The sequence below is a fragment of the Scardinius erythrophthalmus genome (assembly GCF_964197995.2).
Source record: "Scardinius erythrophthalmus genome assembly, chromosome: 23".
NCBI classification, from domain to species: Eukaryota; Metazoa; Chordata; class Actinopteri; order Cypriniformes; family Leuciscidae; genus Scardinius; species Scardinius erythrophthalmus.
The window spans coordinates 33,121,015-33,193,103 of NC_138243.1; positions in this window are offsets into that span (position 1 = coordinate 33,121,015).

Consider the following 72,089-nt stretch of genomic DNA (forward strand, 5'->3'; position numbering starts at 1 on the left):
TCCATTTTTCCCCCACTTTAAACCTCCAGGTAAACAAGGTAGTTTTTCATCTTCCCACTTTCCCACTTGTAAAGCTTCACTTTTATCCCAGTTGACTTTTGACGAGGAAGCCTTCTCATAACACTCCAAAGCTTTTACTATTGTACATATATCATCATCATTTTTTATAAATATATTAATGTCATCAGCATATGCTGACACCACTAAAGGGGAGTCGAACTCACAGTTTGGTAACCTCAGTCCATTCAAGTTATTCCTTAACAAACATAAAAGGGGTTCAATAGCCAGTGAATACAGTTGTCCTGAAATAGGACAACCTTGCCTTATTCCTCTTTCCACTGGTATTGGTCTACTAAGTCCCCTCCCCACTTTGACCATACATGATGCTCCGTTATAAAGGAGACTTATCCAGCCTATAAATCTCTCTCCGAAACCAAAAGCTTTTAAAACAGAAAACAAAAACCTGTGATCAATCCTGTCAAAAGCTTTCTCTTGATCCAGGGATAAAAGTCCAACATTTTGATCATACACCTTGCACACATCCAATACATCTCTTATTAAAAATAAATTGTCCATTATAGTCCGATCTGGGATACAATAGGTCTGATCCATATGCACAAGTAAGCCAATATAAGGCTTCAGCCTATTGGACAGAGCTCTAGAAAGTACTTTGTATTCAGTACACAAAAGTGCAACAGGCCTCCAGTTCTTTAGGTGAGATAAATCTCCTTTTTTAGGAAGTAATGTTAAAACGGCTCTTCTACAAGATGTTGGAAGCAAGCTTTGTTCGAAAGAGCTCATCAGGACCTCATGAACATCAGATCCTATAGTCCCCCAGAAGTGCTGAAAAAAGTCTATGCTGAGTCCGTCTATTCCCGGTGAGCGCCCTGAGGTCAGCTGATTGACAGCTATGGTAAGTTCCTCCAAGCTTATTCCTTTATCCAGCTCAATTTGTTCAGTTCTACTAAGCTTAGGCAGACCTTCTAAGAGTTCATGTACACATTCTTCATCACAATGCTCTTTGCCATACAACTCTGTATAAAACACAGTGGCGCATCTTCTCATTTCACCTCCATCTGTTGTTACATGCCCATCTGGACATCTCAGACATGTCATACGCTGATCTTTCACACGGCTTTTTTCCAAATCAAAGAAAAAAGTGCTTGAGGCATCCATGTCTTTTAATTGAATGTATCTTGACCTCACAAGGGCCCCTTTAACTTTCTCTTGCAGCAAGGAACTCAGCTCCACTCTTTTAGCTTTCAACGTGTCATTGCTTTCAGCCTCCCCACCATTTAAAAGGCCATTTTCGATCTTTCTTATGGTCTCCTCAACCTCCTTTATGGCCTGTTTTAACACAACAGAAGAAAAAGAAGTATATTGTTGACAGAAAATTCGAATTTGGGCCTTTCCAACTTCCCACCACTTATTTAAAGACTCAAAAGAATTTTTCTTTTCTTTCCACTTCTGCCAAAGAATTTTAAAATTCCTACAAAAAGTTTCATCTTGAAGCAATTTATTATTAAAAAGCCATTGAGATCTACTAAGCTCTTGTTTCAAAAAAAAAGTCACAGTAATAAGGTGATGATCAGAAAACCCAACTGGTCTAATTACGCTATCGGTTAATTTTGATCGAAGTCCTTGTGACAAATAAAATCTATCCAACCTTGCTGCACTCACTCTTCCCTCTGAGATTTTGACCCATGTATATTGCCTTTCATTGGGAAACTTAATTCTCCATGCATCTATTAGGTCAAACTGAACCAATAAACTTTTTAAATTCCTGCTAGACTGCAAATGTGGCTCCTCACTAAGCCTATCATTATTAAAATCAACAGTACAGTTCCAATCCCCACCTAGAATTAGATAGTCAAAATCATTTAACTCAAGGTCTTTCTTTATATTATTAAAAAAATCTATTCTTTCAGTCCCAATATTAGGGGCATAAATATTAATAAAACAATAGATTGAACCATCTATGTTGGCTCTAACCATTTGACCTCGACCTCTAACTAAATCACAGGAACTTAAAACATGAATTTTTGAGTTACTAGAAAAAAGTATTGCTACCCCTCCACTCACATTACTCCCATGATTTAGAAAAATTTGACCACCCCAAGACAATCCCCAATCAACTTCATCTTTCGTTATACTATGGGTTTCTTGTAAAAAGATTACGTCTAATTTATTTATTTTTTGAACCTCCTTAACCATTTCTCGCTTCTGTCTATCTCTCCCACCATTTATGTTTAAAGAGCCCACTCTTAAACTCCCCATAGAAAAAAAGAAAAAGAGGGACAGACAGAGAAAAAACTATACAAAAAGTGCAACATGAACGAGGCTGACATCACTTACTTTTTACTAGAGCTTTTTTACCTTTTCTAGTTTTGTTTGACTTCGAAAACTTTTTAAGTCCCGTGACATGTTTCCTCAACCTATAACGTTTCCGTTCATCCAACAACTCAAAACCAACCATCTTTTGTAATATTGCCACAGACCTTATGAATTTTTCTGTGTCATCAAAATGCTCATCAACCTTGACTGACTGTCCAAACGTTTTATCCAGGAAATTATTAATTTCCTCCAAGGAGTACAAATCTTTCGCTCTACCTGACCCATCAAATCCTTCGCCCTCTGACTCCTCCTGTTCCATCTCTTCTGCATCACTTTCCACCTGACTCCCAACGTTCAACAAAGATGCAGCAAGAGCAATCTCTTCAATAGGCACACTTTCACCCGTGGCTTCAATTTCACTGACTTGTTCCCCTGTAATTTCTCCATTTTTTGAAATTACCACAGCGCTCTTACCAGAAATTGATTGCTCCAAAGATACATCATCTCCCTTATCATCTCGATTTGCCTCAATATTCTCATTTATTACACTATGCATTCGATCTCCCTGAGCAGTAGACATACTACTAGTAGAGGGTGAAACAACTTGCTGATCAACTTCATGCGTTTGTTCAATATTATTATCTGCGCGTTCAGCTTGTACTCTATGCGGACAAGCAAGACGCTTATGTCCCACATCACCACATTCAAAGCATTTCATGCTCCCTGAATTTGCATACACAGTATAATAACCTCCTCCATACTTTATCTTAAAAGATACATCCAGAGACTGTGTTGGAGAATCTAGGAACATGAACACTTGCCTACGAAGTGAGATAACATGTTTTAAACGCGCATCTTTACACCCTAGCGTCACCGTCCTTAAACCGCTTGCAAATTTTCCAAACCTACGCAATTCTTGCTCAATCAGCTCGTTCGGAATGAAAGGCGGTACACCTGAGACAACTACTCTAGTCGACGGCACTGATAACGGCGAAACTTGAACAAATAAATCATTGATAAATACCCCGCTTTCAATCAAATTATGAACCAAGCGTTCGTCTTTCAAAAAAACAACTGCAGCTTTGTTCATTCGAGACGCGTGAGATATATTATCAAAACCAACCTGTTCGCCAACTGCAAGCAGAGCCTCTTCCATCGTAACACCGGGATCAGTGACAAACCGAACCCCGTGTCCAATGGACAGCGGCGGCGTCACAGAGGACGCCATACCCGCGAAGATTCAACCAATTGTTTTTACAACTATTTTCCGCCCAATTCAAAAAGTAAATGAAGTCTTACCTTTATTATACACGTGAGGGGAAAAAGATCACCACAGCAATGTCCCACAAAAAAAGCATACACACTAGCTCTCCATCCACATCCACTCACTCAATCAACCACTCACTCACTCACTCACACCAACGGAAACCGGAAGCCCGAGAGAGAGAGAGAGAGAGAGAGAGAGAGAGAGAGAGAGAGAGAGAGAGAGAGAGAGAGAGAGAGAGAGAGAGAGAGAGAGAGAGAGAGAGAGAGAGAGAGAGAGAGAGAGAGAGAGACCGCCCCGGTCGCGCGCGCACTCTCACCCTCACCGCACTGTCGGCCACCACAGAAGACCAATTTATTATTATTTTACTATGGGTTAGTAGCCTATTTTTGCCTATTTTTGTAAGGGTATGTCTGTCTATCTATCTTTACTTATTTATTGTGTTATTCAGTTTAATGAAGTTTATAATAACTGCATCCAATTTCAATTTTTTTGTCATTTTGTCATCATTTTATTTGATTAGTTGTGCCATCCTCATTTTTCTTTTAAGGACTTAAATTATTTTCTTAACATAGGCTAATTGATATCTATTATTTAATTATCTTGTAAATAGGCTACCAAATGTCATCTCTGGGGAAAAAATGAGAAATGGTTTAAGACATTCACTTAGCCAAATGTAACAGCTTTAACTCTCTGTTAATAGAGATGGGGGCTGAATTCAAAGCTGAAGATAATTCATAACTCTGAAACAACATCAAATCTTATTGATTCCAACTGCAACGGTATTTTGATTTATTGAGGCAGGCTGTCGCGCTAATCGCGAAGCAACCAACTCATGACAAACTTAAATAAAGTAAAAAAAAAAACTATTTTCAACGTAATAAGTTTAACAGTGTTTATTAAAACCGATCTATGTTTCGTGCTGTTTGTTTTCACGTCTCTGTATTTACTATACGATGCGCATCACGGGCGCGCACCCAACTGAAGATGCCAGGTGACGTAGGTTCATCGCATCCATTAGGTAAGCGCTAGTTCACAATCTCATGAATAAATACAATACAACGAAGGTGTGCATCATCATAATAGTCATGAGAATGAGTACAAACAGTTACGACAGGCAGTGTCGACGTGACACAACACCTTTATTTTATTTGAATTATTCATGATAGAGTGACGCAAGCACTATGCTGAGCATACCTCATCAGCCATCATAAGCCAACGACATTGACTAGCGTAACTTGCAGGAAACTAGATAGATAGATAGATTATGGCAGGAGTTCTGTCTCATTTCAAGTATTAATAATTCAAGCCACTCTTGTTTTAGATTATTATTATGACATATGGCATGTGTGTGTGTGTGTGTGTGTGTGTGTGTGTATGTTTCTGTGTGTAATGTAGTATAATGTGTAAAGTGTAGTGTGTGTGTTGTAATATAAACTAGAATGTACATTTCCTGAAGAAAATGTGAAGTGGTGCTTGCAGTGGCAAAACTCACCATTTGGTTGCTAAAGTGCGTTTAGCTAGTTTTTAGCAAGATTATAACAAAATTAGCATCATGCTAGCATTACAGTGACTAACATAATGCTAGCATGTTGCTAGCATGATGCTAATATGATTAGCATGTTGCTAGCATAGTGCTAGCATGTTTTTAGCAAAAGCTAACGTGAATGTAGCTAGCATTATGAGCATGATGCAAACATTTTTTAACAAGATGCTAACATGAATAGCATGTTTGCTAGCATGTTTGTAGCAAGAAGCTAGCATGATTAACATGTAGCTAGTATCATGCTAGCATTATTAGCATGTTGCTACCATCATGCTAGCATTATTAGCATCATGCTAGCATCAGGTTAGCATGATTAGCATGTAGCTAGCATGATGCTAGCTTGTTTTACCACGTTGCTATGATTTACCACAATTTACCATAGTTTACCATGTTCAAGTATGATTTACTGATTCTAGCATGATTTATCATAGTTTACCATGATTTAACATAGTTCAAGTATGATTTACTATGATTCTAGCATGATTTACCATAGTTTACCATGATTTACCACGATTTACCATAGTTTACTATGATTTACTATAGTATACCATGATTTACCATGTTTTAGTATGATTCATGCTATCATCATGATTCATGATTCTAGGATGATTTACCAATAGTTTACCATGATTTAGTCAAAAGAGCCAAGTCCCATCTCTATACTATGTTTTGATGCAGAGATATACATTTTGCTAAACGGTTGCTATATGAATGATATAATCCAACTCACATCTCTATACGACGTTCTGACGCAGAGATATAGGTCTTTCTAAACGGTTGCTAGTGGGGCTGGATGATTAATCGAAAAGTAATCGAAACCGAAATTCAGAGCCTATAACCGACGTAATTTTACGAAGTCGGTTATTTCGTTTTTTTAATCCTATTAATATTTCCGCCCACTGTGTTACATATTACCGCGTGTGTAGTCACGTGACTCCGCCCCGTCCAGTCTGCGACACTGAAGCAACATGCAGTAGAACTCAAACACAGAAGGTTTGTTCGACTTGAACCGGCGCTGCACAGACCGATCGGTTTATGACATCAAAGAGCCGCGAGAGCAATTCAAAAGCAGAAGGAGCTACTTTCTATTCGCTCTCGCGGTACTTTGATGTCATTCACCGATCGGTCTGTGCAGCGCCGGTTCAAGTCGAACAAACCTAGAGTCAGCAACAGCCGGAGCCGCTTGTACCAAAGAAACACGCAGTGTGCGTCGTTTGGACACATTTTGGCTTCAATAAAGACGACACCGAACAAACTCAAGTCAATTGCAAACACTGCAGAAATACTGTTATAGCGTCCAAAGGTAATACCTGTTTTAAAGGGGTGGTAAAACACGATTTCACTTTTCTAACTTTAGTTAGTGTGTAATGTTGCTGTTTGAGCATAAACAACATCTGCAAAGTTACAACGTTCAAAGTTTAAAGCAAAGGGAGATATTTGCTTTTAAAGAAATCAATTTCTAAGAAACTACAGAAACGGCTGATAAGGACTACACGACATTCCTGTGGGCTTGCTGACATCACTAAACCCAATATTTACATAAACCCCTCCTCTGGGAACACAATACATAAAGGGGGCGAGGCCATTTTATGTTGCTTTGAAAAAGAGTTGTTGTGGTAGTAGCGAATCACAACACACTGGGCCAGCTAACCAATCTGAGCCCATCGCGTATTTTTGAGGGCGGGGCTTCATAGAACCAGGAAATCATCCGACCGTTTTTACAAGGAGGGACAGAGCAGTGTAGAATAATGGTTAAATATGTGAAAAATAATGCGAATTTTTTAAAACGAAGCATGAACACATATGACAGTGCACCCCACAAACACAATCAAGCCTTCGAAAAAAGGTGTTTTACCACCCCTTTAACACTTGGAGCACAATCATACGGTGACGCATTGCTGCCACATACATATTATTTTTCCCCTCAATTATGTCGTAATAACGAGATCTTATGTCATTTTAACGACATCTTTTCTCGTAATAACGAGATCTTATGTCGTTTTAACAACATCTTTTCTCGTAATAACGAGATCTTATGTCGTTAAAACGACATCTTTTTCTTGTAATAACGAGATCTTATGTCGTTTTAACAACATCTTTTCTCGTAATAACGAGATCTTATGTCATTTTAACGACATCTTTTCTCGTAATAACGAGATCTTATGTCGTTTTAACAACATCTTTTCTCGTAATAACGAGATCTTATGTCGTTAAAACGACATCTTTTTCTCGTAATAACGAGATCTTATGTCATTTTAACGACATCTTTTCTCGTAATAACAAGATCTTATGTCGTTTTAACAACATCTTTTCTCGTAATAACGAGATCTTATGTCGTTTTAACGACATCTTTTCTCGTAATAACGAGATCTTATGTCGTTAAAACGACATCTTTTTCTCGTAATAACTAGATCTTATGTCGTTAAAACGACATCTTTTTTCTCGTAATAACGAGATGTTATGTCGTTAAAACGACATCCTTTTTTTGCCCTTATAAGGACATGTGTAGTCATGTACAAATATGCCTTTATCCAAATAAAATTGACACCTTTATCAAACGTTCAAAAAGCTTAAGCAATGAGTCGCAGCCCCCAATCATGTAAAATTTATCAAAAAGGCCCTTTTTGAAAATATATTTTAAATAGGCCTATACGTTTTTTTAATCTAATATATTATAAGATTTATTTTTGTTAATAGGCTATATCTTCATTCATTACCCTATAATTAACCAAAAAGTAGTCAAAACACATCTAACAGAAAATTTTACAACTTTGTGTTCTTATTTTGTTTAATTCACGAAATGTCAATCTTCGTCTTTATACAGAAGATACAATACAATACAAAAATCTTCTAGATACAGCCTTATAAACCTTATAAACAGTCCTTTGTGTGGTGGAATAAGCAATGCTTTATAAATATATGGATAGTATCTTAATTTAAATTTTATTTTATTATTTTATTAGTTCATTAATTATGCTAACTCGAATGTGAACAGCTGGATACTAATTACTAATGAAATAATGTCAGATATTAAATGTAGGCTATTGATTAGAATTGCTATAGACTTAAGGATTTTTCTAGACTAGTAGTCATTCATTTAAGCAATTAGGACTAATCGCACGTTTATATTCAATGCTGGGTGCATGTAGGCTATAGCCTATATTCCGCACTCAAGCGCATGCATAAAACTTGCCGCAAAGCGCCGGAAAAAGTAGGCTAATGATATAATAAATGTAGCCCATCTGAAAAAAATAACAAAGCATTTTAATTGTTTATTAATGAACTAGTCTTTTCTAAATCAGTGTAGGCTGCCTGCATACAGATCTCCATTCATATCCACTGTAATGTAGATGCGGACAGGATTACATAATCATGGTACCGTATTTGCTTTCGATTGGATTTTTTTTCGTTGGTGGACATTTTTTTTATAAACTTTATAGTTATATTTCTCATGTCTGTGAGGCTTGTCCACTGTTTTTCAGTTCATATTTGAGGCGCGCTCCAATTCACAGAGATCATGAAAGCGCGCCATGTTCGTTTTCTTTTATTTTACAAAAGCACAACGTTTTCTTGTTGTTGTGAGTTTACACAAATAAAAGTAGTTGCGACTGATGTATTATTATTTTCTGTATATGACCAGAAATGATGGAGTATTTTAAGTTGTTTCCACTGTTGATAGGAAAATGCGAGTGATGGCAGCGGCGCCTCCATCCATGTGCGCGCTTCACACACCCCACAAACACTTGGAAATGCGCTTAATAATAGCAAACATTTATAGGTTAACGTTAGAGCGAGCGGCCATGCCAGACGGATAATCCTCTTCATGTTTAACTAATCAAATTATGTTGTATTTTATTGCGCCAGTTTGAAAAGGGCCGCTGAAACACTTAGCCTACAGATAAACGCCCAACGCTGGTGTTTTTCTTTAAACAAATTCGTTTAGGCTTTAAAATAAATTTTGTTTATGGGATAATTAATGCCACAATAATTTGTTTATTTTATTGTCTACTTGTATTTAAAATTTTTGTTTTGCATTGAATACCTTTGAATATTTGCATTGAATGCATTGAATATTTGATGTGCACCGCAATTCCATCCTCCCAAAGAAAGACACGTTAAGAGCCACATATTTTCTTTATAATAAAGGGTTTCTATGGAAGGAAAACGCTTAATGTATAATGCATAATGTTAAATGCATTGCGTTCATATTCTTTATCACTGAAGCTTTTTCTTTATTATAAGGGTGTATTATTCCATTAAAAAAGCACTGTTTATAAGGTGACAATCCGTTATGCATCTTGAAGATTTTTGTATTGTATTGTATCTTCTGTTATAAAGACGAAGATTGACATTTCGATAATTAAACAAAATAAGAACACAATGTTGTAAAAAATAAACAACTTATAGGCTATGTTCTGTTAGATGTGTTTTGACTACTTTTTGTTTAATTCTATCTCTAGGTTATGAAGATTGCCTATTAACAAAAATAAAATCTTATTAGGCCTATATAATATATCATATTAAAAAAAAACATATATAAAATATAAAAAAGCCTAAATAAAATATATTTTCAAAAAAGGGCCTCATTGATTAATTTTGCCTGATTGGGGGCTGCTACTATTTGCTTAAGCTTTTTGAACGTGTGATAAAGGCGCGATAGGCTGTCAATTTTATTTGGATAAAGGCATATTTTGTACATGACTACACATGTCCTTATAAGGGCAAAAAGATGCCGTTTTAACGACATAACATCTTGTTATTACGAGAAAAATATGTCGTTTTAACTACATAAGATCTTGTTATTACGAGAAAAGATGCAGTTTTAACAACATAAGATCTCGTTATTACAAGAAAAGATGTCGTTAAAACGACATAAGATCTCGTTATTACGATAAAAGATGTCGTTAAAACGACATAAGATCTCGTTATTACGATAAAAGATGTCGTTAAAACGACATAAGATCTCGTTATTACGAAAAATAATAATGTATGTGGCAGCAATGCGTCACCGTACAATCACATTACCAAATATAATTTATTTTGTTTACAAGAGATACAAGTTATATTTTACTTTTAAGATGGCATGGCAATATTTACAATAATTTATTTTGTTTACAAAAAGAACTATTTTTAAAAGTTCTTTATTTTCTACATTTTTAGGAAAGTTTCTTTTTACATTAAAACTTAAATTACTTTTTTATAAGACGTTTTTATTTCAAGCATTGTATGCTTTGTTTGATTCAGTTGTTTGAAATATTTAATAAATAAGCATTAATAGCTATCTGTGTGTTTCCTTATTTTAGAATCACAAAGATAGGATTATGCACTCTTTCATTAGAAAAAATAACCATGAACATATTTACAGTATAAGCCTTGCCAGTGACATAAGAAAAAAAATTAAAAATAATATTAATCGTTCAATAATCGTAATCGAGGTAACTTGTTCGATTAATTGCGATTATGATTTTAGCCAAAATCGTCCAGCCCTAGTTGCTAGGGTACTCTGTTTGGTTGAAATGAGTTGCTACTCCCATTTCTCTGTGACATTCAGAATGGAAGATATCCCTCTTTGAATTTTGGTTGCTAGGGTACTCTGTTTGGTTGCTATGGAGTGGCTTGGCAGCTGCCAATTATGAAACTCCAAAGGCTTCTTGACACTATGAATGATACAAACCAACTCCCATGCCTCTGTGACATTCAGAATGGAAGATATCCCTCTTTGGATTTTGGTTGCTAAGGTGCTCGACAATGGTTGCTAGGGAGGGGCTTGGAAGTGTTGAGGTGATTCATGATTGGCTGTTTGCTGCCCCAAGTCAAATGAGACCACCCCCATGTTTCTATGACAATTCAGTCTGGAGATATCTCTTTGAACTCTTTCAATGGAAGTCTATGGAACTTGTTGCTAAGGGGCTCTAAATAGTTGCTAGGGCGTGGCTTGATAGCTTCACAATGAGACTGATTGGTCGTCTGAGTAAAATGAGCCCTCCTCCTTGTCTCTATGACACTGTGATCCAGAGCTACGTTCAATACAAAGTCCCTATGCAATTTACCATAGTAGGAAAAGCATGTGTGTTTCATGGGACGTTCCTTCCCCATAGTAAGTCAATGGGGCAACTTTGGGATGCTCCTGCCCCCCAGGGGTGCAACTTTCTCGTCTTCATGCTCTATGTTGACTATGGTTTCAATAATAAACATACATTTGCATAAAGCATCCATATTTATCCATGCCCATGTTGATTAGAGTATTACAAACTTGAAAAGTATTAGCCTAATTTAAGGTACATTTAGAACAAATAAAAAATGAGCAATTAAATGTGATTAATCGCGAGTTAACTCATGACAATCATGTGATTAAAAATTTTTAATCGATTGATAACGCGTTAACGCAAAATCATATTAACGGCACTAATTTTTTTAACGCGCGATTAACGCAGCGCATATTTTTTGTTTGACCCGTGGCCCAACCCCTAGTTGGAGATACACAGTGTTGCTAACTTAGCGACATTGCAGACCCCTTTAGTGATTGTTTCCCTTCAACAAAGCGGCCAAACCTTATTTAGTTTCTGAGAATCTACCGGTCTCACAGCACGCGCGCACACTTCTCTCTCTCTCTCTCTCTCTCTCTCTCTCTCTCTCTCTCTCTCTCTCTCTCTCTCTCTCTCTCTCTCTCTCTCTCTCTCTCTCTCTCTCTCTCTCTCTCTCTCTCTCTCTCTCTCTCTCTCTCTCTCTCTCTCTCTCTCTCTCTCTCTCTCTCTCTCTCTCTCTCTCTCGGTGCGGGTGTTGAGTGCGTGAGTGGTGTGTTGCGAGTGGAGTGCGGTGAGTGAAGTTGTTTTCTGTGTTTAAATATCTTTCTCTTTTCCGCCTAATTTGTTCGTGCGTGTTTTGTGTTTTAGTTTGTGGTGTGTTTTTGTGTGTGTGTGTGGTTTGGGCCGCGTGCTACCGGGCTTTACCGGGAAAAGCATGACGACCCCAGCTACACAGGGTTTGTCCACGCTCACGCGGCGTCATGCGGTGAAAGTGGCGTTTGCGGCGAGCATAGAAGATATTTGTTTAGCGATCGGCGAAGTTGTTGGACATGGATCTATTCTATCCGCATCGAGGATGAATAACGCTACTGTGATTTTTCTTAGTAACGTTGAAAAGGTGTATGAAGCAGTTGAGAGTGGAATTGTGATTGGTGGCGATTTTGTTCAGGTTCTTCCCCTCTCGTTACCATCTAAGAGAGTCACCTTATCTAACGTTCCCCCCTTTCTCAGTGACCAGATAATAACAGAAGCTTTATCACGTTATGGAAAATTGGTGTCCCCAATAAAGAAAATCCCGATTAGCACGGGCTCTCCCCTGTTGAAACATATTGTGTCTTTCAGGAGATTTGCATACATGATTATTAAGGATGATGAGGAATTGGATTTTTCACTTAGTTTTAGAGTTGATGATTTTGAGTACATCATTTTTGTAACAACTGCGAAGACGAAATGCTTTGGTTGTGGAAAAGTAGGACATCTGATTCGTAATTGCCCGGAAAAGAAAGTCACTGAGAAAGGGGATACGGTTTCCAATCCAAGTACGAGTAGTGGAGAAGCTGGTTTAGTTTCACTGAGCTCGGAGTTGCAGGGTGACAATCATAGTGAGACTGAAGTGGTTACTTGTAGGGAGATAGCTGGAACAAAATCTGTTGTTGTGACAGGTGTAGATACGGAAAAGAAAGACCAAGTTGATATTGTATCTGATGTAAAACAATCAAAACATCCTGAAAAAGAAAGAGAAGATATTACTATTGGAAATGTAACACAGGTTGTACAGAAGAAGAGTGGAATTGATTGTGTGGACATGGAAATGGAGGCACAAATAGAAATGTTCAAAGCACCTCTTAAAAGAAAAAAGATTGATAAGTCTCAAAATAAAAAAGCGGGGAAGAAAGTTGACTTATGTGGTAGCGATGATAATGAAGTCGAAAGTGATAGTGAATCATCAGATTCCAGTGTGGCGTTGTCGTTGAGTGACTTCACTGTTCGGAGCTATGATAGTGAAGAGATAAAATTGTTCCTTAAGTCAACGAAGAACAAGAGAGGGGTGTGTGTACAAGACTATTTCCCTAATATAACACAGTTTGTTGAGAAAACAAGAAATTTGATGGCTGAAGGATGCTTCACAAATAAAGAAGTTTATCGTTTAAAAAAGTTGGTGAGGAATGTAGAGAAACTTAAGGACGATGTTTAATAAGTTAAGCTCATGTTCCACATTAATGAGTGTGGGGTTTTTTTGGTGGGTTTTTCTTCTATTGGTTATGAGTGAAGTTAGTCTAGCAACCCTGAATGTAAATGGTGCTAGAGATATTAAGAAAAGAGGAATGTTAAATGTATTAATGAAACAGAAGAATCTTGATATTTTAATGTTGCAAGAAACACATAGTGATGGGGGGAATGCAGCAGACTGGGGAAGAGAATTTGAGGGGTTAACAATTTTAAGTCATAACACTTCAATAAGTGCAGGAGTTGCAGTGTTATTTTCTAAGAATTTTAGTCCAAATTCTTACGTAGTTGATGAAGTTGTGAAAGGAAGATTACTAAAAATCAGAGCTGTCTATGAAAGCTATGTTTTGGTTTTTATCTGTATTTATGCTCCAACAGTCCCTATGGAACGATTGTTTTTCTTAGATTTATTATGTACGACTTTACAAAGTTGCTCAGAAGAGGAATATTTGTTTTTGGGGGGAGATTTTAATTGCACAGAAAATATGATTGATAGGAACCATGTTGAACCCCATTTACTGTCTCAGAAACGTCTTATTCATTTCATTACGAAATTTGAATTATGTGATATTTGGAGACAATTAAATGGAAACGTGAGACAATATACATGGGTTCATATGAGGGAAAACATGGCATCCCTGGCCAGATTAGATAGATTGTATGGTTTTTCACACCAGCTTAATATCTTTAAAAAATGCTCTATAATTCCAGTAGGGTTTTCTGATCATAGCATGGTACAATGTAGTTTTATTTTAAATTCCATTAAACCTAGTAGCGCCTATTGGCATTTCAATATTTCTTTACTGAGTGATAGTTTTTTTAGAGACTTTAAGTATTTTTGGCAGAATTATAGAAAATCAAAGAATAATTTTAGATCAATACAGCAGTGGTGGGACATTGGTAAAGTTAAAATTAGACAGTTTTGTCAACAATACACTTGCAATGTCACTATAGAGGCTAAAAAATCTTTGGAAATTTTGGAGAATGAATTAAGTGAGTGTCAAAAAATAGCTGAATCAACTGGGACAGGTAATCATTTCGAACTTTTTTTCAAAAAGAAAGCTCAGTTAGCGGATCTGCTAGAATACAGAACACAGGGCGCATTGGTCCGATCAAGATTTCAAAATATAAATCATATGGATGCACCGTCAAAATTTTTTTTCTGTTTAGAGAAAAAAAATGGGCAGAAGAGATTGATTAAAGCCCTGCGGTCGGAAGATGGTCAGTTTTTGCTGAATCCCAGCGATATTCGAAAGAGAGCAGTTGGTTTTTACAAAAATCTGTTTAGAAGTGAGTATGAAACGGAGGGTGATGAGGACAACACTTTTTTGAGCTCCCTACCAAAGATGTCAGAAGAGGGTAATGTGGCTCTTTCAGGTGTGCTAAGCCTGGGGGAGCTATATAAGGCCCTTCAGGACATGGAATCGGGAAAAGCTCCTGGGATTGACGGCCTACCAGTTGACTTTTACAAGTCTTTCTGGGCCGAGTTGGGAGAGGACTTGTTACAAGTTCTGAGTGATAGTCTGTCAGTAGGTATGTTGCCGTTAAGCTGCAGGAGGGCAGTGATAACGCTAATACCAAAAAAAGGAGATTTGACTGACATAAAGAATTGGCGCCCTGTATCACTTCTTTGTTGTGACTACAAACTGCTCTCTAAAGTGTTGGCAAACAGATTGGCTGAAGAAATTAGTCAAGTAATACATCCAGACCAGTCCTACTGTATTCCTCGCAGATCCATTTTTGATAACATCTCTTTAGTTCGGGATGCTTTAGAGGTGTCAAAGTTGCTTGATTTGGATTTTGGATTGATCTCACTGGACCAGGAGAAGGCTTTTGATAGAGTTGAGCACCCCTATTTGTGGAAAACGTTAGCAGCTTTCGGTTTTAAAAAAGATTTTATTATGATGGTCCAGGTACTTTATAGTGAGATTGAAAGTGTATTGAAGATTAATGGCGGTTTATGTGCTCCATTTCAGGTTAAAAGAGGTGTAAGACAAGGGTGCTCTCTATCTGGAATGTTGTATGCCTTAGCCATTGAGCCTTTATTACAAAAAATAAGGGAAACAATTGATGGATTACATTTGCCTAATTGTACAAAAAAGATATGTTTATCTGCTTATGCTGACGATGTAATGGTGTTTGTAAATGGACAAAAAGATGTGCAAAGTTTATTTGATGTAATTAATGATTTTACTCTTGTATCTTCTGCAAAGGTGAATTGGAAGAAATGTGAAACACTCTTGGTTGGTAAATGGAGAAACGGTAATCCAAAAATTCCTGAAGGTTTGGTCTGGGGTAAAGGTGGTTTAAAATATTTGGGAGTTTTTTTAGGTGATGACACAAATCAACAAAAAAATTGGGAAGGAGTTGTTGAAAAAATTAAAGGACGATTAGAAAAATGGAAGTGGCTGCTCCCTAAAATGTCATATAGAGGACGAACTCTTGTTATCAACAACCTGGTTGCGTCTTCACTGTGGCATAAGCTGGCGTGTGTTGATCCTCCTCCTCAACTACTGATGAAAATACAGGCGATACTTGTAGACTTTTTTTGGGACAAATTACATTGGATTCGACAGAGTGTTCTTTTTCTACCCAAGGAAGAAGGAGGACAAGGACTGATCCATTTACAGAGCAGAACTGCTGCTTTTCGTTTACAGTTTCTGCAGAGACTTTTAGACGGTGCATCAGATGTCAGCTGGAGGGCAATGGCCCATATTGTTCTGCAAAACTTTGGAGGTTTCGGACTAGACAAACATTTGTTTTTACTAAACCCTTTAAAAATGGACTTGTCTGTTTTCCCTCCTTTTTACAAGAGTCTTTTTAAAGCTTGGAGCCTGTTTCATATTCAGAAATCTGAAAATCCGTACTCACTTTACTGGCTCCTGGAGGAACATTTAATTCTTGGAGCCCGGTTGGATGTAAAGGACAATAACAGTTTTTTTAATTGTGGTTTTAAGCTTCAAGAATCAAAAGTGATCATTTTAAGACAATTGCTGGATATAGCTGGAGAAAATTTGGACAATGATGTAAAAGTAGCTGATTTTTTAGGTACTAGATCTATTCGTTTGGTTGCCCTTTTTTTGAAAAAGTTAAAGTTTACCCTCACAACAGAAGAGAGTTTAATGATAAAAGAATATTTTTCTGGAGAATCTATTCCTGATGAAAAAGATTTTTTTCCTTGTTTAATGCTTTCACCAAAGTTGGATGGGTTTAAGAGTTTTCCTTTTAAAATGTGGGACATGCGGTGGGTAGATTTATTAACTACTAAAGGAAAGATATTGTATGGAGCTTGTGTGATGGGTTTTAATAAGAATCATCTGGCAAGTAAACCTGATACACCGTGGAGGAATTTTTTTGGTTTGAAGGAAAATGTAAAACCAGAATGGAGAATTTTATATAAACCGCCATTATCAAAAAAGGTTGGGGATTTGCAATGGAGGATTCTTCATGGTATTATAGCGGTTAATTCTTTTGTTTCTGTTTTAAATGTGGAAGTCAATGATGGTTGTCCCTTTTGCTTACAAAGAGAAACAGTTTTTCATACATTTATACAATGTGCCCGTTTGATATCATTGTTTGAGTTTTTAGAAAAATGTTTTTGTGGGTTTAATGAATTGTTTTCTGAAACTGTGTTTATTTTGGGTTTTAAATATAGTCAAAAAAAGAAGTATATTTGCCAGTTACTGAATTTTATAATTGGTCAAGCGAAAATGGCAATATATGTTAGTAGAAGGGATCAAATTGAACAGAAACCTGGTCAAAACATCATTGAGATTTTTTTATCATTGGTGAAATCAAGAGTACTGATTGATTACAAGTTTTATAAGACTATGAATGATTTGTTTATTTTTGAGAAGGTTTGGTGTTCCAAAGGAGTTGTTTGTACTATTTTAGAAGATGATTTAATTTTTTTCCCGTAATGTGTTTTCTGTTGTTTTAACTTGTTTAATTTGTGTGTATTAGTTGTTTGTGAAATAAAGTCTTTTTAAAATTCAATTCTCTCTCTCTCTCTCTCTCTCTCTCTCTCTCTCTCTCTCTCTCTCTCTCTCTCTCTCTCTCTCTCTCTCTCTCTCTCTCTCTCTCTCTCTCTCTCTCTCTCTCTCTCTCTCTCTCTCTCTCTCTCTGTTAAACACTGATATTATGATAACAGATATTATGTTGCTTTTACATGCAAGTATAGCCGAAATCATAGCACAGATATTGTCTTTATATGTATTTGATTTCACCAGACGACGGCTCGATTAGCAGGATTTTTGTGCAGATTAACATCTGGGAACGGAGAGCTGGTTATGTCTTAAGGACAAGACGATCTGCGTTTCAGTCACCATTTCATATTCATTCCGTTGTTTGACAACAGAAACAGTAAAATATACCAATGAAAATAGTTTTGTTGGGAATTTAGCTTCATCAAAATGGGCACAGAGAGAGACAAACTAATGTAATAATAAATAATAAATGTACATTTAGCATTTTTAGAAGAGCTGCCCTGTCATGCAAAAATCTAAACATGTTTGTGTTAGTGAATAGCTCAGTGCAAAGAAAGAGAAGTAATGGGAACCTGGTATTTCTTTGTTCTTTCTACATGTGTCTAATAGACATGAACAAGTTCTTTGAAAAACATCTATGACCTTTGAAACATGTCTCGTCTTCATGCTCTATATTGACTATGGTTTCAATAATAAACATACATTTGCATCTATATTTATCCATGCCCACTTTGATTAGTGTATTACAAACTTGAAAAGTATTAATTTAAGGTATATTTAGAACAAATAAAAAAATGTGCGATTAAATGCGATTAAAAATTTTAATCGATTGACAGCCCTAATAAATAAATAAATAAATAAATAAATAAATATATATATATATATATATTAGGGCTGTCAAAAGATTAATCGCGATTAATCGCATCCAAAATAAAAGTTTGTGTTTAAATAATATATGTGTGTGTACTGTGTATAAATATTTTGTATATATAAATACACACACATGCATGTATATATTTAAGAAATATTTGCATACATATACTGTATATATGTATATATAATTTATACTATATATAAATATATTTTTTATATATATATAAATAACACATTTTTCTTAAATATACATGCATGTGTGTGTATTTCCAGATACAAATTTAATTATACACAATACACACAATACACACATTTAAACACAAACTTTTATTTTGGATGCGATTAATCGCGATTAATCTTTTGACAGCCCTAATATATATATATATATATATATATATATATATATATATATATATATATATATATATATATATATATATATATATATATATATATAAACTACGAAAAACATACGATTAAATATACGAAAAACAGAATCTCAGATTCATGAGGCTTAATGATCTTAATCTCTAACAAATAATAATAAAAAGACGCTTTAGAAATATGAAAAGATGTCCTGAGAAGACGTCTTCAACATGTATTTTCACATTAAAAACTGCTTTTTACAAGCTGAGCAAGAGCACCAAACCAGTGGTGCTAATGTCCAATAATTTACGTGTTAACACGGCAGTTTCACACGTTTTGGCCCTTTTGGCCTTCCATAGACGTTAAGACGTGCAGACGTTTATGAGGTGTGATTTGTGCACTTTTTTATGAGGTGTGATTTGTGCACTTTTTGGCGATCGCGAAGCAAACTGAGAGGTGAACTAACGTGTATACGCTCGCCAGTCGTCTGGCCAAAATCCCATAGTAATCAGGCGTCAGACGTAAGATATGAGACGTTAGATGTCACGGCCACGTGTTGGAGCTGCGCTCAAAGTGCGCAGTGACGTGGCGGCGACGTAGCTGTGTAAGGATTTTTTATTACTTTGCGTGTGGATAACGTACGTGTGGATAAACGTGTGGATAAACGCCTGGATAACGTACGTATGGATAAACGTGTGGATAATACGTGTGGATAATACGCGTGGATAACGTGCGCGTGGATAAACGTGTGGATAATACGCGTGGATAAACGCCTGGATAACGTACGTGTGGATAATACGCGTGGATAACGTACGTGTGGATAAACGAGTGGATAATACGCGTGGATAAACGCCTGCATAACGTACGTGTGGATAATACGCGTGGATAAACGCCTGGATAACATACGTGTGGATAAACGTGTGGATAATACGCGTGGATAAACGCCTGTATAACGTACGTGTGGATAATATGCGTGGATAAACGCCTGGATAACGTACGTGTGGATAAACGTGTGGATAATACGCGTGGATAAACGCCTGGATAACGTACGTGTGGATAATATGCGTGGATAAACGCCTGGATAACGTACGTGTGGATAAACGTGTGGATAATACGCGTGGATAAACGCCTGGATAACGTACGTGTGGATAAACGTGTGGATAATACGCGTGGATAAACGCCTGGATAACGTACGTGTGGATAATACGCGTGGATAAACGCCTGGATAACGTACGTGTGGATAAACGTGTGGATAATACGCGTGGATAAACGTGTGGATAATACGCGTGGATAAACGCCTGGATAACGTACGCGTGGATAAACGTGTGGATAATACGCGTGGATAAACGCCTGGATAACGTACGTGTGGATAATACGCGTGGATAAACGCCTGGATAACGTACGTGTGGATAAACGTGTGGATAATACGCGTGGATAAACGCCTGGATAACGTACGTGTGGATAAACGTGTGGATAATACGCGTGGATAAACGCCTGGATAACGTACGTGTGGATAATATGCGTGGATAAACGCCTGGATAACGTACGTGTGGATAAACATGTGGATAATACGCGTGGATAAACGCCTGGATAACGTACGTGTGGATAATATGCCTGGATAAACGCCTGGATAACGTACGTGTGGATAAACGTGTGGATAATACGCGTGGATAATATGCGTGGATAAACGCCTGGATAACGTACGTGTGGATAAACGTGTGGATAAACGCCTGGATAACGTACGTGTGGATAAACATGTGGTTAATACGCGTGGATAAACGCCTGGATAACGTACGTGTGGATAATACGCGTGGATAAACGCCTGGATAACGTACGTGTGGATAATACGCGTGGATAATACGCGTGGATAACGTACGTGTGGATAATATGCGTGGATAAACGCCTGGATAACGTACGTGTGGATAAACGTGTGGATAATACGCGTGGATAAACGCCTGGATAACGTACGTGTGGATAATATGCGTGGATAAACGCCTGGATAACGTACGTGTGGATAAACGTGTGGATAATACGCGTGGATAAACGCCTGGATAACGTACGTGTGGATAATACGCGTGGATAAACGCCTGGATAACGTACGTGTGGATAAACGTGTGGATAATACGCGTGGATAAACGCCTGGATAACGTACGTGTGGATAATACGCCTGGATAAACGCCTGGATAACGTACGTGTGGATAAACGTGTGGATAATACGTGTGGATAAACGCCTGGATAACGTACGTGTGGATAATACGCCTGGATAAATGCCTGGATAACGTACGTGTGGATAAACGTGTGGATAATACGTGTGGATAAACGCCTGGATAACGTACGTGTGGATAATACGCCTGGATAAACGCCTGGATAACGTACGAGTGGATAAACGTCTGGGTAAATGTCTGGATAACGTACGTGTGGATAAACGTCTGGATAACACTGGCTAAATTCTATTTTCTTTAATATTGTATTTAATATTCTTTTTAATTTGGGAATTTGGGATATGATCATTCATAACACACTGTATTGATTAGAGTTGCCATAGACTTGTCTAGACTAGTCATTCATTTAAGCAATTAGGACTAATCACACGTTTATATTCAATCCTGGCTGCATAGGCTATAGCCTATATTCCGCGCTCAAGTGCATGCATAAAACTTGCCGCAAAGCACCGGCAAAAGTAGGCTAATGATAATAAATGTGTTTGAAAAAAATAACGAAGCATTTTAACTGTTTATTAATAAACTAGTCTTTTCTAAATCAATGTAGGCTGCCAGCAAACATCTCCATACATCTCCGCTGTAATGTAACCTAGATGCGCCTTTCATACGGACAGGATTACATAATCAGATGGTACCGCATTTTTTTCGTTGGTGGACATTTTTTATAAGCTTTATATAGATAGCTATATTTCTCATGTCTGTGAGGCTTGTCTATACACTGTTTTTCAGTTTATTTTTGAGACGCGCTCCAATTCACGGAGATCATGAAAGCGCGCCCTGTTCGTTCTATTTTATTTTACAAAAGCACGTTTTCTTCTTGTTGTGAGTTTACACAAATAAAAGTAGTGGCGACTGATGTATTATTCTTTTCTGTATGACCATAAATGATGGAGTATTTTAAGTTGTTTCCACTGTTGATAGGAAAATGCGAGTGATGGCACCGGCGCCTCCACACTCCGCACAAACACTCGCATATGCGCGTAATAATAGCGAACATTTATAGGTTAACGTTAGAGCGAGCGGCCATGCCAGACGGATAAGTCCTCTTCATGTTTAACTAATCAAATTATGTTGCATTTTCTTGCGCCAGTTTGAAAAGGGTGGCTGAAACACTTAGCCCAAGTAAACGCCCAACGCTGGTGTTTTTCTTTAAACAAATTCGTTTAGGCTTTAAAATAAATATTGTTTGAGGGCTAATAAATGCCACAATAATTTGTTTATTTTATTGCCTACTTATGTTTTTCATTTTTCATTGAATAACATTTAACCCTCTGAGGTCGAGAAACGCGCCGGCGCGTTTTGCTGGATTTTTTTCACATAGCAGCAACATAAACTTAAAAAAATCCGTAATTTGTGGTCATAAAAATAAAATAAATACATGATTATAAACTATAGAGTGTCTTCTTTTTTTTGTGTACACTCACATTAACATCAAAACCTTGTTTTTATTTTTAAATAAATAAAATAAACAGGGTGCGCTTTCAGCTCACTCTGTCTCCGCAAAAATCTTTCTGAAACAAGTCTGGAAAATGAACTGAAACTCAGCTAATACTTATCACACAACCATGAAACATGCGTCTAAAGAAAGCTTTAAATTTCTACTTTTAAATAAAACAATTCAAATTCAAAACAAATATTCTCCTGCAATGTAATCTGTATGAAACTAAATAGAAGCACAGTTTCTCCCGTCTCATCTCATTATCGATAATGAGTTCACACCCACTCGCAGAGCGCGCTATTCATAAGATAATGTGCTGAGGTGATCTATGCAAAATGAGGTAAACGCCCCCTGAAATGCCTTCAAACCTCTATGCTTCAAACCAGCAAGTTTCATTCATTCACATTCCTGCGCTGTTGGAATATCACGAGTTCAAATTTTGCTCAGAAGAAGAGCTGGACTCTGAAGAGTCGACGAACGTTTGTATTTTGAGCAACGAACGTTGAGCGACTTGATCCAGCCGTGGATAATATTTCGGGTGAGTAAGTCTTTTAAATTTACTTGCATTAGTTGACACGTGTTCGCATTTATGAGGAAAAAACAATGTGACAGTTCTCCATTATGGACGCGAGCGCTTTGAAAGCAGCAGACTTTCAAACTTTCACAGAGACCTCAAAACAGAAAGCACAAATCCTTTCTTTAAAACGAATTTCGTTTTGTATTAATTGTATCTTAATTTTAATATTATTTTCATTAACAAATTTAATACACAAAAAGCCATCACGACATAAGGGGCTCGAACTGGAGATCATCATTAACCAGACCGTAGTCTACTCGCCTCACATGTCTAAAAAATGTGAAATATATTTACAGAAAGCTGGTTCTAAACAAAACCATCCAAAACAAAAAACTATGTAGCCTAATAAATGTGCATTTCTCCGGTGCGTTCACTAGCCTACTGCTGAAGATCGCGAGTCAATAGCCTATCGTCAAATTCATCTTTGCCAGAAGTTAATAAACAATTACAATGTCTTATTGCAATATTTTACATATTCATAATCATTACTTTTGATGGATCTTTGAGGATGGATCTTCAAACTTTCTCAGTACAAGTTATGAAGGAAGAGAACAGCATTACAGTTTTCAGCGCGTCCTCCTCTCATTGCTGTGTTCTGACTGAAAAAGTGCGTGAAGGAGCACATGCGCAAAACGTAGGTTTGTAAAATGTGCTTTTTTAAAAGCGTTTTTATGTCCTCTCCACATAGAGGAATTACAATAAAAAAAAACAACCTCCTCTACTTCTTTGTTCAGGCTGTGATGGGCCATTAAGTCATTGGGGGGGTGTCTATGTCACACCCTGGTCTGAATCTCATTAATATTTATAGCCATTACCACTCCCATGCATAAACCTCTTCTGACATAAAAAACTGTTTTACAACGTTTAAATCAATGTATTGTTTTATGAAAACGATAAGGCAGGATGATTTTCACATAATTTTGAAGAAAAAACACTAGGGAACAAGATCCATTTGTCAAAAGTCTTGTGGACACATATTTACTATATGTTTTGTGGTGTTATTTCAGCAACTTTCATTTTTATTTTTTCAAATAACCACGCATAAACATTATTTTCTTAAAAACACAAAGATTTACAAGCATGTTGATCAGATATGATTTGTGTTTGTGCTTTATAGAGTGAATTTACACCTTTGCCATTAACATGTTTATGAATAACTGAAAAAACAACAAATGTCAGAGCATGTCAGAACACCTCCAGGGCCCAGAAAACAGCTCAGACTCCAGAGGGTTAAAGGATTTGCTGTGCACCGGCTTCGAAAGACACCTTTATTTTCTTTATGGGAGGAAAACGCTTAACGTGGGGGTTAGGGTTAAATGCTTAAATGCGTTGCGTTCATATTCGGGCTCATCTGCTTTTCTGTAGGATAGTATGGTTTATTAATAAGGTGTGTGCAGAATTTGATATTTTAACATGAATGTCCATTGGGGGCTGCTATTGCTTCCGATTTTTGAACATTGAAGTGATAAAAAATGATTGGCTATACATTTTATGTGGATAAAGGCATATTTTGTACATGACTCCACGTATGACTACCTTATAAGGTCAAGAAAATATGTCGTTTTAACGACATAGCATCTCGTTATTACGAGAAAAAGATGTTGTTTTAACGACATAAGATCTCGTTATTACGAGAAAAGATAAAACGACATAAGATCTCGTTATTGCGACATAAGATCTCGTTATTACGACATAATTGAGTGGAAAAAAGTTATATATGTGGCAGCAATGCGTCACCGTACTAACAAGCCCAATTAAAGACTGCTACCTGCCTTGTTACATTTTGGGCGTTCATCCTGTGTTTGTTTGTTCCTAGAGGTGTTCCCTCAACACACTGTCAGTTTTTGTACTGTCAGAGTTTGTAATTACATTTACTTGACTTCAGCGTGTTTCTTTTTGTGTCTTCATTGCTAGGTGATTGACATTTGTTCATTGCTGTAAATTAAAACAATTGCAACCAATACATTTGAAAAAAAAATGGTTTGCTATTCTTACTGAATGTAAATATTGCCAGTGCACTGAACTTGAAGAGTATTTACACGACTATAATAATAACAACAACAACAACTAGATTAAAAAGTTCGTCGAGACAAACTTTAAGTTGGCTTGAGAAAGCCGGACCAGAAAGTTTAAAGAAGTTTAAAATAGTTTTGAGTTTAAATTAGTTTAAAGTTTAAAGTAGTTTAAAGTTTAAATTAGTTTGAAGTTTAAAGTAGTTCAAAGTTTAAATTAGTTTAAATTTTAAAGTAGTTTAAAGTTTAAATTAGTTTGAAGTTTAAAGTAGTTTAAAGTTTAAAGTACTTTAAAGTCTAAATTAGTTTTAAGTTAATATTAGCTTAAAGTTTAAATTAGTTTGAAGTTTAAAGTAGTTTAAAGTTTAAATTAGGTAGTTTAAAGTTAAAAAGTTGTTGGGGGTTTTCTAGTGGGTTGCTAAGGTGTTCTCTGTGGTTGCTAGGCGGTTACTAGGCGGTTGCTAGGGTGTTCTGGGTGGTTGCTATGCTGTTGCTAAGCGGTTGCTAGGGTATTCTGGGTGGTTGCTAGGCGGTTGCTAGGGTGTTCTGGGTGGTTGCTATGGTGTTGCTAGGCGGTTGCTAAGGTATTCAGGGCGGTTGATATGGTGTTACTGGGTGGTTGGTAGTTGTCACAGATGGTTACTATGGAGTTTTTATAGAGTTCTTAGCATGATCTTGGCATGATTTAGCACTTAACTAATTGCTATTAGCATGTAGCTATTCACTGCTAGCATGTGTAGCATGTTGGAAGTGCTGTTTGCTAGCATGAGTCAAAAGAACCAAACCTCATCTCTATACGATGTTCTGATACAGAGATATAGGTCTTGCAAAACGGTTGCTAGGGTACTCAAGTTTGGTTGCTATGGAGTTGCTTGGGAGCTGGAAGCTTTAAACTTAAGAAGTTTAAAGTGGTTTGAAGTTTAAAGTAGTTTACGAGTTTTGAGTTTACAAGTTTACAAGTTTAAATGAGTTTAGAGAGTGTGTGTGTGTGTGTGTGTGTGTGTGTGTGTGTTCACACACACACACACACACAAACACACACACACTCAGAGTTTATGAGTTTAGAGTTTATAAGTGTATACATTGATGAGTTTATAAGTGTAAGAGTTTTTGAGTTTAGAGTTTATAAGTTTTAAACGAGTTTAGAGTTTATAAGTTTAAATGAGTTTAAGAGTTCAGAGTTTATTAATTTATGAGTTTTAGAGTTCATAAGTCTATGAATTCATGAGTTTATAAGTTAATTAGTTTATAAGTGTATGAGTTTAGAGTGCATTAGTTTAAATGAGTCTCATTGGCTAATATAGTATATAGAACGGCAGTTTGGTTTAGTCTTCAAGGTATTTTGATTTGAATTTTCGTCGGTTGGTCAGTTTGAATCTAAATTTGAATTTTTTAGAACTCCCCAGTGTAAGTCAATGGGAGTTTTTCCGAGTTTTGATCGTCATTTTTAGGAAAACCGTAAGTCCGATCAGTCTAAAAAGATATAGCAACTAACTTCAGATCAGTTTGAGTGTCTGAGCCGAGTTTGGTGTATGTAGAGTTAAAGCTCTAGGACGAGTTTGAGTCAACAGTTTTTAACAGAAGAATAATAATAATAATAATAACTAGATTAAAAAGTTCGTCGAGACAAACTTTAAGTTGGCTTGAGAAAGCCGGACCAGAAAGTTTAAAGAAGTTTAAAATAGTTTGGAGTTTAAATTAGTTTAAAGTTTAAAGTAGTTTAAAGTTTAAATTAGTTTGAAGTATAAAGTAGTTTAAAGTTTAAATTAGTTTGAAGTTTAAAGTAGTTTAAAGTTTAAAGTAGTTTAAAGTTTAAATTAGTTTGAAGTTTAAATTAGCTTAAAGTTTAAATTAGTTTGAAGTTTAAATTAGTTTGAAGTTTAAATTAGTTTAAAGTTTAAATTTGTTTAAAGTTTAAATTAGTTTGAAGTTTAAAGTAGTTTAAAGTTTAAATTAGGTAGTTTAAAGTTAAAAAGTTGTTGGGGGTTTTCTAGTGGGTTGCTAAGGTGTTCTCGGTGGTTGCTAGGCGGTTCCTAGGGTGTTCTGGGTGGTTGCTATGCTGTTGCTAAGCGGTTGCTAGGGTATTTTGGGTGGTTGCTAGGGTGTTTTGGGTGGTTGCTAAGGTCTTTTTGGGTGGTTGCTAGACGGTTGCTAGGGTGTTCTAGGTGGTTGCTATGGTGTTGCTAGACGGTTGCTAAGGTATTTTGGGTGGTTGCTAGGCGGTTGCTAGGGTGTTCTGTGTGGTTGCTATGGTGTTGCTAGGCGGTTGCTAGGATGTTGCTAGGGTGTTCTGGGTGGTTGCTAGGCGGTTGCTAGGCGGTTGCTAGGGTGTTCTGGGTGGTTGCTAGGCGGTTGCTAGGGTGTTCTGGGTGGTTGCTATGGTGTTGCTAGGTGGTTGCTAGGGTATTTTGGGTGGTTGCTAGGCGGTTGCTAGGGTGTTCTGGGTGGTTGCTATGGTGTTGCTATGGTGTTGCTAGGGTATTCTGGGTGGTTGCTAGGCAGTTGCTAGGGTGTTCTGGGTGGTTGCTATGGTGTTGCTAGGCGGTTGCTAAGGTATTCAGGGCGGTTGATATGGTGTTACTAGGTGGTTGGTAGTTGTCACAGATGGTTACTATGGAGTTTTTATAGAGTTCTTAGCATGATCTTGGCATGATTTAGCACTTAACTAATCGCTATTAGCATGTAGCTATTCACTGCTAGCATGTGTAGCATGTTGGAAGTGCTGTTTGCTAGCATGAGTCAAAAGAGCCAAGCCTCATCTCTATATGATGTTCTGATACAGAGATATAGGTCTTGCAAAACGGTTGCTAGGGTACTCAAGTTTGGTTGCTATGGAGTTGCTTGGGAGCTGGAAGCTTTAAACTTAAGAAGTTTAAAGTGGTTTGAAGTTTAAAGTAGTTTACGAGTTTTGAGTTTACAAGTTTAAATGAGTTTAGAGTGTGTGTGTGTGTGTATGTGTGTGTGTTCACACACACACACACACACACACACACACACACACACACACACACACACACACACACACACACACTCAGAGTTTATGAGTTTAGAGTTTATAAGTGTATAAATTGATGAGTTTATAAGTGTAAGAGTTTTTGAGTTTAGAGTTTATAAGTTTTAAACGAGTTTAGAGTTTGTAAGTTTAAATGAGTTTAGACTTTATAAGTTTAAATGAGTTTAAGAGTTCAGAGTTTATTAATTTATGAGTTAAAGAGTTCATAAGTCTATGAATTCATGAGTTTATAAGTTAATTAGTTTATAAGTGTATGAGTTTAGAGTGCATTAGTTTAAATGAGTCTCATTGGCTAATATAGTATATAGAACGGCAGTTTGGTTTAGTCTTCAAGGTATTTTGATTTGAATTTTCGTCGGTTGGTCAGTTTGAATCTAAATTTGAATTTTTTAGAACTCCCCAGTGTAAGTCAATGGGAGTTTTTCCGAGTTTTGATCGTCATTTTTAGGAAAACCGTAAGTCCGATCAGTCTAAAAAGATATAGCAACTAACTTCAGATCAGTTTGAGTGTCTGAGCCGAGTTTGGTGTATGTAGAGTTAAAGCTCTAGGACGAGTTTGAGTCAACAGTTTTTCACAGAAGAATAATAATAATAATAATAATAATAACTAGATGCAAAAGTTCGTCGAGACAAACTTTAAGTTGGCTTGAGAAAGTTTGGACCAGAACGTTTTTTTTGCTAGGCGGTTGCTAGGGTGTTCTGGGTGGTTGCTATGGTGTTGCTAGGCGGTTGCTAAGGTATTTTGGGTGGTTGCTAGGCGGTTGCTAAGGTATTTTGGGTGGTTGCTAGGCGGTTGCTAGGGTGTTCTGGGTGGTTGCTATGGTGTTACTAGGCGGTTGCTAGGGTGTTCTGGGTGGTTGCTAGGTGGTTGCTAGGGTGTTTTGAGTGGTTGCTAGGCGGTTGCTAGGGTATTCTGTTTGGTTGCTAGGGTGTTTTGGGTGGTTGCTAAGGTGTTCTGGGTGGTTGCTAGGCGGTTGCTAGGGTGTTCTGGGTGGTTGCTATGGTGTTGCTAGGCGGTTGCTAGGGTGTTCTGGGTGGTTGCTAGGCGGTTGCTAGGGTGTTCTGGGTGGTTGCTATGGTGTTGCTAGGCGGTTGCTAGGGTATTCTGGGTGGTTGCTAGGCGGTTGCTAAGGTGTTCTGGGTGGTTGCTAGGCGGTTGCTAGGGTGTTCTGGGTGGTTGCTAGGGTGTTGCTAGGCGGTTGCTAGGGTGTTCTGGGTGGTTGCTATGGTGTTGCTAGGCGGTTGCTAGGGTATTCTGGGTGGTTGCTAGGCGGTTGCTAAGGTGTTCTGGGTGGTTGCTAGGCGGTTGCTAGGGTGTTCTGGGTGGTTGCTAGGGTGTTGCTAGGCGGTTGCAAGGGTGTTCTGGGTGGTTGCTAGGGTGTTTTGGGTGGTTGCTAGGCGGTTGCTAGGGTATTCTGGTTGGTTGCTAGGGTGTTTTGGGTGGTTGCTAGGGTGTTCTGGGTGGTTGCTATGGTGTTACTAGGTGGTTGCTAGGGTATTCTGGTTGGTTGCTAGGGTGTTCTGGGTGGTTGCTAGGCGGTTGCTAGGGTGTTCTGGGTGGTTGCTATGGTGTTGCTAGGTGGTTGCTAGGGTATTCTGGGTGGTTGCTATGGTGTTGCTAGGCGGTTGCTAGGGTGTTCTGGGTCGTTGTTATGGTGTTGCTAGGCGGTTGCTAAGGTATTCTGGGTGGTTGCTAGGCGGTTGCTAGGGTGTTCTGGGTGGTTGCTAGGCGGTTGCTAGGGTGTTCTGGGTGGTTACTATGGTGTTGCTAGGTGGTTGCTAGGGTATTCTGGGTGGTTGCTAGGCAGTTGCTAGGGTGTTCTGGGTGGTTGCTATTAGTGCTGGGCGGTTTACCGGTTCATACCGAATACCGGTGTTTATTTTTGTTACGATATGAATTTTTAATATACCGCAATACCGGTGTATGTCGCTTTAATCGGAACGCGGCGCTGCGCGACACAGTCTCACCCCTCATTTACAACACACGTCTGCGGCGCATTACAGCTGCGACAAGGTTTTATTCCGTCCTCCACGCGGTGCGTCAAAATAGACTAGGCGCCTATATTTAGCGAAGCGGCGCGGAGAGCCGCTTCTGGGAAGCTTCGATCTGAAACACAAGCATTGACTAGAATGGGCACGAGACGTGTGGGGGTGAGAGTGTCTTTTTTCTCGCGGCGCGCGTGTTTTTATACTGTATTAACGTATCTGAAGTGAACTGACGGTCTTTAGAAAAGTTTCTTTGTTATTACGATTGAATCTTTCTTTATCTTTCCTGATAAAGCAGTGTTTATGAGCGTTGCTGCTTTGTGTACAGCCGTTACCGGGGAAACCACTGTTTCTGCCGCTCCTAAAGCGCGTCCTGCTGGCACCTCTTTGTAAACAGCCTTGCAAACCTGTATTATTAATATTAGTGTGGATTTTTTTCTATAATATTCACTCATGACAATAAAATAGGGCATTATAAGTAAATCTACTGCAGTATTTCCTCTCTCACTCAGTAGAAAATGTGGTTAACACCCATCATGCTTGAAAAAAAAAAAAAAAACCGGTAAAAACCGTGAAACCGGTATAATTTAGAAAAAAACCGTGATGTTGATTTTTGGTCAAACCGCCCAGCACTAGTTGCTATGGTATTGCTAGGCGGTTGCTATGGTGTTCTGGGTGGTTGCTATGGTGTTGCTAGGTGGTTGGTAGTTGTCACAGATGGTTACTATGGAGTCTTTATAGAGTTCTTAGCATGATCTTGGCATGATATAGCACTTAACTAATCGCTATTAGCATGTAGCTATTCACTGCTAGCATGTGTAGCATGTTGGAAGTGCTGTTTGCTAGCATGAGTCAAAAGAGCCAAACCTCATCTCTATACGATGTTCTGATACAGAGATATAGGTATTGCAAAACGGTTGCTAGGGTACTCAAGTTTGGTTGCTATGGAGTTGCTTGGGAGCTGGGAGCTTTAAACTTAATAAGTTTAAAGTGGTTTGAAGTTTAAAGTAGTTTACAAGTTTTTGAGTTTTGAGTTTATAAGTTTAAATGAGTTTAGAGTGTGTGTGTGTGTGTGTGTGTGTGTGTGTGTACACACACACACACACACACACACACACACTCAGAGTTTATGAGTGTAGAGTTTATAAGTCTATAAATGGATGAGTTTATAAGTGTACAAGTTTTTGAGTTTAGTTTATAAGTTTAAATGAGTTTTGAGTTTATAAGTTTAAATGAGTTTAGAGTTTATACATTTAAATGAGTTTAAGAGTTCAGAGTTTGTTAATTTATGAGTTTAAGAGTTCATAAGTCTATGAATTCATGAGTTTATAAGTTAATTACTTTAAAAGTGTATGAGTTTAGAGTGCATTAGTTTAAATGAGTCTCAATGGCTCATAGTATATAGAACGGCAGTTTGGTTTAGTCTTCAAGGTATTTTGATTTGAATTTTCGTCGGTTGGTCAGTTTGAATCTAAATTTGAATTTTTTAGAACTCCCTAATGTAAGTCAATGGGAGTTTTTCCAAGTTTTGATCGTCATTTTTAGGAAAACCGTAAGTCCGATCAGTCTGAAAAGATATAGCAACTAACTTCAGATCAGTTTGAGTGTCTGAGCCGAGTTTGGAGTATGTAGAGTTAAAGCTCTAGGACGAGTTTGAGTCAACAGTTTTTAACAGAAGATTAATAATAATAACTAGATTAAAAAGTTCGTCGAGACAAACTTTAAGTTGGCTTGAGAAAGCCGGACCAGAAAGTTTAAAGAAGTTTAAAATAGTTTGGAGTTTAAATTAGTTTAAAGTTTAAAGTAGTTTAAAGTTTAAATTAGTTTGAAGTATAAAGTAGTTTAAAGTTTAAATTAGTTTGAAGTTTAAAGTAGTTTAAAGTTTAAAGTAGTTTAAAGTTTAAATTAGTTTGAAGTTTAAATTAGCTTAAAGTTTAAATTAGCTTAAAGTTTAAATTAGTTTGAAGTTTAAATTAGTTTAAAGTTTAAATTTGTTTAAAGTTTAAATTAGTTTGAAGTTTAAAGTAGTTTAAAGTTTAAATTAGGTATTTTAAAGTTAAAAAGTTGTTGGGGGTTTTCTAGTGGGTTGCTAAGGTGTTCTCGGTGGTTGCTAGGCGGTTCCTAGGGTGTTCTGGGTGGTTGCTATGCTGTTGCTAAGCGGTTGCTAGGGTATTTTGGGTGGTTGCTAGGGTGTTTTGGGTGGTTGCTAAGGTCTTTTTGGGTGGTTGCTAGACGGTTGCTAGGGTGTTCTAGGTGGTTGCTATGGTGTTGCTAGACGGTTGCTAAGGTATTTTGGGTGGTTGCTAGGCGGTTGCTAGGGTGTTCTGTGTGGTTGCTATGGTGTTGCTAGGCGGTTGCTAGGATGTTGCTAGGGTGTTCTGGGTGGTTGCTAGGCGGTTGCTAGGCGGTTGCTAGGGTGTTCTGGGTGGTTGCTAGGCGGTTGCTAGGGTGTTCTGGGTGGTTGCTATGGTGTTGCTAGGTGGTTGCTAGGGTATTTTGGGTGGTTGCTAGGCGGTTGCTAGGGTGTTCTGGGTGGTTGCTATGGTGTTGCTATGGTGTTGCTAGGGTATTCTGGGTGGTTGCTAGGCAGTTGCTAGGGTGTTCTGGGTGGTTGCTATGGTGTTGCTAGGCGGTTGCTAAGGTATTCAGGGCGGTTGATATGGTGTTACTAGGTGGTTGGTAGTTGTCACAGATGGTTACTATGGAGTTTTTATAGAGTTCTTAGCATGATCTTGGCATGATTTAGCACTTAACTAATCGCTATTAGCATGTAGCTATTCACTGCTAGCATGTGTAGCATGTTGGAAGTGCTGTTTGCTAGCATGAGTCAAAAGAGCCAAGCCTCATCTCTATATGATGTTCTGATACAGAGATATAGGTCTTGCAAAACGGTTGCTAGGGTACTCAAGTTTGGTTGCTATGGAGTTGCTTGGGAGCTGGAAGCTTTAAACTTAAGAAGTTTAAAGTGGTTTGAAGTAGTGCTGGGCGGTTTGACCAAAAATCAACATCACGATTTTTTTCTAAATTATACCGGTTTCACGGTTTTTACCGGGTTTTTTTTTTTTTTCAAGCATGATGGGTGTTAACCACATTTTCTACTGAGTGAGAGAGGAAATACTGCAGTAGATTTACTTATAATGCCATATTTTATTGTCATGAGTGAATATTATAGAAAAAATCCACACTAATATTAATAATACAGGTTTGCAAGGCTGTTTACAAAGAGGTGCCAGCAGGACGCGCTTTAGGAGCGGCAGAAACAGTGGTTTCCCCGGTAACGGCTGTACACAAAGCAGCAACGCTCATAAACACTGCTTTATCAGGAAAGATAAAGAAAGATTCAATCGTAATAACAAAGAAACTTTTCTAAAGACCGTCAGTTCACTTCAGATACGTTAATACAGTATAAAAACACGCGCGCCGCGAGAAAAAAGACACTCTCACCCCCACACGTCTCGTGCCCATTCTAGTCAATGCTTGTGTTTCAGATCGAAGCTTCCGGCTCTCCGCGCCGCTTCGCTAAATATAGGCGCCTAGTCTATTTTGACGCACCGCGTGGAGGACGGAATAAAACCTTGTCGCAGCTGTAATGCGCCGCAGACGTGTGTTGTAAATGAGGGGTGAGACTGTGTCGCGCAGCGCCGCGTTCCGATTAAAGCGACATACACCGGTATTGCGGTATATTAAAAATTCATATCGTAACAAAAATAAACACCGGTATTCGGTATGAACCGGTAAACCGCCCAGCACTAGTTTGAAGTTTAAAGTAGTTTACGAGTTTTGAGTTTACAAGTTTAAATGAGTTTAGAGTGTGTGTGTGTGTGTATGTGTGTGTGTTCACACACACACACACACACACACACACACACACACACACACACACACACACACACACACTCAGAGTTTATGAGTTTAGAGTTTATAAGTGTATAAATTGATGAGTTTATAAGTGTAAGAGTTTTTGAGTTTAGAGTTTATAAGTTTTAAACGAGTTTAGAGTTTGTAAGTTTAAATGAGTTTAGACTTTATAAGTTTAAATGAGTTTAAGAGTTCAGAGTTTATTAATTTATGAGTTAAAGAGTTCATAAGTCTATGAATTCATGAGTTTATAAGTTAATTAGTTTATAAGTGTATGAGTTTAGAGTGCATTAGTTTAAATGAGTCTCATTGGCTAATATAGTATATAGAACGGCAGTTTGGTTTAGTCTTCAAGGTATTTTGATTTGAATTTTCGTCGGTTGGTCAGTTTGAATCTAAATTTGAATTTTTTAGAACTCCCCAGTGTAAGTCAATGGGAGTTTTTCCGAGTTTTGATCGTCATTTTTAGGAAAACCGTAAGTCCGATCAGTCTAAAAAGATATAGCAACTAACTTCAGATCAGTTTGAGTGTCTGAGCCGAGTTTGGAGTATGTAGAGTTAAAGCTCTAGGACGAGTTTGAGCCAACAGTTTTTCACAGAAGAATAATAATAATAATAATAATAATAATAAGTTTAAATAGGATTTCAGTAAGTTGGCTCTCTCAAGCCAACTTAATAATAAGTTTAAATAGGATTTCAGTAAGTTGGCTCTCTCAAGCCAACTTAATAAGTTTAAATAGGATTTCAGTAAGTTGGCTCTCTCAAGCCAACTTAATAAGTTTAAATAGGATTTCAGTAAGTTGGCTTTCTCAAGCCAACTTAATTAAAGCTGCAAGCAGCGTTTGCCGGGCCAAGCCCTTTTGGTTGTTTGGATACATTATTTTTTACTAGGAATCTTTTGAACATTGCACAATTCACATGGTTTAACATTTGCTACACATTGGAAATGATTTAACAATCTTCAAAGTTAAAGCCTTTTGCTTTACTTAGTATTTGGTTTACACTCATACACTGTGGTTTGCTTAATAATTTTACAGAGACTTAAGATGTTGAAGGTAGAATCGCTGTAGCACAATGCGGAGCCAGAAGAGCAAAAGATTAGTAGAATGCTTGAATACAAGAATCGACTCGACATAATACACAAGTTTATGTAGTCATCCTACGCAGGATTCGAATCCCCAACCAGAATGGTTTGGGACTCATAGCACGTGGATTAACAGCTTGCACCACTTAGAGAACACAGAGTTACAAGCTGCAGAGGAGAGCCTTCAGTGTAAGAATGAGCACACAATAGCATGGTAACTAGATTAGCATGTTAAGCTATCTTACTGCTAATGTAACTTATGGTTAGCCTGATAGCTGAATAGCTATATTAGAAAGAATGGCATCTGGGTAGCATGCTAAACAATTAGCATAAGTTCTGAAGTACCGCTGTAATGCAATGCGGAGCCACAAGAATGGACACAAATTTTTTTTATCATTTCACACTGGGTTCGAACCCACGACTGGAATGGTTCGGAATGAATAACAAATGATTTAACAGATTGCACCACTCAGAGGACATAGAATCACAAACTGCTGAGGAAAGGCTTCACTGTAAGGAGAGCACCAAAAGCAAGTTAACCAGATTAGCATGCTAAGATAGCCAGCAGCGCAGCAAGCATTTAAGCACCAAAAGCAGTGCAGAGCCAGAAGAGCAAACAGAGTAGCAATATAATGTACATGAAGAAGAGATAGTTTCAGATGTACATATAGGATGAAATCAAAACAAGCAACTTTAACACACCGCAGAGCCAATTTTTAATGTCATCCCACACTGGGTTCGAACCCACAACCAGAATGGTTCAGGACTTGAAGCATGTGGATTAGCAGCTTGCGCCACTCAGAGGATGCTTAATCAAAAAGCTGCAAAGAGGCTTCAGTGTAAGAATGAGCACGCAAAAGCAAGTTAACCAGATTAGCATGCTAAGCTATCTTAATGCTAATGTAGCTTGTTGCTGATAGCTGAAGAGCCACATTAGAAAGAATGGCATCTGGTTAGAATGCTAACCAATTATTATGCTAAGTTAACTAGCATAAGGCAAAAAACACAGGCTAGGTCAACTCTGAAGATGAATATCTCGGGAACGGAACGAATATCAGAAATCTGTTCAGTCATTTCTGTGCGGATCAGTCCAAAGATCATGTGATCAAATGTTGGACAAAATTGAGCAAGATTCAAGAGGAGTAGCGAAAAAACTGTTTTTCATTTGTTCCAATATGGCGGATAGTCACGTTGTAGGAAAATGACAAATGAGATATCAACGGAACCGGCATAAGCCAAGGAACATAGTGACAAAGAAATAAAAATTTGAACAATGTTTTCAAGAGTTATAAGCGTTTTTGCAAAATACCTTATATCTCTGGAACACTAGGTGGCGCTGTGGTCAATCTTCTCATGGACCTTCAGGACATTGTGTCGATGATCCATACTAAATCTTGTGAAGATATGTCAAATAGTTTAAAAGTTATTGCAAATTATGACAAAATTCAAAATGGCAGACATCCGTGGTTCATCCGATCTTGGATAATTCAGTATCCACGGATTCGGCATGATGCAAGGAATCCAAAGATACCACATTTATGATTTTCTGACAAACTGTTCAAAAGTTATTGGCCAAAATAGCCATTTTCCATATCTCATGACCCGTAGGTGGCGCTGTTCCCAACTTTGGCATGCACCCTCTGATCATGCTTCCGATGAAGTGAATCAATTTTCGTTTCGATTAATCAAACCTTGGCCAAGATACAGCCTCTGAACCAATTTTGGGTCGACCTTGTTAACTTTGCAACATAATTATTTTTATTTTTTTCCGTATAGCAAAAAATTCTGTTCAGTCATTTCTGTGCGGCTCAGTCCAAAGATCATTTGAGCACATGTTTGGACAAAATTGGACCAATTTTGAAGGAGGAGTAGCAAAAAAACTGCATACTGTACTTTTCAAAATGGCCACTACTGTAATGGGCGGAGTCTTCATGTAAGATATTGGTTCTGATCAGCATGATGAGAGGAATCAAGTGTACTAAGTTTAATTTTTCTAGATCAAAGGGTTCAAAAGTTATAACCATTTCAATGTTGAATTTTTGAACTGCTGGTGGCGCTATAGAGTTGGTCCTAGAGACTCAAAAATTGCTACTTTTACTATTCATGGCCATCACTAGAAGTGTGCCAAATTTCATAATTTTCCTATGCTTTGAAGCACAGCTATTTAAGAAGGGTGGCTGTAATTCAATTTTATGTATATTAGTCTATAGACCCCCAAAGTATAATAAGGATTTTATTAGTGAATTTTCTGATTTTTTATCCTCTGTTGTGCCAAATGCAGATAGGATTTTGATATTGGTCGATTTTAATATACATGTTTGTTGCCCTTCTAAACCTATGGTTAAAGAATTTCTACAAACTATTGATACTTTTAATCTTAAACAGTCTGTTTTTGGTCCTACTCATAAACAAGGGCATACACTTGATTTGATCTTATCATATGGCTTTTCAGTCAGCAACGTAGTTATCAAAGAATTTTTTCTGTCTGATCATAAGATTATTTATTTTAATATAGATGTTCCTAGCCCTGAACCACTTTATGTGCCGGTAGCCCGGTATGCTCGTTCTTTTAACTCATCTACATCCGAAAAATTCTTGGATGCTTATATTAGTTCCTCAAAAACTCACGAAATTGAGTCAAACAGTCTTGGAGCAAACCCAGATGAGTTAGTGAATATGTTCAATACGTTATGTTCAAACATACTGGATGTCGTTGCCCCGTTTAAATTGAAGAGAACTAGAAGCTGTGTACACCCTTGGTTTAATGATGATACTAGGGCTATTAGACAAAAATGGAGAAAAGCAGAAAGGAAGTGGAAGAGGGACAAATTACAAATATCTTATGAATGTGTTAGGGACTGTATGATCCAATATCAAAAAGTTGTTAAGTTCGCAAAAGCAAAATATTTTTCAGAGCTCATCGCTAAAAATGCACACAGCCCAAAAATACTATTTAATACTATAAATAATGTGTTGAATCCGATTTCTAATTTATATCCTGATCCCTCTCCTATGGCCTGTGAAAACTTCCTAAAGTTTTTTTGCGACAAAATTGATGCTATAAGATCATGTTTTTTGGACTCTTCTTTGGACCTACTTCAGTCATCACCATTACAGAATTTAACACATTTATCTGAGTTTTTTCTAGTGTCTCAACAAATCTGCAACAAATTTTGCGACAAATGAAATCCACCTTTTGCTCACTGGATGTTGTTTATCCTCGCCTTTTAATAGATATACTTGATTCTATTACTCCTAGCTTATTGTCAATAATCAATAGTAGCTTAGTTAGTGGGATAGTTCCATCTTATTTTAAACATGCCATTGTGCAGCCGCAGCTCAAAAAACCAAACTCTGATCCAACAGTTTTGAACAACTATCGCCCCATTTCTAAATTGCCATTTTTATCAAAAGTTTTAGAGAAGGTTGTGTTTAATCAGCTTTCTTCCTTCTTACAGGAAAATGGTATTTTGGATAAATATCAGTCTGGTTTCAGATCACAGCACAGTACAGAGTCTGCACTGCTTAAAGTACTAAATGATTTATTTCTGATAGTCGACTCTGGTAAATGTGCTGTTTTAATTCTGCTGGATCTTAGCGCGGCATTCGACGCTCTCGATCATAGCATTCTTTTAAATCGTTTACTGCAAATTGGTATCCAAGGTTGTGCTTTGGATTGGTTTGCTTCATACCTAAAGGATAGAACCTTCTCAGTAGAGACGGGCAATTACACGTCACCTCGTGCACCAGTTTTATATGGGGTTCCGCAGGGCTCGATCTTGGGTCCTGTTTTATTTTCCTTATACATGCTTCCGCTGTATAATATTTTTAGCAAGTATAAGGTATCATACCACTGCTATGCAGATGATACTCAGTGTTATGTTCCTTTACATCCAAAGGATGACTCTAGTTTGCAGTGTTTATTTGATTGTTTGAGGGACGTTAAACAGTGGATGTCTGCCAACTTCCTTCAGTTAAATGATTCTAAGACGGAAGTCTTAATCTTTGGCTCATCTACATTCACAGAGGTTGCTGCCAGTAAATTGGGACCTTTATCTGGCAATTGCCATACACATGTTCGAAATCTGGGTGTTACTTTTGACTCTGCTCTGACCTTTGACAAACAGATCAATGGTGTGGTCAGAAGTTGCTTTTATCAGTTAAAGAATATTGCAAAAATTAAGGCATTTTTATCACCCAGAGACATGGAGTCTGTGATACATGCTTTTATTTCATCAAGATTAGATTACTGTAATGTACTATACTTGGGTGTCTCACAGTCCCTATTGTCACGTCTACAACTAGTCCAAAATGCTGCTGCTAGATTGTTAACAGGAACAAAGAAAAGAGAACATATTTCGCCAGTATTGTTCTCTCTCCATTGGCTCCCAGTTAAACATCGTATTGAGTTCAAAACACTGTTGTTTGTCTATAAGGGATTGCATGGACTGGCTCCTCCATACATCTCTGATCTTCTTTCATCCCACCATAATGTTTTTAGAAATCTTAGGTCAACCAGTAGTCTACAGCTGACTGTTCCAAGGACACGTTTAAAATTAAAAGGAGATCGTGCCTTCTCAGTGGCCGCTCCACAGCTTTGGAACAATCTGCCATTTTACATAAAGAATGCCCCAACATATATTGATTTTAAATCTTTGCTCAAAACCCACTTATTTACTGCTGCTTATGGTCATAAGTGGGCGTAGTGGTCTTGTATTGTCTTGTGCATTGTTTATTTGTGGTTTTATGTCTACTTATTAGGATATTTGTGTATACTTTGTACAGCACTTTGGCCAACAGCTGTTGTTTTTAAATGTGCTCTATAAATAAATAAACATGACTGACTGACTGACTGACTATGTACGGTTCATAGGGCTGCCATAGACTCCCATTTGCGGAATAATAATAATAAGAAAACTAACAGATACAATAGGTGCCTCAGCCCCTTCGTTAATGCAAAATTTTAGCCAAATAATCCAACGATTTATATTTGTGTTAAATTTATTGGTCAAAACCACTGATCTATATAGAATGACTGGATAGCTCATGACGTCATAAACAGTGAAGCCACCGCGCCGCCATATTGGTATTCCCTAGTGAGCTCACGCGTTCTATTGAATCAATAGGAAATTTTATGATTTGACTGAAAAAACATTGCCTAATGAGACACAGTTATTAAATCTAAAGTCTCCCTGTACATTCTTACAACACAAACATCCTAAGCATTTAAATGGGTATTTGTTTAAAGTCGGAAATTTTTCCTGCTTATTAAAAAACGACAATTTCTTTGCAAAAGGAATAAAAAGCTGTACGAGAACACTAGTCGGCCTTCACTGAAAAGCTATCTTTACAGGTAAGAAAAACAGTTTGATACTATTAATTAAATAGTGAATGCTAAAGACCTATATTTTTGTGAATTGGTGAATATTCAGGTGAATATTGTTTCGTAGCCATGAATTAATAATACCTCAGCACGTTATACTAATTTGTTTCCTCGTTTTATTATATTGTAGCCACGTTGTAATTCGTTAAATCAAAATGAGGGAGGGAATTAGTTCGTCGTTCAAGTCGTCGTAACAACGAATTATTTAGATCAGTGGACAGGGCGCATAAGAACAAGCAGAGAGAGAGCCCCGGCCGCGCGCACTCTCACCGCCTTCAAACAACGCAAGCGCTGTATTGCTCTCTCTCCCTCGCGCATATCAACATCAATTGACACAATAGTAAAAGGTCAGAAGACCGATTGTGTTTTATAGATTAGTAGTTTGTTCATATAAAGTGTTTGATTAGCAAGTACATGTTCAGGAAATGCATAATACAAATTGTATGGGTTAATGTAACGGTAAACGGACTCTGCACGAAGCTCTTTTGAAGCTGTCAAATGGTGTCGCTATTGGACACTTAATTGTGATTATTGCTGCTCTGAGGTTTATAGGCTACTGTTGACTGTTTTATCATTCTTTTTTGAAGCAGCAGCAGCTCTTGCCTCGGAGAAAAAAAACACGGGCATAGTGACAATTGCATATAAATTACTACTTATAGGGATTGAATTACAACCTGTAGGCAGTTTTTCCTACATTCTTTTGTGAACGTCGTTTTACACTTGTATGCTGCACAGCGGGTCATCTTAAAAGTGCCGTCGGAGCTACCAATCTCTGTATAACGGGCGTTGGAGCCCTCTGCTGGTAGGGAATCGTAAGATGGCCGCTCGAACACTTCCGGTGGCTTCACTGCCTAGTGGCAGTTTAGAACGTCATGAGCTATCCAGTCATTATATAGATCAGTGGTCAAAACTATACTAACACAACAACATAGCAATAGTTCAGTGATATTAACACATCACTGGGTTAGCTTCTGGGTCATTTTTAACACCCTTTTTAACCTAGGCATTTCATTTAGACATGTTTACTAAATGTTTAGTTTTATAAAATTGCTGTAGGCAGTAAAATCTGTCAAATACCAACTGCAAGATTTAATTAATTGATTTACCTTTTTCTAACTGGCCGCCTTAATTAATATAACACTTGTTGCAGTCCTACTATATTAAATCTTGGGGATAAGGGATAATGTATAGTGAGCCGGTTGTTATAGTGAATAACAACCCCGACAGGCTGAACGGGATCCCGACGCGAAGCGGAGGGATCTTGAATCAGCCTGAAGGGGTTGTTATTCACTATAACAACCGGCTCACTATACATTATCCCGCTTATTACATGGCTACCTACAAAATAAATAAATAATTTGACACAAATTATTTATTCAAAAAGGAGTTTATTCATTTAAAAACGATTGTATTGCTTCCGCTAAAGAAAATAGTCCGTTCCGCGTACATAGCAACGCGCTGTTTTTCATGGCAACGGTCTGTTATACTTCGCAGCGGTCTGTTATAAAGAAATAACAGACCGCATTCTACATTGGAATTCAGCCAAGCCATGTAATAAATATAATTATACTAGCCTAATTATTATTATTATACTGATTATAGTGTCTACACTGTTGCCCAACCCACAAAAACATGAAAACGTGTGTGTTATGATCATATCCAAAATTAAAAAGGTACAATAGTAAAGATAATAGAATATAGCCTAAGAATTAATCCAGACGTTTATCCACATGTATGTTATCCAGACGTTCATCCACACGTTTATCCACACGTATGTTATCCAGACGTTCATTCTCACGCATGATATCATTGGTCTGTCGTCATTGGTCACGGCAAGGTACGCGGCGATTGACACGATGATTGCTTAGTTTGCAAAGTAAATGCACAAATCGCACCTCATAGACGTTATCCACATGTTAAATTCTAAGTCGCAACCACAGAGCGGCTTGCTTAATAACAATCTTCTAGCCTCCCAACTTTGCTTTAAACAACAGTGGAACTATATTATTGTTGTCTGTAACTTTTTTTACACCATATTATGTCCGAACAAAAAAAGAATAGGAAACAGAAACGTAAAGGCAGAGCTCAAGCGCTGACGCTAACGGACCACAACTACGGTACTAGCCAAAAAGAAAACAACGGAGGGAAAATGGATGACGACTTCTAAACGGACTCGGAGGTTGTAACACTGGTTGGTAGCCCCTCTTCCAGCCCTGCCTCAAAAGTAAAAAGGAAAGAAAAGAGCGACTTGTCTCTAGAGGATCTTCAGGCTAACATTCTGGCTGCAGTTAACCAGAGAGCTGATAACCTGGAACTGATGGTAAGAGACAACAAGTCTGAGGAGCTGAAGGGCTGAAAACCTTCCTTAATTTTGCCTTCGTCGAAATTGAAGCTTTGAAAAATGAAAACAAAAAGTTATCTGAGCTACAGTCATGAAAAAACTATAAAAAGCATGGAAATTCGGCTCACTGAGACTGAAAGATACAGGCGGAGATGGGCTCTAAGGCTGTATGGGCTACCAGAGGAAAGGGATAAAAACGTAAAAAGAAAGGTGATTGACATTTGTCAGCAAATAGCCCCTAAACAAAATATGAGTCAAGTCATCGATGTCGTGCACCGAATTGGAAGGAGGGATGGCGGCAACACACACCCTCGCTCCGTTATTATCCTATTTGCCTTCCGCACAGCGAGGGATGACGTTTGGAAAAATGCGCGAAACCACACTTTCCCGAGGGAGAAGAGGCTCCGCTTCGGCGAGGATCTCACTCAGGCTGACAAGAGGACTCGAGAAAGGCTGTGGCCCCGCATCGAAGAAGCGAGGAAACAAGGAAAGCAAGCTTTTTTCCGAGGAACCCGAGCCTTCATAGAGGATGTGGAGATCCTTTAAGATGTTTCCTACGGAGTCACTCTAGAACTTTGTTGTAAACTCTCGAGTTCGTGCCTTCTCTTTCTGTTGCTGCTTTAGAGGACAAGAAAATCTGTTCAGGTAACTGTTCTAATAGCTATGTCTTATCTGCTGATAAGGTTGAATTCCATCCTCTCTCAGGGTTTTATTATATATTAATAATAATTCATATTTGTATACATTATATTAACCCAGTCAGTCATTCTTGAATAACACTAGCACTTTGTAATTACTTTAAAATGTTCCAAACTCACATTAAAGAGGCAGAAGCTGTTATTGCTTAGGTTGTTTTTTCTCTCGTAAAGAGAATTGTTCTTCAGCCATCTTTATTTTTTGTAAGGACTATAATGCTGATGTTATCACTGTCAAAATCTACGTCAACTGGATTTTGTTCATCTGGATTTGCCTCAGTCATCGCAGCCTCCTCTGAATATGGCCCTAGTTAATGCTAGATCCATATGCAACAAAACTTTTATCCTAAATGACTTTCTAACCAGACATGACCTGGATATTTTATTTCTGACGGAGACCTGGGCCTGAGTTGTCTGTCTTCGAGGAACTTTGTCCGCCGAACTGTTGTTTCATTAGTACCCCAAGGTCTGCTGGTAGGGGTGGTGGCGTTGCTATGGTTTTCAAACAATCACTTAAAATACGTACAGTCTCTGTTCAGAGCTACTCGTCATTTGAAGTACAGTGCGTAGCATTAGTCTTCTTCCTCTGCTCTGCTCTGCGCTCTCATCTATAGGCCACCTAACTCCGACAGTAATTTTATAAGTGACTTTTTTGAATTTTTAACTTCTGTTGTTCTGTTGTATGATCGCATGTTATTATTGGGTGATTTTAATGTTCATGTTTGCTGTCCCGGTCGTTCCTTGGTTTCTGAGTTCTGTAATGTTTTGGACTCATTTGGATTTACGCAATACATGATTAACCAACACATGTCCGCGGTCATACACTTGACCTTATTATGTCATATGGGATCCCTGTAGATAATGTATTTATTGAAGATGCTTCCTTCTCTGATCATAAGCCCATTATTTTTACGATTCCTGTTGTGAGTTTAGCCTTGGTTAAGAAGCATGCAGGCTCTTTTTCTCGCTTTATAAACCCTTGCACCGCCTCTCAGTTTAGTGAGAAATATCTAGCTAATTCTATTGAGTCCTCCATCTTGAATGCTGAGTCTTTCTATGGCCCTGACAATATACTTTCTCTGTTTTACGCAGCTTGTTCTGATATTTTAGATTCGATTGCTCCTTTGAAGATGAAACAACCAAAGCAAAAACTTTATTATTGGCTGGATGACAATGCCCGTTCGCTCAGACAGGCTTGTCGTAAAGCGGAGAGGAGGTGGAAGCGCAATCGGTTAACTGTGTCATTTCTTTAAATGAGAAAAGTCGAGATCTTTAAAGAGTGTCTGATTATGTTCCAGAATGCTGCTAAGTTAGCTAGATCGAAATATTTTTCCGAATTAATTGCTAAACACTTCCCTAAACCTAAGATTTTATTCTCTACAATAAATTCAGTAATTAATCCAAGTTGCCAATTTCACGGGGAAGCCTCGGCAGAACTCTGTGAGAAATTTGTAAAATTTTTTGCTGATAAAGTGGCATTTATTCGTTCATCTTTCACTAGGCCTATACATCTTTCAGATCAGTTTTTGAATTCGTTGGCTAGTCCGTTTAACTTTTATAATTTTCAGCACGTCTCTTTAACAGAACTAAATGACCTGGTTAACAAGATGAAGATAACGACCACACCACTTGACATAATTCCATCAGAGATTTTAAAAGCAGCTTTTCCTATAATCGGCCCCAGTGTTCAAGTGTTGATTAATTCATCTTTGAACACTGGGGTAGTTCCAAATCGTTTTAAGCATGCGGTTGTTCAGCCTTTGCTTAAGAAACAAGGTTTGGATGAGGGTTGCTTGAATAATTTTCGGCCTGTCTCTAAGTTATCATTTTTATCAAAACTTTTAGAAAAAGTTGTGTTGTCTCAATTGAACCTGTTTTTAAATACAGCTAAGTTATTAGAACCTCTTCAATCTGGTTTTACTGCCCATCATAGCACAGAGTCTGCCTTGCTAAAAGTGCTCAATGACGTTTTAATTGCAGTTGATGCTGGTAAAAATGCTGTTTTGATTTTACTTGATCTTACAGCTGCCTTTGATACTGTTGACCATGATATTCTTATTAGGCGTCTAGAGCATTCATTTGGTATTAAGGGTATAGCCTTGAAGTGGTTTAGTTCTTATCTTAGAGACAGGTCCTTTTCTGTGCAGATAGGCAATTTTTCTTCATCTTCTACCCCTATTTTTTGTGGAGTACCTCAGGGCTCCATCCTGGGTCCGCTTCTTTTTAACTTGTATATGCGTCCACTGGGGGATATTGTAAGGAAGCATAATATTAATTTTCATTTTTATGCTGATGATACACAGCTGTATCTCCCTTTGAAAGCTGCCGATTCCATTCAGACCTTGATAGATTGTATTCGGGACATTAAGGAATGGTTATCGATTAACTTTCTCCAACTTAATGAGGACAAAACAGAAGCTATTGTCTTTGGCCCACCAAAACTGAGAAATAATCTTACTAAGGAACTGGTTAACCATTTTCCCTCAGTTTCCTCTCAGGTCAGGAACCTTGGTGTCATTCTTGACTCTGATTTAGGTTTAACCAAACAAATTAATTTGGTTGTAAAAAATAGTTTTTATCAGTTGCGGTTAATTTCCAAACTAAAATCATTTCTGTCATTCTACGATTTGGAGAAGGTTATTCATGCTTTTATTACTTCTCGCCTGGATTACTGTAATTCCTTGAACTTGGGTCTTCCTCAGTCATCACTTGCTCGGCTACAGATGGTCCAAAATGCAGCTGCAAGGCTGTTGACCGGGACAAAGAAATACGATCATGTCACCCCAATTTTAGCTTCGCTTCATTGGCTCCCGATCCATTTTAGAATTCAGTTTAAAATTCTGTTGTTTGTTTTTAAAGCTCTTAATGATCAAGCTCCCCTATATATTAGAGATCTTCTTACTCCTCTTGCACACACTAGATCTTTAAGATCTTCAGACAGAGCTCTTTTATCTGTCCCTCGATCCCGTCTAAAATCTAAGGGAGACAGAGCCCTTGCTGTTGCCGCCCCACGTCTATGGAACCAATTGCCTCTGGACATCCGCCTTGCACATTCAATTACTATTTTTAAATGTAAATTAAAAACCTATTTTTATTCCTTGGCATTTTAATTATCTCCTGATGCTGTTTCTATCTGTGTTGTTTGGTTGTTTCTATGTTTTATTCTATTCTATTTGTTTTTACTTTGTTCAGCACTTTGGATAGCTCTGCTATGTTTAAACGTGCTATATAAATAAAATTTACTTACTTACTTACTTATTTTCGTCCAAGAAACTCACTCATGTAAAGAAGACGAAAAGTTATGGAAGAGTCAATGGGGAGAGGACATTTGGATGACTCACGGATCCAACCACTCCGCAGGGGTTGCTATTCTTACTCATAAGTTTAAAGGAAAGGTTCTTAATACTGTAAGGGATACTGATGGTCACTGGATGGTTACTATTACCTGTTTGGAAGATGCATTTTTTATTTTAGTCAACATCTATGGGTACTGCTCACTCTCACAAAATTCAAAATTATTGGAAGAACTGGACTCTGTATTAAATGAGTTGATGTATAAATATACTTTAGCTAAAGTAATTTTGGGCGGTGACTTTAATATGGTAATAGTTAACCAATTTAGGGCTGCAGCTATCGATTCTTTTTTTACTCGATTAATCTAGCACTTAATCGATCGATTAATCGGATAAATAAAAATTCGTGTTTTTAAACAACCCATCAAATCATCATCAAATAATGCATAACGAAAATGATGTGGCTGTAAAATGATCAAGCATTTGGCTTTTATTTTTCAAGAAAAAAAAACAGAAAAAAAACAGAGGTATTTATTCCAACTCCAACATTTGACTCCAAAACTAAGCCTATTTATTGTACTTTTTACCCATTTAGTGTTTATAAGTGCCAGTGCCAACAATTATATAACAATACAGTTAAGTCAACTTTATACTGTAAAACATGTATAACATGTAAAACTATGAATACAAACTTAAATAGTAAAGGCCATTTGGCCTTAGTTTTGTCTTCTTAATACAACATTACAAAAAAAGGATTGCACCTTCTGCAAATTACCCACTGGAGAACAAAAATAAATTAAATGAATATAAAATATCAAGCCCAACTGGTACACAATGTATACAATTTATAAAAAAAAAATCAAAATAAATAAGTGTAGCTTTGAAAAGGGGAATGTTTAATTGCAATTATGCATTTTGTTAAATAGAAAAAGAACAGCATTTTGTTTTTCACTTAGGCTAGTTTAAGTATATTAGCACGTTTTGTAGTATTATATTTTTTTGTTAATTGAAAATGTTCTATGCTCAATTACTTTGGTAGCCGATTATGTCTTCCCCAAAAGTACGAGTGGATTTGGAAAAGCAGGCTGGGGAGTTTCATTTTTTGTTGTTGTCTGTATAACTATTTGGCAGACGTGACATAGCCTACAAACAAGGCCTCGCAAAGACTGCAATACAATATTTGTTCCTCCATCACGTCCCGGTGTATACAGTGAATGCATGCTGAAATTATGTTGCGTGGCTACATAAAAGTTTGAGCATATGTGATGCATTGCCGCAATTGGTCTGACGAGGGTGCATGTGTGTGTGTGTGTGTGTGTGTGTGTGTGTGTGTGTGTGTGAAGGGGTTCTTTTTTTAGGCTATACTCTCTTGCAATTGAACGTGAATACGTTTACTAAAAAACATCAAAGCTAAACATCATATCTAGTCAAACCGCATCACGACATCACTACAAATACAGTATGGGATTGAAATCAGCGAACATCAATGTAAAGGCTTCGGCACGGGCGGAAATATTGGCGCTGGGTCAAAAAAAAATGCGGGGGACACTGAAAGGAAGCGATCCCAAACTTTAGACATTCTCTGGCGTTTATGGACATTTTTACTCTCCGCCATCGCGCCAACTAAATTCAAAATGTATCACGCGCTATGGTGTGCTTCCTGAACAATGGTCGGTGTGAAACAATCAGATCCCTGCGCTTATAGTGCACGTCATAGGAATTTAACGAGGCTTCGAGGCAGAGTTTTTGCCTCGAGGAATTTTTGTAATCGAGTAAATCGAGTAACTCGATGAATCGTTGCAGCCCTAAACCAATTAGACAGGTGCCCACCAAAACTAACTCCAAATTCAAAAAACTAATTGACTTCACGAAAGGATGGACCTAATTGATGGGTGGGAGACATGACATGCAATTCTACCCGTCCATGATGTCATAACCTAATAAAAATGGGTATTTGTTAAAAATATATATCTTCATGTTGTTCCTCTGACAAGATATTATTACAGCATACCATAGCTGTAGTTGGTACATAAAGACCTCTACTTCAAATTTTTATCTAAACATCAAAATTGTCATGTGGTGTGACTGTCCGGCATATGTGTGACCTTACTAATATGACAAAATATATCAGCAAAGTATAAATAATTGATAGATTTACAGTTTAAGAATTAGGCCATTTCAACAGACACAGAAAGAGTTGATGTCTGTGTATGATTTTAAAGCAAGTTCTGGCCAAATACATTTTGTCCGTAAAATGGGCGTCATATGGCGTAGGCATAGGGCGTCACACTGCAATCTATATTTTGAACGGGCAATAATTTGGACATCATTATGATGAAGAGGTCCACACTCAACCAGGAAGTTGCACACTCAACCAGGAAGTTTAATTAAAAAGCTTTGTATCTGATACACTAGTGGTCAGTGTTTTGTGTCTTATGGTGTGACATTATTTACATAAAAATGAAACACTTTTATATGAATTTTACTTATCAATTCTTAAAAATTATTCCTGCCATGTGGCAATTTACATGCTATAAGCTAGTTGTTTTAAGTTAACCAAGAGATAATCATAACTGAACACAACGTCATATGGTGTGACTGTTTTTCTAAGTCACATCATATGATATATTTGTCATACACCTTTTTAATGATAAATAAATAACTATTCAAAACATATTCAATGATAATAGTGAATGTTTAATAGTGAACATTAAATTACCTATACAATTAATTTATTTCTTTTAAATTTTATACTTAATTTAAAGTTCTTGAAGTGAGATGGTGTTTGATTTACTCATACACTCACCTAAAGATTTATTAGGAACACCATACTAATACTGTGTTTGACCCCCTTTCGCCTTCAGAACTGCCTTAATTCTACGTGGCATTGATTCAACAAGGTGCTGAAAGCATTCTTTAGAAATGTTGGCCCATATTGATAGGATAGAATCTTGCAGTTGATGGAGATTTGTGGGATGCACATCCAGGGCACGAAGCTCCCGTTCCACCACATCTCAAAGATGCTCTATTGGGTTGAGATCTGGTGACTGTGGGGGCCATTTTAGTACAGTGAACTCATTGTCATGTTCAAGAAACCAATTTGAAATGATTCAAGCTTCGTGACATGGTGCATTATCCTGCTGGAAGTAGCCATCAGAGGATGGGTACATGGTAGTCATAAAGGGATGGACATAGTCAGAAACAATGCTCAGGTAGGCCGTGGCATTTAAACGATGCCCAGTTGGCACTAAGGGGCCTAAAGTGTGCCAAGAAAACATCCCCCACACCATTACACCACCACCACCAGCCTGCACAGTGGTAACAAGGCATGATGGATCCATGTTCTCATTCCATTTACGCCAAATTTTGACTCTACCATCTGAATGTCTCAACAGAAATCGAGACTCATCAGACCAGGCAACATTTTTCCAGTCTTCAACTGTCCAATTTTGGTGAGCTCGTGCAAATTGGAACCCTTTTTTTCCTATTTGTAGTGGAGATGAGTGGTACCCGGTGGGGTCTTCTGCTGTTTTAGCCCAAGGTTGTGCGTGTTGTGGCTTCACAAATGCTTTGCTGCATACCTCGGTTGTAACGAGTGGTTATTTCAGTCAAAGTTGCTCTTCTATCAGCTTGAAACAGTCGGCCCATTCTCCTCTGACCTCTAGCATCAACAAGGCATTTTCGCCCACAGGACTGCCGCATACTTGATGTTTTTCCCTTTTCACACCATTCTTTGTAAACCCTAGAAAAATCCCGTAACTGAGCAGATTGTGAAATACTCAGACCGGCCCGTCTGGCACCAACAACCATGCCACGCTCAAAATTGCTTCAATCAACTTTCTTTCCCATTCTGACATTCAGTTTGGAGTTCAGGAGATTGTCTTGACCAGGACCACACCCCTAAATGCATTGAAGCAACTGCCATGTGATTGGTTGATTAGATAATTGCATTAATGAGAAATTGAACAGGTGTTCCTAATAATCCTTTAGGTGAGTGTATTTATGAGTTTCTTATCATTTTAAAAGTTTTAAAACAATGTTAGTATGTTTTTTTTTTAATTAATGTTAACTGAATTGAATTAATTGAATGTTGAATGCAAATAAAATACAGTTTTTTGCATTGACAAATTTTGGAGTGGTGCAGTTCATCATATAGCGTGACACTATATAATTTGGTGTGACATTCAGAATTGTGCCAGTAAAAATACTTTCTTAATTATAAATCATAAAAAAAAAATCAACGGAACACAAGAGAAATAGTATCAGCATAGATTTATAACCGGGTTTAACATAATTAATCTAAAATATCTGGAAAGGCTGAGGAGAGATGACTTACTTGATGCATGATGGTTTAGAAAAACAATACAAAATCTAATGAATCTGCACAAAAGAAATGTTATATCTTAAGATAGTAATGAAAACAATTTATGTTGAAGTTAGTTACTTAGGGAGAGTATATCCCATTTTCATTTTATATAGAATAACTTTTATGTCACACCATATGACAATTTTAAGCATGAATGCAACAAATTGGTGAATAAATCCAATTCCAAATACAAAATCTAAAAGACCCCATATATTGTGGGAAATTGCAAGAGTCAGTACAACACAACTCAATATTTTTTATGCCTAATATTTGAAGTAAAAAATATCAACTTTTTTTAGGCTTATATGTCTCCCACCCATATGGAGAAAAAAAAATACATTGTTGAAAACATATACTTGGAGCAATAAAAGCCACACGCTACAGTCCAGGATAGATTTCTGGTTGATTTCGGCTGATTTAGAGCCCTCCATTGAGTCATGCACTGTTTTTCCTGCTGTTCTGACAGACTCAGACTGTTCTGTTCAGATAAGGCCATCTCTTTAGCTATTCAGGTCAGCAGGGAACAAAGAGGGAGATTCTCTAGCGGTTACTGGAAATTAAATAATTCTCTACTATCTCATGAAGAGCTAAAAATGAAAATAGAACTCCTTATCTCAGAACAGTGGGAGGCTGCTAGAAAAGGGAATAATTTTGGGACATCGTGGGAACTTCTCAAATATAAAATTAGAGGCGTCTGCTCGGGTTATGGCAAGATATTGGTGCACAAAAAGAAAAATGTAACTTACAAGCTAATATTATTATATATACTTACTGAAAAAGAGCATTTGAGCCATTGAACGAGGCCTATAATGCCTTATTAGAATTACAAAGTCAACTAGAAATTTTACATGAGAACAAAGCGAAAGGAGCTTTTATAAGGTCATGTAGGAATTGGATGGAACGGGGTGAGAAAAACAGTAGATATTTCTTTAACATGGAAAAAAGAAGAAATGAAATCAATACTATAAGAAAACTTGACATTGGGGAAAAGATTAGTGAGGACAGTAAAGAGATATCAAACTATATAAGTGCTTTTTATGAAAAACTTTACTCAAAAGATATTAATCTCAAAGATACAGAGGAAATCTTTAGCTTGATTAACTCACCTAAATTTGTAGATGCAGAATATAATAAAATCTGCTGCCAGGATATAACTCTTGAGGAGATTATTTGGGGAATAACTCAATTAAAGAACAATAAATCACCAGGCTGTGATGGCCTGACCTCTGAGATGTATAAATGTTTCTCTGAGTCACTAGGTAAATTTCTTCTGGCTGTCTTCAAAGAATCTCTTGACAGAGGGGAGCTTCCTCCTTCTCTGAGGCAAGGTGTCATAACACTTATTCCAAAACCTCACAAAGACTCTCTATTAATTGAAAATTTGCGTCCCATTACATTGCTAAATAAGATTCTAGCTTCTATCTAAGCAAAATGTCTCAAATCTAAACTACACACTTTAATTGATGAATGCCAATCTGGTTTCATGAAAGATCATCACTTATGGCGCTTTTCCATTACCAGTACCGGCTCGACTCGCCTCGGCTCGCTTTTCGCTCCGTTTTCCATTGCAGATAGCCCACAATAGTACCTGGTCGTCGTAGCGACGCCGCAGGAAACTGCCGTGACTTAATCTTTGTGGAGAAAGGTGACAAAGCTCCACCTGAGAGTGTCATTTCATTCACTTCAACCTCGCCTCAAACTCGACGTCAACGCAGAAAGGGTCACAATAAGAAACCTGTAAGAGCTGCTGAGGAATTGTCTGGTTTGCTAAAACACATGACTCTCTGAAACATATTGTATTGAATAAAAAAGTCTTTGTTCATCCCTGTCTCACTCAAGTCACATGAGAGAGCAGTGACAAGGGTCTGTGTCCACCCATACAAGGGAGCTATTGTATTTTCAGAAGGACAGTCATGCGGGTGTAGAAAATAGTCCAGACTAACTGGGATCAGCTGTTGTGCATGTGATGTTTAGTTTATTTGTTCTTACAGTAAATATGATGTAGTCACCTCAATTCGGGATATAAAAAGCGAGAAATCTGGACAGATGAACGCTCTTCCTTGTAATCTCCAGCCCGGAACCCCTGCACTCCGGGTACAAGAAGCTGTTAATTGCCTAGCTAACATTACTCTGTTAGTTCAGTACTCTATTATATTCTGTACAAGTTTTCTTTTCATTTTTGATTCTTTTAATAAATATTGTTAAACATTTGTTACAATCATCTGACTGGAACTTGGAATTCTTGAGTACGCTTTCACTTTTCTTCCCTGGACCAAAAGGATCCCAACCGGGAGAAAACTACCAGAGGGTGAGCATTCATTTCTGTTAAAGAAGATACACTCACCTAAAGGATTATTAGGAACACCTGTTCAATTTCTCATTAATGCAATTATCTAATCAACCCATCACATGGCAGTTGCTTCAATGTATTTAGGGGTGTGGTCCTGGTCAAGACAATCTCCTGAACTCCAAACTGAATGTCAGAATGGGAAAGAAAGGTGATTTAAGCAATTTTGAGCGTGGCATGGTTGTTGGTGCCAGACGGGCCGGTCTGAGTATTTCACAATCTGCTCAGTTACTGGGATTTTCACGCACAACCATTTCTAGGGTTTACAAAGAATGGTGTGAAAAGGGAAAAACATCCAGTATGCGGCAGTCCTGTGGGCGAAAATGCCTTGTTGATGCTAGAGGTCAGAGGAGAATGGGCCGACTGATTCAAGCTGGTAGAAGAGCAACTTTGACTGAAATAACCACTCGTTACAACCGAGGTATGTAGCAAAGCATTTGTGAAGCCACAACACGCACAACCTTGAGGCGGATGGGCTACAACAGCAGAAGACCCCACCGGGTACCACTCATCTCCACTACAAATAGGAAAAAGAGGCTACAATTTGCACGAGCTCACCAAAATTGGACAGTTGAAGACTGGAAAAATGTTGCCTGGTCTGATGAGTCTCGATTTCTGTTGAGACATTCAGATGGTAGAGTCAGAATTTGGCGTAAACAGAATGAGAACATGGATCCATCATGCCTTGTTACCACTGTGCAGGCTGGTGGTGGTGCTGTAATGGTGTGGGGGATGTTTTCTTGGCACACTTTAGGCCCCTTAGTGCCAATTGGGCATCATTTAAATGCCACGGCCTACCTGAGCATTGTTTCTGACCATGTCCATCCCTTTATGACCACCATGTACCCATCCTCTGATGGCTACTTCCAGCAGGATAATGCACCATGTCACAAAGCTCAAATAATTTCAAATTGGTTTCTTGAACATGACAATGAGTTCACTGTACTAAAATGGCCCCCACAGTCACCAGATCTCAACCCAATAGAGCATCTTTGGGATGTGGTGGAACGGGAGCTTCGTGCCCTGGATGTGCATCCCACAAATCTCCATCAACTGCAAGATGCTATCCTATCAATATGGGCCAACATTTCTAAAGAATGCTTACAGCACCTTGTTGAATCAATGCCACGTAGAATTAAGGCAGTTCTGAAGGCGAAAGGGGGTAAAACACAGTATTAGTATGGTGTTCCTAATAATCCTTTAGGTGAGTGTATATGCACTGTTTGATTGATTACTAGCCTAGCTTACAGCAGGGTTATTGTTGTAAAGCGAACACGGTTGAAGAGTACCTAAAAAGGTAGGCTTAAACTACAAAGGGGACATTTATTATATTTATAATCTTTATTATCTTTATAATAAAATACGAATTTGTAGAGACTGATTCACCTAACTCTTAAAAGAACGACTAAGGGATAGGCTCCTGTGGATGTAAAATAATTTGGAACGGTATTAATCGTAAGAAATCTTTTACATCTTTTACGCGAGACGCGCGAGACACACCCGCTACCCACACACACAGGACAATGGAGGAAATCGAGTGTATGCTGTTTTTGGATGTTTTTGTTTTTGGATGTTTTTGTTTTTGCTGTTTTTTATTCAGGTTACTGCGTCTAGCGCGTGCAATGATGACGCAGTGAATAGTGACGATTCTCTCTGACCAATCAGCAGTCTGCCGTGATTTCACGTCACATTTTAGTATCGCCTCAGCTCGCCCCAGCTCACTTAGAACCTTGCCGGAGGTGGTACGAAAAAAAGTACCTTGAAGCAGGTACAGGTACAACTTTTATACAGTGGAAAACCAAACAGAGCCGAGTCGAGTCGAGGCGAGCTGGTACTGTGTAGTGGAAAAGCGCCAATAGCCAGTAACATTCGCTTAGTTTTGGATCTAATTGAATACAAAGACTTTCTAGATGATGAACACCTTATTTTATTCTTAGACTTTCAAAAAGCCTTTGACATGATAAGCCACAAATTTATTTTTTAACACTTTAAACTTTTTTAATTTCGGTAAGAATTTTATTAATGCTGTAAAAACTCTGTATATGGGAGGAAACAGTTGTGTTAAATTGGCTAATGGAACTTCAAGTCAAGTCAAGTCAAGTCATCTTCATTTATATAGCGCTTTTAACAATGTAGATTGTCTCAAAGCAGCTTTACAGAGATAAGCGTATAATTTAAGGTAACAGAGATTGTTTCGGCTTTACAGCAGAGTTAAGTTATTTCCATCTAAAGTTAGTTTTAATTGATTTGGTTCCGTTGCAATGATCATTTGTTATTAAATTAGGGGCCGCTAAGACGACACCATTCTCTCTACACAGACTTTAAACGCGAACCTGTGAGAAACGCTGATGGCGGTCACATGCGCATTTAGAATGGGTTCTATAGTTATGTGCGTTAGAATATACGCAGGTTTGGAATTCCCTACAAGCCAAGCCTAAACAAAATACTTGTCTTTCCTTATAAATTTGATAAGGAATTTTATTTTATTTGTTGCTTTGGGGTAGGACCGCAAGACGAATTTTCCCGACAACGCCTTATCTGTAGAGTGGTAGTGGGATCCTCCATAGGGAGAGACTAGTTGGCACTTCAGCACTGCGTTGTCATCGGTCCAGGTGAAGGTCCTTCGTCAGATCTGGATACGGCCTGGATCCGGCAGGCTGCAGGAAAAACCTTGGGATAAACACAGACACTAAAATTAGCGTAGATGCCATTCTTCTCGTGATGTAACGAGTACATCAGGATTTTTGGGAAGTGTTCCCGGTTCCGGCTGACCTAATCTATGCAGCATAGCATTAAATTATAGAAGTCTATAATGTATTATGTGAAAGCTAGGTCAAAGAGATGTGTCTTTAATCTGGCTTTGAACTGACAGAGTGTGTCTGCTTCCCGGACAATGGTAGGAAGACTGTTCCAGAGTTTTGGTGCTAAATAGGAGAAGGATCTACCGCCAGCAGTGGATTTTGATATTCTAGGTATAATCAACTGGCCGGAATTTTGAGATCGTAATAGACGTGACGGACTATAATGCGTTAAGAGCTCGCTCAAGTACTGCGGAGCTAAACCATTCAGTGCTTTGTAAGTAATCAGCAATATTTTAAAATTTATGCGATGTTTAATAGGGAGCCAGTGCAGTTTTGACAGAACCGGGCTAATATGGTCATACTTCCTGGTTCTGGTAAGAACTCGAGCTGCTGCGTTTTGGACCAGCTGTAGTTTGTTTATTAAGCGTGCAGGGCAACCACCCAGTAGAGCATTACAATAATCTAGCCTTGAGGTCATGAACGCATGAACTAATTGTTCCGCATTTGTCAATGAGAGCATATGACGTAATTTAGATATATTTTTAAGATGGAAAAATGCAGTTTTACAGATACTAGACACGTGACTTTCAAATGAAAGATTGGTATCAAAGAGCACACCCAGGTTCCTAACCGACGACGAAGACTTAACAGAGCAGCCATCAAGTGTTAGACAGTATTCTAGATTATTACGTGAGGAAGTTTTTTGTCCAATAATTAGAAACTCTGTTTTTTCAGAATTTAGAAGTAGGAAATTACAAGTCATCCAATTTTTTATATCCGCTATGCATTCCGTTAATTTTGTGAATTGATAAGTTTCGTTAGGTTTTGAAGAAATATAGAGCTGAGTATCGTCAGCATAACAGTGAAAGCTAATTCCATGTTTCCTAATGATATCTCCTAAGGGTAGCATGTACAGAGTGAACAGCTGCGGTCCTAATACTGAGCCTTGTGGTACGCCATACTTAACCTGTGATCGATGAGACATCTCATCATTTACTGCTACAAACTGATAACGGTCAGATAAGTATGATTTAAACCATGCTAGTGCATTTCCTGTAATGCCAACATAATGTTCTAATCTATTTAAAAGAACGTTGTGGTCGATGGTGTCAAATGCAGCGCTAAGATCGAGTAACACTAATAGAGAGATACAACCACGATCGGATGATAAGAGCAAATCATTTGTGACTCTAACGAGAGCTGTTTCGGTACTATGGTACGGTCTAAATCCGGACTGGAAATCCTCGCAGATATCATTTCTTTCAAGAAAGGAACACAGTTGTGAGGATACTGCCTTTTCTAATATCTTTGACAGAAAAGGTAGATTCGAGATCGGCCTGTAATTGACTAATTCTGAAGGATCAAGTTGCGTTTTTTTAACAAGCGGTTTAATCAAAGCCAGCTTAAAGTTTTTTGGTACGTATCCTAGAGACAAAGTTGATTATACCTAGAATATCAAAATCGACTGCTGGCGGTAGATCCTTCTCCTATTTAGCACCAAAACTCTGGAACAGTCTTCCTACCATTGTCCGGGAAGCAGACACACTCTGTCAGTTCAAAGCCAGATTAAAGACACATCTCTTTGACCTAGCTTTCACATAATACATTATAGACTTCTATAATTTAATGCTATGCTGCATAGATTAGGTCAGCCGGAACCGGGAACACTTCCCAAAAATCCTGATGTACTCGTTACATCACGAGAAGAATGGCATCTACGCTAATTTTAGTGTCTGTGTTTATCCCAAGGTTTTTCCTGCAGCCTGCCGGATCCAGGCCGTATCCAGATCTGATGAAGGACCTTCGCCTGGACCGATGACAACGCAGTGCTGAAGTGCCAACTAGTCTCTCCCTATGGAGGATCCCACTACCACTCTACAGATAAGGCGTTGTCGGGAAAATTCGTCTTGCGGTCCTACCCCAAAGCAACAAATAAAATAAAATTCCTTATCAAATTTATAAGGAAAGACAAGTATTTTGTTTAGGCTTGGCTTGTAGGGAATTCCAAACCTGCGTATATTCTAACGCACATAACTATAGAACCCATTCTAAATGCGCATGTGACCGCCATCAGCGTTTCTCACAGGTTCGCGTTTAAAGTCTGTGTAGAGAGAATGGTGTCGTCTTAGCGGCCCCTAATTTAATAACAAATGATCATTGCAACGGAACCAAATCAATTAAAACTAACTTTAGATGGAAATAACTTAACTCTGCTGTAAAGCCGAAACAATCTCTGTTACCTTAAATTATACGCTTATCTCTGTAAAGCTGCTTTGAGACAATCTACATTGTTAAAAGCGCTATATAAATGAAGATGACTTGACTTGACTTGACAAAGACGAATTAATGATATTAAGAAGAGGATCTATGACCTCTGGAAGTATTTCTTTCAGTAGCTTAGTCGGTATAGGGTCTAACATACATGTTGTAGATTTAGATGATTTAATGAGTTTAGTAAATTCTTCCTCTCCTATAGCAACGAATGAATCAAATTTTTCCTCAGGGAGACTACAATGCACTGCCTGATGCGATACTGTAGTAGACGGTTGCATAGTTATAATTTTGTCCCTGATATTATCAATCTTATAAGTGAAGAAGTTCATAAAGTCATTACTGCTGTGTTGCTTGGAAACTTCGGTGCTTGAAGCTTTATTTTTCGTTAGTTTAGCCACCGTTTCAAATAAATTCCTAGGATTATGTTTATTTTCTTCTAATAGGGTTGAAAAATAAGCAGATCTAGCAGCTTTTAAAGCCTCTCTGTAAGTAATTGAGCTCTCTTTCCATGAAATGCGAAATACCTCTAGTTTTGTTTTCTTCCAGTTGCGCTCCATTTTTCTGGCTGCTCTCTTAAGGGCCCGAGTGTGCTCGTTGTACCACGGCGTTGGACTATTTTCTTTAATCTTCTTTAAGCGCAACGGAGCAACTGTGTCTAAAGTGCTGGAAAAGAGAGAGTTAAACGTTTCTGTTGTAATATCTAGTTCTTCTAAGCTATCTGAGATGCTGAGATGATGAAACTGATTAGGAAGATTATTAATAAAGCAATCTTTAGTAGCAGAAGTGATAGGTCTCACATATTTGAAACACGGAGTCGGCTTTGCAGCCTTGGCTAAATGCAAATTACACGAGACTAGATAATGATCTGAGATGTCATCGCTCTGCTGCAGAATTTCAACGGCATCCACATCTATTCCGTGTGATAATATTAGATCTAGAGTATGATTACGACGATGAGTAGGTCCTGACACGTGTTGTCTAACTCCAATTGAATTTACAATGTCTTTAAATGCCAATCCCAATGCATCTTTTTCATTATCGATGTGTATATTAAAATCACCAACAATTAGTACTTTATCTGCAGTCAATATTAATTCTGATAGAAAGTCCGCAAATTCTTTGATAAAGTCTGTATGGTGCCCTGGTGGCCTGTATACAGTAGCCAGCACAAATCTCAAACGTGATTTATCGTTTACACTATATATTTTTACATTAAGCACCAATGCTTCAAAAGAATTATATTTAAAACTTGATTTCTTAGTGGTTTTGAAACTATTACTATAAATTACAGCAACACCTCCCCCTTTGCGTTTCAGACGAGGCTCATGTTTATAACAGTAATCTTGCGGGGTTGATTCATTTAAAGTAATGTAATCGTTTGGTTTTAGCCAGGTTTCTGTCAAACACAGCACATCTAGGTTATTATCTGAAATCATATCATTAACAATGAGTGCTTTTGAAGTAAGCGATCGAATATTCAGCAACCCAAGCTTTAGCATTTGCTCATCTGTATTATAGCTGTTTTTTATTTGTTGAACATCAATTAAATTTTTAACCTTAGTTGGGTTTAAACGTTTTTTGGATTTCCAAATTCGGGGAACAGACACAGTCTCTATATGATGATATCTAGGTGAAAGAGGCTCTATGTGATGGGATTTATCTGACCTTGGTGACGCGAGGCCGCTAGCAGACAGTCGGTTTAGCCAGTCTGTCTGCTTCCTGACCTGAGCCCCAGATTGTCATGTTTGAGCTCTAAGACTATGAGCCATATTACTAGAGAGAAGAACAGCACCATCCCAGGAGGGATGAATACCATCTCTTTTCAACAGGTCAGGTTTGCCCCAAAAACTTTTCCAATTGTCTATGAATTCTATATTATTAAGCGGACACCACTTAGACAGCCAACCGTTAAGCGAACACAATCTACTAACTATCTCATCACTCCTGCGAACAGGAAGGGGGCCAGAGCAAATTACAGTCCTTGACATCGTACTTGCAAGTTCACACACCTCTTTAATATTAATTTTGGTGATCTCCGACTGGCGGAGTCGAACATCATTAGTGCCGACATGAATAATGATCTTAGAGAATTTACGATTAGCATTAGCCAGCACTTTTAAATTTGCTTTGATGTCAGGCGCTCTGGCTCCCGGCAAACATGTGACTATGGTGGTTGGTGTCTCTATTTTCACGTTCCGTGTAATAGAATCGCCAATAACTAGGGCACAATCATTCTCAGTGGGTGTTTCACTGAGCGGGGCAAATCGATTTGTTATGGTAATCGGAACGGAAGAGTGGTTTTTAGATCCGCGACTAGAGCGATCCCTCACTGTCACCCATTTGCCCGGCTGCACAGGCTCTACTTCAGCCAGAACCGACTCATGTAAAGTGTTCACTATTCTATGCGCATCCAAAACATCTAAAGCACTAGCACTCTTACTATCCTCAATTAAAGTTTGGATGCGTGTTTCTAATTCTGAAATCTTCTCTGTCAACCTAACTGTCTCCTTACATTTATCACATATAAATCCTATATTGTCGACAGAGAAGCCTATACTAAACATGTGACATGAAGTGCAAGTGACAATAACAGGACAAGACATTACTCACCGTGTTTGTTGAGTGATTCTTACTCACCTGAGCTTTTTATGAACTCAAAGGCGCGGACGCGCGAGAGAAAAATAAATAAATAAAATAGCTGAGCGCACGGGTGGCGCGTTAACAGGCTAGCGAATTACTAGCGTTTTGTGCTAGTAGTACTAATAACAAAAGCTAGCGATGTCAGGTTAATCTGAGATGTTGGGTAAAATGTAGTAGTATAAACAACTAGAAATGGTAGTAAAATGATGGTTCAAAACAAAGAAATATATGGCTAAGACGGAGCTTATCGCACCGAATCAAACAAACACACTCACAGCAGGCAGCGAGGCAGACAGGAGCAATCGATCAGACAGGCAATCGATCAGACAGTACCAATACCAGTACCAGTACCCAGATACCAGTACCTTCACCCAGATTTTACATTAACAAAGGTAAGGCCAAGGCTGCCCCACCTCGCCTCTTCTATTTTTGATTGTGGCTCAAATTCTCTGTGATTTAATTCACAAGAGTTCATTCAAAGGAATTGCATTAAATGAAAGAGAAATAAAAATCTCACAGCTGGCGGATGACACAACCCTGTTTCTAAAAAATGAATCCCAAATAGGAGTTTCAGTAAATATTGTAAACCAATTTGCTGAAAGCTCAGGCTTGAATCTAAATCTTTCAAAATGTGAGCTGTTTTCTCTTAAAAATGAGCATTTGGGTCAAATATGTGGCTATATATAAATAATTTAGTAACTTATCTTGGAATAAAAATCGTCATAATCACAAGTTGATGACAGAGAGTAATATCTCATTTAGGGATGGCGAAAACTAAACATTTTCTTGACCGACCACCGAGCCTCATTCGCCGGTTGAAACCGGTTAACCGATTAGTTTAAAATATAGGTCTGTGCGCATGAGCAATAGTCACTTTGCCAGAACATGCGATGTGAAGGGTATATGGTATATTAAGAGAATGATTTTTCGTAGGCTACTTAAAATAAAGTCAAAATCAGCTATTTAGGACTATTTCGTCTACAAAAAGGAGGATGTTGACTGGAGTGTTATAAAGTTGTGGATGGTTGTCTTTTTTCAAAAGTCTTTTGTCTTTTATTTTTCGTGTTTGCATTTATGAGGAAAAAAACAATGTTAGGCAACGTGACAGTTCTCCATTACGGACGCGTCCGTTATGAAAGCGGCACTAAAAGACTGCTTTAAAACTTTCACAGAGACTTCAAACAGAAAGCACAAAGCCTTTCTTTAAAACGAATTTCGTTTTGTATTAATTGTATCTTAATTTTAATCAGCGTTTCATTATCCAATTTTCTCGATTTAATAAAAAAAGTAAATATCAGATAGATATCACGACATGGAGGCGAACTGGAGCTAACGTTAAGCTATCATCCATGAACCGAAACTCAACATATAAGGTAGCTTACTCGTCTCACACACCTAAAAAAAAATAGAAATATATCTATTATCTAGGCTAGAAATCTCTACTTTTAAACAGAACCATTCAAAACAAAATAAACTACTCACTGCGAAGATCGCGAGTCAGATTTCATCTTTGCAGCCGACACAGTTTATTAATAGATAAATGTCTCATCGCAATATTTTACATATTCATAATCATTTTTTGCTTGTTCTTTGTGACAGCTTTTAGGTGCCGTTTACATGAACGTGTCACTGAAAACAGAGAGAGAGAGAGAATAAGATTTTTTTTTTTTTTTTTTTTTACTTATTTTGAGGAATGAACAAACAAACATCTGTTAAGAGCGCCGCCACGGTGGATTGCATAGAACGTTCACTGAATTCTGACAGAAACATGTTCTAATTTTGGAATAAAATATTAAGGGACCTTTTTGTCACTTGTAATGAAGCTTGCGTATTAGTGAAATTATTAATATCATGACATGGAATGGTAATTATTGACTTTAGCCTGGATTGATCATGGCTCGCAATAGGCTATATCGTTGGGGAAAAAAATATCATCGTTGGGGAAAAAAATATCGAAATGTAGGCTAATTTTTTCGCAATATCTAATATTTCCCAATATTGTACAATATCGTGCCTGCAATTTCGCAACTCTGTCGCATCTCTCTGCCGCTCTGCCTCCCGCTTTGGCTACCTTTCTCACCCGAAGAGGCTTGCGGGTGTCGCGTTTTAAGGTGATAGCCTAACGTTACATCATAGATTATGTGTTGGCTATTTAAGCACTGTATCACACAAATTGCAACTTACATCTGTGTCATTCTTTTTGTTGAAATGGTCCCACACACTTCTTTGCACGCTTCATCCTGTCGTCTGCCCTGGCTCTAACCTCGAGTATTTTAGCCTGTACCCTTTACTTAGCCTTTACGCAAACCTTGTGAGCGCGCGCCGCGAACCCAAACTCTGTGACCTCGCGCCAAATGTTTTTATTGGTTTATTAAGTACAAACAGGCGAGTTATGAAACATTGAGTGTGAGGGATTTGTTCACTTCACACAAAAATATCTTGGAATGAGATGGCTAACTGTAAAGTCCACTGTCTATAATAGCCTAATTTTTTTTTAACCGACTACCGACAACTTTGACCGGTTAACGCTGATACGGTCAACCATCGGTCAAACGGTCATCGGTTAACATCCCTAATCTCATTACTACACGACTCTATTAATAAAAAGATTGACTCTTGGCTCGCAAGAGATATAGCTACGAATGGCAGGGTTCTTCTTTCTAGAGCAGAAGGTCTCTCACGAGCAGCATATTTATTTACATCAATAGAAATACCTAAATTACAATGTGCCAATCTAGACAAACTATTATATAACTTTATATGGAGGAAGAAACCCCATAAAATCAGGAAAAACACCGGGGGGGGGGGGGGGTGTAATCTGTAATTGACTTCTCACTTTTCAATGAGATATTAAAAATCAACTGGATTAAAAGATTTAAAAAAAAATCCAAACAGTTTGTGGAACATTGTGCCAAACTTTATCTTTGAAAAACTTGGTAAAATCACATTCTTACTTCAATGCCCATCAACAGACTGCCAGTCAAACTGTCAAACTTCCATAAACAGGCTCTAACTTGTTGGTCACTTTTGTAAACACAATTTCTCCCCTCACAAATGTTTTATCTGGAACTACATGAACCTACATCTTGGATGCCCTTGAGGTAAGCTAAAACATACCAAAATTGAATTTCAAAGTGAACTATCCCTTTAACAAAAGGAACCGTGTTTACTCCATAGGGTTTACTCACATTTGAAAGCACCCGCGTCGCTGATCATCTTCATCTTCATCTTCTTCTTCTTCTTCTTCTTCTTCTTCTTCTTGTGTTTAATGGTGGTTGGCAAACCATTTAACGGTGCATTACCGCCACCAACTGGACTGGAGTGTGGAACGAGAGATTAAAGGAGCTGTATGTAAGAAATGTATTTCAATTAATCATAAAATGTCCCTGATATGTCACTAGACATTAAGAAATCATGTTCATTTCAAATACTTATATCACTGACAACAGTAGTCCGGCCAGGATATTGTCATTTAAAAAGTGAAGTTGCAGCCCTCAACTGATGTTGATGTTGTCATCTTTTGTTTTGGCCTGAAGCCCCACCCTCCATCTATCTATCAATCACAAAGTCAGTAGTGTTTCGGCATCCGGGTTGCCAGCTCTGCTCTAGTTACCACAGCTGCAGCTCCTTGTAGCAGCCTACGTTCCTGCTGGATTCTGCAGCATATCTGGCAACCTCGAGTCAGGGGGAGGGGGAGGGGATACACCGCTCTACAAGTAATTTGAAAGTAATTGCAGTACCAGTTTTGGCCACAATCTTACATACAGCTCCTTTAAGCAGGAAAAAAAAAAATAATAAAAATAAATAAAAATACTTCTTAGACTCAGATTCTTTTAATTAATTCAGTTTCTTTAAGAAACCTAATTATATAACAGTATATCTGACCTGCTGTTTTCCCCAAGAGACCTGACAATGAGACGTCATGATGTTTTGCCTTCCGTAGTGACTGAAAGAGGTGCTCCCTATTAATATTGTATTTCCTACACTGAAGAAGAACATGTTCCACTGTTTCTGGTTGATTACAATGGCTGCGTTCGAAACCGCATACTCAATGAGTAGGTACTTAATTTCAATAAGTAGGCTACTTACTTAACGAGCGCTAAAAGAGTAGGTACTTTATATCCAGATCTCGTTGAGTATGAATGCGAACCGGACATCTGCCATGTTGACGTTATCATGTGACCCACGACGCGTTATCACAAGCGCAACAACTTAAAAGATTTGAACGACACGTTTAATTAATCTGTCTGTAAATATCTTGATATTGATTAAACTTGCTCATTTTTGAGGTCATTTTGAAGAAACTGCTGCCCATTTATTTTGTGAATACATTTAGGGCTGATTTAAGTTTTTATATGTAACCCTAATGTGACCCACCGTTTTATCCTTAACGATATTTTTTATTTTTATTACGAAATCTCAAAATTGTCATCTCTTGAATATGTTGCTAATTTCTTTATTTTATATCCAAACATTTTCAACCACAAGCAAAGGTGGCAATTACTGCTTTGTTGTCCTCTTTTTCTTGTTGAATTTAACTCTTTTCATCCCTCAGGCCTATAAATAACAAAAAATGCATTTAAAAAAAAAGTATTATAATGAATTATTTAAGAACATATATATTAAGATATTCAACCTTGTAGGTTATTTTTTCCTGTGTATAACATTTCACATTATGTATGCAAACCCATGATATATATATATATATATATATATATATATATATATATATATATATATATATATATATATTAGGGCTGTCAAATGATTAATCACGATTAATCGCACCAAAATAAAAGTTTATGTTCACATAATATATGTGTGTGTACTGTGCATAATTATTTTGTATATATAAATACACACACATGCATGTAAATATTTAAGAAAAATTTGTTATTTATATATAAAATATTTATATTTATTTATAATACAAATTATATATAATATATATACAGTATATTTAAGCAAATATTTCTTAAATATATACATGCATGTGTGTGTATTTATATATATACAAAATAATTATGCACAGTACACACACATATATTATGTGAACACAAACTTTTATTTTGGTGCGATTAATCGTGATTAATCATTTGACAGCCCTAATATATATATATATATATATATATATATATATATATATATATATATATATATATATATATCATGGGTTTGCAATATATATATGACTCATAACATCAGTAACTTGACAGCTCTACCTAGAATGGTTTTCCTCAGCATTTGGAATGTCTGCACAAAGGGCAGCTGTGCGAAGATTCGCCTTTGGAGAAAACTGTTGATTTTATATGCCAAAAATTAATCTTTGGTAAAGTATCATTAATATGTCGTATGAAATAGCTATGCATGAATACACTCTAGATGTGTATATAGTGAACATATCTGCATTTTCATTCAAACAATAAATAAAGCATTAATTAAATAATTATATTTTATTTACTGACAATGTTTTTTACAATAAATTGATAAAAGAATGAATCAAAGTCACCATCACACAATAAACAAATGCATATACAAGTCAACACATGAAACAAAGCTTTATTGAAACTACAATCATGTATGTAGGCTGAAGGCGCTGAGGTTGTTGCGTGATGTGTTGTGCTTCACAATCTGAGGCAATAAGAGCACGTGGGAGTGATGGAGGGGCTCGTAAGGGCAGGTGGAGTGATGGAGGGACTCATAAGGGCAGGTGGAGTGATGGAGGGACTCGTAAGGGCAGGTGGAGTGATGGAGGGACTCATAAGGGCAGGTGGAGTGATGGAGGGTCTCGTAAGGGCAGGTGGAGTGATGGAGGGACTCATAAGGGCAGGTGGAGTGATGGAGGGTCTTGTAAGGGCGGGTGGAGTGATGGAGGGTCTCGTAAGGGCAGGTGGAGTGATGGAGGGACTCATAAGGGCAGGTGGAGTGATGGAGGGTCTCGTAAGGGCAGGTGGAGGGACGGAGGGTCTCGTAAGGGCAGGTGGAGTGATGGAGGGACTCATAAGGGCAGGTGGAGTGATGTAGGGACTCGTAAGGGCAGGTGGAGTGATGGAGGGTCTCGTAAGGGCAGGTGGAGTGATGGAGGGACTCGTAAGGGCAGGTGGAGTGATGGAGGGACTCATAAGGGCAGGTGGAGTGATGGAGGGTCTCGTAAGGGCAGGTGGAGTGATGGAGGGACTCATAAGGGCAGGTGGAGTGATGGAGGGTCTTGTAAGGGCGGGTGGAGTGATGGAGGGTCTCGTAAGGGCAGGTGGAGTGATGGAGGGACTCATAAGGGCAGGTGGAGTGATGGAGGGTCTCGTAAGGGCAGGTGGAGGGACGGAGGGTCTCGTAAGGGCAGGTGGAGTGATGGAGGGACTCATAAGGGCAGGTGGAGTGATGTAGGGACTCGTAAGGGCAGGTGGAGTGATGGAGGGTCTCGTAAGGGCAGGTGGAGTGATGGAGGGTCTCGTAAGGGCAGGTGGAGTGATGGAGGGACTCGTAAGGGCAGGTGGAGGGACGGAGGGACTCATAAGGGCAGGTGGAGTGATGGAGGGACTCATAAGGGCAGGTGGAGGGACGGAGGGACTCATAAGGGCAGGTGGAGTGATGGAGGGTCTCATAAGGGCAGGTGGAGTGATGGAGGGTCTCATAAGGGCAGGTGGAGTGATGGAGGGACTCGTAAGGGCAGGTGGAGTGATGTAGGGACTCGTAAGGGCAGGTGGAGTGATGGAGGGTCTCGTAAGGGCAGGTGGAGTGATGGAGGGTCTCGTAAGGGCAGGTGGAGTGATGGAGGGTCTCGTAAGGGTAGGTGGAGTGATGGAGGGACTCATAAGGGCAGGTGGAGGGTCTCGTCCATGGCACCATCTCCAGGATTCAGCTCTGGGCTCTTCATCCTCAGTGCTCACACCAACCTGCTGGCATTTCAGATCCTACAAAATGCACAAACATAACACAAAAGCAGTCATTTTAACCGCACAATGTCATTTGATTTCAGTATTATTTAGATGACAAAAACGCTTTTTTTCACAAATGCCGCCATCATCTTTCCTTGCAGGTCCTGCTCCACCACAAAAGCTGTGCAGCAAATGCACAGAAATCAAGAATCAGAAAAGTGCTGTAATAGCTCTGTTTGAAATTACAATAATTAAAATAAACTACAACTTAATATTTAAATAGATTTTGTTATTCATTTCTGTAGTATACTCACTCAAAGCCTTCATGAGCCACTCTCCACCGGATAAACACACATCTGTTCATCTGTCCCTGTAACATCCAGACAAGATTCACGTTACCTCTGTGATTTATGAGCTCAACACTACATTTACATGTTGAGGTTGTTTTAACTTTTTATCCACCATAAATGTTCCTCAATTTATCAACTACTAATAGACAAATAAAATAGATAACTTATGTTTAGTTACTTTATTTGTTCTACATAATAGCACACGTCACTCAGATGTCTATTTCATGTTGTGATGTGCTCTTCTGCAATACTTATTGAAGATTTTCCTGTCAGATGTAAATAGATATTTAAAATAAGCGTATTTATGATATGGTTTATGTAAATCCACGTTAGAAACGTAACTTACGTGTCTTTACTGGAGCTCCCCTGTTAGCTAACGTTATACATAATAAAACGTGTTTTTACAGCAAAATCACAACTATACTACACTGTGTAACGTCTTTACACCTTCAACAATTCAACAGTTTACTCTACAGTAGTTCAACACATGCAATTTTAACACAAGGAACCGTGTTTACTCACATTTGAAAGCACCCGCGTCGCTTATCTCTGCGATGTTTGATAATGACGTATCCTCTCGCGTGGCCTCCTGGGATAGAAGAGTATCCATCGGTTGAGCACTCAAAAATCTCAAGTATAGGTCTCTGCAGGACAGTAATAGGAGTTACCACATCAGTGGGTGAGGCCATAAACAGAGGGGCGTTTTCGACCGTGTTCCCTGATTTGCCCATGTCACAGTGTGGGTAGGGTTAGGGGAGGGGTTGGTTGAAGGGCATAATTTTCATTGCATGATTTATAAACACCCACCAGTTTGAAAACACCCACAAATTTAGAAACGCCCACTTTTGTTCTGCAGAGACCTCATACTCAAAAATCTGGCCGGAAGCAGTAAGCCATCCGGGAACTTCTCGCCTACTCTTTTATGAATACTGATGTTTCGAACGTACTGCTTCCTTATACTGTTTTCGCCTACTATATAGTAGGAAAGTAGGCATATTCAAACGCACTTAAGTCCGAATCTCGCTATAATTCGTACGTCACCCAGGTAATTCTCGCCTACTCTTTGGGATTCGTACATACTTTTTTGCTCGCCTACTCTTTTTCCCATACTAAATAGTAGGGAAGTATGCGGTTTCGAACGCAGCCAATAAGTACATTTCCCAGTTGGGTGCTTACCTATTTTATACAATGAAAGGTTTAGACCTGTGTATGACCTATTCTCAGACGAGTTATTAAACTTTCTTCCCTCCGTTTCCAGCCCACCATCCTCCCAGCACCAACCTGTCTCTTTACATTATATAAATGCCTTCCAGTTTCACTGTTATCCCATTACCCCTGCCAAACAGACTGTGCATACTTCCTGATAATTGACTTGGCTTCTTCTTTATTTAATGGGGTTTTTAAGTCTACATGTTTAGTTTTGAGTGATCCTTTGGCCAGCATATCCACCTGCTCATTCCCCTCCACACCGACATGAGCAGGAACCCAAAGAAAGCATGTGAATAGACCCTTTAGCTCCATCCTGTATAACATAAGGAATATGTCATTGATGATATTGGATCTAAATAATGATTTACCAGATTTAATACTCATAAGTGCAGACAAACTATCAGATGCAATAACAGAATTATTTGTTTCCCTCTCTTCTATCCACTGCAGGGCCAAGAATATTGCAATCAATTCTGTGGTATATACTGACACATGATCCGATATTCTTTTCTTAATATATGACTCACTTGCTGGGATGTAAACTGCTGGACCTGCACGCCCTGTATCAGGATCTTTGGAACCATCTGTGAATTGTTGTATAATATCAAGAAAATGCAATCCCAGGTGAAGGAGGCAATGAAGAGTCAGGATAATTGCATGAAAAAGGTGTTGTATAATATCAAGAAAATGTAATTACCTGCCTCCTTGTTTATTATAGATGCCTTTATTGTTACACATATTTAGCCAATGTATTGGATATAATGCACTGCATTCAATGTTGTTATTTATTTTGTTTGTAAAAGATGGCTTATATTGTTTTGACATAGATGTACAGTAATTGGTTATGTATGTATATGTGACTGTGCCAACCCATGTTAAGAGGAGCAGAAAAGTGCGATTATGTGTGTGCGCTAGACTCCTAGAACTGTAAATGAACTCAGCCATCTTAGTTGAGTTTACTGGAGTTCAAGGACATGAAGAAGTGGACTGCTTGCACCTGCCTGGAGAAGGATCTGGGAAACTTTGGAGGAGTGTCAACCAAATGTCTGTTGAAAACAACAGGAGTATAAAAGACTGATGAACTGACTGCCTCTTGGGATACTGATACGCCAGAGCCCCCGACGCCTAGAAGCCCAGAGCTGGGGACAAGAAACCCCAAGCAGAAGATAAGAAGCCCAGAGCTTACTACACCTTTCATTCAAAACGTGATTATTGTATTGTATACTTAAACGATGAAGTTGTATTTTTGTTTATTATAAAAAGAAAAGTAACCAATTAAAAGATATTGAATTGAATTGAATTGAATAGAGCTTTCGAAGTGGTGGGTCCCACTCTATGGAACAATCTTCCATTCCAACTTAAAATGGCTTCCACTTTGTTTGAGTTTAAAACAGCGCTAAAAACATATTTGTTTGGATTAGCTTTTAATTTGTAATTTACTTATCTTTTAATGCAACATATTTGACTGTTGATAGTGATGTTGTTGGTTCATTATGTATTTTGTCGTGATTATTGTACAGCACTTTGGTCGGCCAAAAACCGGAAGTAAATGTGCTCTAGAAAATAAACAAACTTGAATTGATTACAAAATCTGTCTACTGAGACTTAGATTTATGATGCTGGAAGACCTTTAATGAGAACATAACCACAGAGGAGTCTTATGACCAAATTGTAAGTACCTTTTGAATGCTTACGGTTTAGGTCAGATTTGACTTTCTTAATAAATAAATAGGTAAAAGGGGGTAAGAGTAAAGTACACACCGTAAAACAGAATATAAACATATGCACTTATGGAATCTGCAAAATGCAAATCAAAATAATTCTGTACTATTCTGCTTTCAGGAAGTTTCTTTGACATATCCGTCAATTCCTGCTGTATGTCTAGGTCTACACGTGGTGTTGGGAATAACCAGGGAGGAATTGAAGACTGTATCACTGTAGAGCTGTAATCTAATTGTCTTAATCCTATGACTTCTGCCTTTGCATCACCAATCCACCCAAAACTCATGAAATTTGTCTTATTGTGTTCCCAGCAATCTATTAAAAGACTCTTGGCAGGATGCGACTCACATTGCCCAATATGCCATCATTAATTTTACTCGCCTGATTTCTAACGGCATTTCTCCCATTTCAACCTGCATTGCTGATACAGGAGAAGTTTTAAAAGATCCACTACAAATTCTCAAAGCCTGAGCTTGTATTACATCCAACTTCTTAAGATTTGATTCTGCTGCTGACATGTACATGTACATCCATAGTCAAAAACCGACCTCATTAATGCCCAGTATATATTTTGTAGGGCTACTCTACTTGCTCCCCACTCTTGTCCTGACAGACAGCGAAGTATATTTATGACCTGAAGACAAGAATTCCAAGGCACTCGAATGTCAGTGAAAAAAGTTAAAAAGCCTTTATTCCATTCTTGGCTTGCTTTAAAAATTGGTGAGAAGTACACCTACGCGTTGCGGCGACATGCCTTCATCAGGGTGTGTATAACAAACTGTGGCTGCGTTCGAAACCGCATACTCAATGAGTAGGTACTTAATTTCAATGAGTACTTACTTAATGAGCGCTAAAAGAGTAGGTACTTTATAGCCAGATCTCGTTGAGTATGAATGAGAACCGGACATCTGCCATGTTGACGATATCATGTGACCTACGACGCGTTATCACACGCGCAACAACTTAAAAGATTTGAACGACA